This window comes from Pollachius pollachius (assembly GCF_949987615.1).
Source record: "Pollachius pollachius genome assembly, chromosome: 17".
Classification (NCBI taxonomy): Eukaryota; Metazoa; Chordata; class Actinopteri; order Gadiformes; family Gadidae; genus Pollachius; species Pollachius pollachius.
The window spans coordinates 12,074,852-12,146,940 of record NC_136950.1 but is presented as its reverse complement, the minus strand read 5'-3'; the positions used below and the strand labels follow the sequence as shown (position 1 = coordinate 12,146,940).

Here is a 72,089-nt window from a genome sequence, read left to right as displayed (position 1 = left end):
AAAAGCCGCAAAATAAGGACCATCGCATGCGGACGGGAGGAGATGATGTCTTGAAAATTGGACCTTCGCTTTGAGAGTGGCGTGACACCAGCCCGCCGCAGATGGTAAACATGGAAACCGTTGTCACAGGACAACAGACAGAGGACGAGAGAGATAGAGGGGCAGAGAGAGAGAGAGGGAGAGAGAGAGAGAGAGAGAGAGAGAGAGAGAGAGAGAGAGAGAGGGGCAGAGAAAGGGAGAGAGAGAGAGAGAGAGGGGCAGAGAGAGAGAGAGAGAGAGAGGAAGAGATAGGAACAGAACCAACACATTAGCGAGGCCATAAATTGAGCTCATGGCAACGGAGAGTATAGACCACAATTACCCAGGACTGAAGACTCGCCACGGTAACGGTAGCCCCGCCCACCACCTCATTGACCTAGAAGCGCAGTGGGCCTCGGTGAGCAGTAAATGCTTAACGAGGCTTAATTATTCAGACGGATGCCTTATCATGTCCTGCATGTGTGGAAGGACTACATACCAAATAAACTACAAGACCCAGCAGGATCTCTCGCTCTTTGCTCTCGTGTGAGAGGAAGGAGGGCACAAAAGGGGGCGGGTGTGGGGGGGGAGGGGGTAGTGGAAACCTGCGGCCATCTGAGAGACATTGGACGATTTTTTAATGTTCTCGACAACCCCCGAAATACCCTGTTGTTCAGCAAATGACATGTTTTCTGACGGTGCTCACGACATGGTTAGATGGCTACTCTTTGCGGCGGTCGGCTGCGTGGCCGCAGTTTGCACTTTGTGTTTGTTTGAAGCCTCTGCACCGCATGCACTTGATCACACCTCTACTCCTTCATTAAACCTTGCCGTCTCTCTCTTTTTCTAAGGCTTTCTTCCTCTCTCTCTCTCTCTCTCTCTCTCTCTCTCTCCCACGCCCCCCCCGCCCCCCTCTTTTTGGTCCCGTGGGAACACAATGTCGGTCTATTGTTTCAGACGCAAATCTAAAAATGGAAGCAATTTGGGTGTTTTATACGGAACGGTGCTGAGTGCTTTGGTTTCCCTGACTGTAGCCAGCCGGGTGTGTGCTTGAAACCACCCAGTGCACCGTGTGTGTGTGTGTGTGTGTGTGTGTGTGTGTGTGTGTGTGTGTGTGTGTGTGTGTGTGTGTGTGTGTGTGTGTGTGTGTGTGTGTGTGTGTGTGTGTGTGTGTGTGTGTGTGCTTAAGTGCTGACCGTTCCTAAATGATCAGGTTGAGGGATTGGCCATGCTCATTATTTCATACTCTTCCAGCCCTGCCATCATGGGAGCCGTGCGTAAAACACTAAAACACTAAAACTAAACAAAAACAACGCAACAAAATAGCTGTTGTGTCTGTTAACTGCTCAGCCCTGGCCCGGTGGCTAGGATGAATCAGTGTCTGGCTCTAAAAGCTGTGTCGCGCCCAGGCCACGGTGGTCAGAGAGCCTACATCCTCCCTTAACGACCAAAGAGGCTCACTTTCCCTGTTTTCCCCATCCTTCCCGTCCTCGCTCTCATTTACCTTTCCATGCTAATGAAAGGGCAAGGCCGTTTCATTGCTCCGATTATGCTCAGCCACCTATGCTCGCTTCCGTTGGACAAACCACAGTCGGGGAGACAGAAACAAACTTTGTGCACAAATATACACCCTTGGGAAATATCCTAAGTAAAAACCTCTTTGTCTTGCCGTCAAACGTGAGCTTTGAATTACACCGTGACCAGAATGTGTGTTGGTGTGTGTTGCGTGTGTGTGAGTGTGTCTGAGGGACCTTTGGCTGCTTGAGTACTTCAGGGCCCGATCTGGAAAACCATAACAGAGCTTGAGTTAATTTAGTCCAACGGCTTCAATCAGCGGCCCCCTTTGCTTTGTATTAAAAGCGAGGCAGCCCCTTCCACGTTGGCCTGGACGAGGTCTCCCCTCCCAGTCCCGCTCATCTCCCCCATTAAAAGACTCTTAAGCCCAGACTGAGCCCAGCAAGCCTTGGCCAGCAGCGGTCCTACGGAACAACTCGCCTCTTGTCTCCCTGCTTCCTCTTTCCGAGTCAAACTGTGGAAAGAGGAGCGAGGCCAGTGTATCCACCGCTCTAGATTCCTAAGGTGAGCGGTCGTCATCCATCACTGTCCAACAAGTGGCAGGCATTGTAACCATGCCAACTCCCGCTCCCACCACTGTCTCCTGCTTCCTCCTCTTCACTATTCCCTACCGGTCGCATTCGTCCATACGGCCAACCGTTCAGTCATATTCATGTTGTGTTGTGGGTCTTTATATCGCCCCCCCCTGAATAACACTGCTGCATTTGTCTTTAAAAGGACAAAAAACGAATTAAGCGTCGAGGAAATCCTGCGTCGGTTTAAAAAAAGATACAAAGACTTCGCTTTGGATGGTTATCTCAAACATCGTAACCGTTGGTTATAAATTTCCACCTGCCCTCCGAGCCCGGTTCCAACCTACATAAGAGGAAAGCCAGGGAGCGGTGGAAAACCCAAAACCCAGTTTTTCCGTATTAGAGTTACTATTCTCTGCTGCGGAGCCTCCTCCGTTTATCGGGGGGAGGGGGGGGGGGGGGGGGGGCATGGTCCCTTTCAAGTGGTGCAAACTGGGATTCTAATAATCGTCTGGCCGCTCGCTGGGACCTAATTTCAGAGGCCCAAAGCGGACCGCAGAGGCCCCTGTGTCGAAAAAAAAAACGATAGCGTTTTCATTTAAAATATTTCCGACCCAGCTGTTCGCTAACTGCCGCCTGCCGCTGGGACAATTAAGCGGCGCCCATATCGTTAAACGCAGGTTGATGTGTGTCGTGGTGTGTGTGTAGTGAAACACACACAGATATAGCAGATATTCCCCTTCGGCAAGCAGGCGTTCCAAACACTAGTAGATTACATATCATAATGTTTTTGGCTATTTAACGTGCCAGACATTTTTATTCCGGTGTTAAATAATGTAATTATGGCATAATTAACTTAAATACCAAGAATAACATAAGTATCAGTAAAAGGGCTATATCTACATCAGTGAAAGTTTCCTGTGGTTAAATGACTCATTTTAAGGTGAAACACTTTGAGGTATTTATTATTCTTGTGACGTGTTACATTGCGCGGGTTATGACCACTATGGACAGATGCAAAATGTCTCCCGTTTCCTCAGCAGTACAGCTATTAACGCTGCTCTATAAAACAGAGCTTCAACCAATGACAGGCCGGCTTGCGAGGTCTGACCAACACACTGCAGTCCATAAAGAGAGTCAGGGAATTAGTTGGCCAAATAATGATCTCTATCACATCAGACAGGGTGAAATCTGGTACCAGCCGAGAAGAAAAACATTCAGCCAGATTCCTTCCATTTAATATCCCATTAAAGGGTCATTTGGCATGAAATCCCTGGCATGTGCATTGGAATTCTACTGTTTCTTGTCTTCAATGAAAACTCCCCATTGGGGTGGGTGTGTGTGTGTTTTGTGTGGCTTCGTTTTGTGATTGTGAACTTTTTGTAGACTGTGTGAGTGCCGAGCGTGTGTGTGTGTGTGTGTGTGTGTGTGTGTGTCTGTTTTCTAAATGTAAATTAATTTTGTATAAATCTTTATGGTTTGCAATGATTGTGAATTTTCTGTACGCTGTTTGTGTGTGCTTGCATGCACGTGTGTATGTGTGTGTGTGTGTGTTTTTGTTTGTGTTCATGCATGCGTGTGCGCAGGGGCGGGATTCGGGCACACTGTGTTTCAGGGCCAGCAGCAGTCTGGTTTTCCAGCGAGTGGACAGAGTAAATCTACACCCACCATCTCCTCCCCACGTCTGACTGCCCTCTGTAGTCATAGATAACACCGGGCTCAGGCGGCCCAAAGCCAACCAGCCCTTCATGCACCCTCCTGGCCAATGGGCCGGCGGCTGCCAAGCACGCCACTGTTGCTTAGGCCAATCACAATTGTGTTATGTTGGGTTAAAGAAAGATGAAGAATATAGGAGAGGATGAAGAATATAGGAAAGGAATATCCAAAATCTAAACAGAAGCAGCTTGTCGCATCTTGCTTTAATTTCCCCCTCTTCTGTCGTCTCCCCCTCTCTTGCTTCCTCGCCTCACGAACGCACGTACGCACACTCACTCACTCACATAAACACATGTCTCTTAATTGTTCTCTTGCATTCTCAATTTTTGTGATCTCCAAATCACTTGCTAGCTTTCTGACTTTAGTGTTTCTGAAAATAAATAAAAAACACTATTGAAATTCCGGCAATCGTTACTTGTGGATGACAAAGGACTTGACAGATGAAGTTGTTGACTAGAAAAATATCAGGAATGTGCCGAAATAGAAGGAGAAAGAAGGAGAGGAAATGATGAAAACCCAGTCTCCAAACTGGTGTTCTGTCCCTCAACCATCTTTTACAAATTTCAAGGTTTATTTCAAATTATACGATGTAGTCTTTGGGCTTTTTGGCCTGGAATTAACCACTTAGGGAGTGGATTAATGTGGGACTTTGGAACCGACAATAATAATAACACTTGTATGTGTCTCAACACAAACCAAATTTATTGTGAGTTGAGAGGAAGAACAGATAAAAATTCTACCTCGTGATTTAAAAGAGAGTAAACCGCTAAATTCTCTTCTGTGCCATCTGTAGCCAAACAGGTGCCTCTGCTGCTTCCACTGATAGAAAGGATAGAACATTATGTCCAGAACACACGCACACACACACACTGACCCACGCACACACATACACGCACACATACTTTCTCCATGTAGGACGTGATTCCTGAAATTACTCCACTGTTTTTTCTGGGTAATTTGAAACACATTACTCTAAGGTTAAAACAAAACAACACATAAAAAACAGACCTGCTCTCTTAAACCCTGAAACTCCCGAAACAAAGAGATCTCAGTGTTCCTCCAACAAACAGCCAGGAACTTGCTCTCGCCAAAGCTTGGAGGACCGTGATTGGCCCAAAGCACCTGTTTAATGGAAAGCCGGGGCAGAGCCGAAGTGTAAGGCTTGGTGGACTCGTTTTTTGCGCAAGGCCCGGCCTAAAGGCACCTAAACACGCTGAGTTCAAAGTGGCAGCGGGCCACTCCAGCATAATGTGCTTTCATAAACCCTCCCACCTTTTTTATGGAGTCACGGCCGAGGGATTCTGTCACCTCACTCCGACCTTTAACAATGATCATACGCCTTTGTTTTTATCTGATGAAAAACTATTTTGGACGTGGGAGTGCACAGGACACATGTACAAATATAGGCATGCGTTTGTTTATTATTAAGAATGCCTCAGGTGCGCATATGCCAGTGCCCCCCCCCCCCCCCCCCACCATACACACACAAATTCCCCCATATGTACACACACACACACACACACACACACACACACACACACACACACACACACACACACACACGCGCGGCGTCCGGCCGCGTAGGACCTCAGTGCAGGATCAAAGGCATGCCAAACAGTAGTATGAAAGAGAGGGAGCCGCGCAGCACATGGCCTTGTTGTGTCTGGCTGTCTGCAGAACCCGGTTCGCACGGAGCAGGAACACGCCGGGGGAAAATTCCTCTGTGTGCTCAGCAGCAGAGGTCGGGACCAGGGGCCACGCGGGGCCGTCGGAGTGTGTGTGATCTGACGCCGAGGAGCGATTGGGCTGTGCGACCCCCCGAGGTGTGTGTGTGTGTGTGCGCACCGCCCTGTGTGTTTGCAATGTGTTTTGCGGAGAATGTTGCGGGTTCTTCGCTTGCGTCTAATAATAACCGAGTTATAAGAGCTGGGGAGTCTTTCTTTTGGAGCGGGGGGGGGTTCTGCATCTTTGAAGTGTGGTGGTACGGGAGTGGAGTCTTAAGCGGGAGCAGAAGTAGTGGAGCACGGTGTAAGCGGAGACAGCGGTGGAATGACACGATATGGGGAGACGCACAGAGGCAGGAAATTAAACCAGAATCGACTGGGGCCGGGCGAACCAAAACAACAGAGAACAGCAGCAGAGAGAGGATTGTGTTTTAAGGGTTTCTAGATGCCAAATAAGGACAAAAAAAAACTTAAAAAAACTTGGGTGTTTCGCATCTCTTGGGACGGTTGTGATGTGGGCCGGATTTCCCTTCTCTGGGTCGGCTTTAATTCTTTTTTTGTTCATCCACATCCTTGTGACACAGTTTTGAAACTCAAAAAACCTTGAAACTGGGGCGCCCCGAATGCCCACCGGGTAGAGTGCGTACCATATAGGCCCAGTCCTGATCGCAGCGACCAGGGTTTGAATCCTGCCCTTGGCCATTTGCTGCATGTCGTCCCCTCTCATCCCCCATACCCTCCTCTCTATCTGTCTCTATTGATTACCTTTGTCTGTCCTATGTTCATTGTGTGCTGCTACCTTGGCCAGGGCTCACTTGTAAAGTAGATATCTATCTCAATGTGATTTCTCCCTGGTTAAACAAAGGTATATCAACCTCACTCTATAATAAAGCATAGAAATGCCAAAGAAAAAAAAAAAGTATAATATTTTTTACCTAAATACTAGACCACAAACAGAAACAGCAAGCCAGTCGGCGGCCATCAGTGTCTTCCTCACCTGCCCGGTAGACGAAGTTGGCCTCGGCCTCGGAGGACGAGGGCGACAGCAGCTCGTCGTCGTACTCGTTGGAGCTGAAGGAGCCCGAGTGGTTCCGCCGCCGCGCGTCCATCACGGCGTTGGCCACCATCACGTGCCGCAGCGAGTCATTCAGGTAGCGGTGCAGCAGGCTGCTCTTGTACTTGGGCGGGGACACGTAGTCGTCGGGCTCCGCCGCCGACCGCAGCCCCGCCCCCATGTCCATGGCCACGCCCACCACGCCGGAGGAGCCCTCCTTCTTGATGACGCTCTGGTACATGGGCTGGCCGTGCTCGCCCACGCCCACGCCGTTCGCCGTCCGCTGGGGGTTGTCGCCGTCTGGGTGGGGAAGGGCGTCGCCATGGAGATAAAAAAATAAAAAGGGGACAAAATGCGGCATGTTATTCCGGGGACAGTTCACGGTAGAAGAAAAAGGTTCAACATTTATGTTTTGGGAGGATTTTAAGTTGCAGTACAGAGGTCTTAAACAAAAAGGAATTTCCAGAAACGAAAGGATTATGTTGATGTTTTTAACTTGGAACCAAACATTAAAACTTCACTCGCACTTCAAACCAGGGGCAAGCTGATAGGACTGCCTTAAAAGGGGGGGGGGGGGGGGGGGGGGGGGGGTATAGGATGCGATGGGGGGGGCGGGGGTCATTACCGGTGTCTATCTGAGACCGGTTACGAAACTGTAGCGGATGACCCACTGCAATCCCTGGGCAGAAACGAATCGTTTCTACGCCACCTGATGGAAGAATACCAGGGAAACATGATGAAACTGCCACGCTGAGGGGGGAAGGTACAGATGTTAACAAATAATAAATGAATAAATAAAATAATGAATGAATGGGTAAATAAATAAATAAAAGAATGAATGAGTAAATAAATAAAGGAAGGCAGCCTTGCGGCAGACGGAGGCCAATCAAGAGGCTAACCTCCAGCCCCCTGATAGCATCCCTCTGCCAAGACGCTAGGGGCGTAATTAAGGTCCGACTCAAAACTCGGCAACCCACTGGATTACAATTACGGCTTTCAGGTATCCGAAACACATGGGGAGGGTTAGCATATATATCCTTCGAGGGTAAGCATTTACCCCAAACCCTAACCCCCCCCCACTCTCCAGTCCTAAAAAAAGCCAAAAGCTTATTCGTGGCTATAATTCAGCCCTATATCTGCTCATTTACTAGGTGCTAAACAAACGTAATGTTTTATTCGTGCTAAGCTAGCGAGCGACCCCAGCTCCGCAGGGGGGCGGGGGGGTTCACAAAGCAAGACCCTTCGCGCAGGGCGGTAGGGAAGGTCCATTTCAGGACAGCCGGAGGAATGTTGGCCTGGGCTCCGTGGGGTCAGTCACGCGGGGCCCCTGTAAATAGCCTCCAGAACAAAAGCCAGAAGGCTTATGAACATAATGGCCGGGGCCCGCTTTCTGGCCCACGGGCCAGGAGAGGGAGCCGATCTTTGGGTTGGGGGTGGGGGGGGTGAACGCCACTGACCATAATGTGACAGCGGGAGAGAGGAGGCCGGGAGATAGAGCCCAGCGGTGGTGCGGGCGGTGGAGGTAAACACAATGCAAACACCGCCGGCGCATTCCACTGCGTGGCCGCGCGGCTGCTCGCTGCGCCACTGAGAGCTTAATGAGGGACCATAAAGAGACCTCCTCCGGCTGTCTTCTGGCTCCCCTGTTACAGGCTTCTTTGGGTCCTTTTTAATTGATAGCTTTGTAGTCGATATTATGGAACGCTGTTCTGTGTATATTTGCTCTCACAATGTCATCGTTGTGTTCATGTGTGTGTTTTTCTGGGTGCCCTTCAATGTGTTGGTGTGAGCATGTCCCACTATCATTATTATGTATGTGAGTGTGTGTGTGCTTGTGTGTCTTTGTTTTCTTTTGTGTGTGTGAGTCATCAATGAGACATGAGTATGCGTGAGTGAGTGCGCTTGTGTGATAAAAAGCATGGCTGACAGTCAGACACTCATTCTCGATTGCGGGCCGAGAGGGAGAGAGAGAGAGAGGGAGAGGGAGAGGGAGAGAGAGAGAGAGAGAGAGATGGGGGAAGGAGAGAGAGAGAGAGAGTCTACTCTGGTGGGGTATCTTAATGACAGCGTGTCAAATGCTCGGCGGGCCCACAGCGTCGCTGGGCTGGGACACACTCACACACACACACACACACACACACACACACACACACGTACACATGCTTTGTTTTTGGACCCTGAGCATTGCGATGCATAGCAAAGCATCCTGCTGGGAGCAATAAGGGAGAGTGTAGCGTGCCTTGTGCGGTGTGTACTGTACATAACATGGTTATGAGTCATCTGACTCCATTCCGAGAGGATAAAGCAATTGCCTCGTTCGACACGAGATTGATTTATGGTTTTCTCGGTTATATATTACATGGGAACATCTATGCCATGTGGGCAAAACTGGCAAGAAAAACAAGAAAACAAATGTTTCTGCGAAACATAGAAGTATGAGCTAAACAAAACCCTTCCATCCATTTTTTTGGGGGAAATTGTGGGGCCTATCCCAGCTGGATTGTTTAAGGAAAGACCCTCTGAATGGGACGCCAGGCTGGTACGGCATTAGACACACCGTCCTCACCTGTAGATCATTTTGGTCTCTCCGACTACAGCCTAAAAGGCTTGTCTTTGGAAGTGGGTGGTCAGGGAGGTACCCTGGGGTACCATGAGGATTCGAGGAAGGTCTTGGAGCTGAGAGGCAAAGAAACTACCCGCCTTCCCAACCACTGTGTCCAAGAGACAATTGATTTATACTTGTTTTATTGTATTTAAGAGTAAAAAACAAAATAATAGACTCGTGCCCCTTCATATTGTTAACATGCTGAACGTTGTCCGCGGGGGTTAATGCAGTCGCCCAACTTTACGTAGGCAATCACGATCCTTTCCTCTGGTTCTGCGGCCACACACGACACTTCATGTGCTACTCGCCGTTCATGCGTTTTAAAGAACTGTAAACTTAAAATCGGCCGAGAAACGGGAATGTCAAGGTGAAAAAGAACCCTTCTTTCGCGTCGACATTCCGTTTCTCGGCCGATTTAGAAACTTGGTTGTGGTTCAACGTTGACGCGACGCAATGACCACGCAGTCGCTTCGACGCAGTCGTGACCCTGTTTTGGTACTCGGGTTTATGTTAGCGAACCAATCACAGCCCTTGCTGCTGCGTCGCCTCGACACAAGGTAATACTTTTTGAGAGGTGCACGTCAGGCCCTTGCGGTGGATGCAAGGAGGGTCCGCAAGGACGTAATGGTTCTGTAAACCGCCTTGCGTTGCATCAACGTAGAACCATAACCAAGCCTTAAGTTACGGGGTTACTTGGGAGGGGGTAACGGCGGTGGTGACGGTGGTAGTGATAGGGTTTGGGGGGGGTGTCTCACCTTCCGAGCAGCTGTCCTCGCTGCTGACGCTGAGCCTCTCGGCGTTGCCCTGCACGTACTTGTTGTACAGCTTGATCCGCAGCGCCCAGCTCAGGTCGGGCTGCCGCACCGTGTTCTTCAGACGCCGCCGCGCGTTGGCGAACCAGTTGGAGACCTGGGCGAGAGACATGGAGAGAGAGAGGGGGGGGGGGGGCAATTTTAGTTAGAAAAAACCTGTAAAAATAAACACATATAATAATTTGTCAGTGTAAAAAGTCTGAGAGAGATAGGGACGGACATACAGTGAGATAGAGGAAGATAGCGAGGGAGAGAGAGGTAATTGGGTGCCAGCAGACACATCCGTTACTATTTTCCTTCCAAACACCTCAACATTCAATGCCAAAGTGGAGACTCTCCTCTCTGAAAGAATGAAAAGAAATATGCGTCTGCTCTCTGCCTTCAATTACACCGAGGGACAGAGTTGGAACTGCTGGAGTTAAGAAAATAAAAGTCTGTTGCCAGCACTTTGAGACAACCATCTGGATTTTTGTGATTATCACAATACAGAGGTAGTACAACTAATGAATTAAATCATCTGAAAAACAAACAAAAATACGAAAATAGAGCTTTTACTTTGTGAACTTAGGACCTTCTCGCAAGTGTTCGCGGACCCCGAAAGAGAGAAAGTCAGAGAGCGAGAGAGAGAAATGATCTTTATAATATTAAGTTGTTCTAGTTGCTGTTTCGCTTCGCACCCTTAAGCCTGGTTTGTTGGACGGTCAAACTCCCCAACAAAATGTTTCTTCGCTCCAAGAGTTAGTTTTATCGAGTTGCAATGAAGTAGAAAAAAAAATGGCCACTTGAGTCACCACCTGTGTCTGTTTCGGCGGCAGGGCGGACCATTTAGATGTTCTACTACAATAACGTGTCATGCTCAATAGGCTCCAAGCGACTTATGAAGTTTGGGCGGGGTAGGGTTGGAGAACTGAGCGGTTTGTGTGTGCGTGCGTGCGTGCGTGCGTGCGTGCGTGCGTGCGTGCGTGAACGTGAGTGGAGCAGGTTCATGCTGGAACACTTATTCCCCTCCTTTGACCCCCTCACTGTGCTGCAATACGGCGCAGAGTTCCTCTTTCGCCGAGACCGCCTCCCGTTGTCTGGAGCCCCTGAGCTCACTGGGCCGTGCCTTGGCATGGCAAGGGGGGGGAGGGGGCGAGCGAGCTCAGCGCTCAATGTGAATGGAGGGCGAGAGGGGGGAGAGGGACGGGAGGAAGGAGGCGCGTAGGGACGGCTCATCAGCGCCACATGTAGCGTGGAGGAGACAGAGACGACGGCTCCCAGACAAGAGCAAAGACATCAGCCAGGAGGGCATGGATGACCCCTCTGCAGGGGGGAGAGGGCCCCGGGTGGGGGAGAGGGCCCTGGGTGGAAGGGTAGTGAAGTGGGGAGCGCTTTGATTAGCTAAAAAAACAATAAGCCCAAAAGAAAAATGTTTTTTTTATGACGTACAAAAGTTCAGATTATTTTTTCCTTGTGGTTGTGATTAGATTTGACTGTAAAGGCCAACAATGAAGATGACTTTGTCTATTTGTTTGTATGCATGTGTAATGAAATTAGGCAAATCTTTGATTCGCTTGGAAATGGTGAAACTTGAACCGTATCGAGACCTGCCGCTGTGAGTATGGGGCTGGTGTGTTTTCTGTCTGTCTGTATCTGTCTGTGGACATTTGTGTGTGTGTGTGTGTGTGTGTGTGTGTGTGTGTGTCTCCCCTGTGTGTGTGTGTCTGTGTGTGTGTGTGGGGGGGGGTTGTGTATTTGAATGTGTGTGTGTCTGTGTGTGTGTGTGTGTGTGTGTGTGTGTGCGTGTGTGTGTGTGTGTGCGCCTGCGTGTGTGGTGTGTGTGAGAGGCCAGTACTCCTGGGTCTGTCCCTCACCAAAACAAACAGCTTCATTAGGCCCCAAATGAGAACCACATTAGGCTGTGTGGCCCAGGGCTGCAAATAGACCTCCATAGAGTTCCAGGCCATATTGCTGACCTTGTCAGACAGATGATACCGTTTCAATGCAGCTGCACGTGCCAGACAAACACAAACAAACACACAATCATACTGACTGTGACTCAGACACACACACACTGACTGGTTCCCAGACACACGCACTTGACACCAAACTGACAGACTTGTGCAAACACACACAGATGTAGGCACATGCACGCGCACAGTCTTACAGACTCATGCGGACACACTGTTGAACTTTGTATTTTGAGATTGTGGAAGCATGAAAGAGAGTGAAAGAGAAACAAGATGTAAATTGTAATCTAAAAGGATACATCAATGCTGATTAAAACCCAACAGACTACTGTTCAATAAATATGCAGTTACGATTTTGAAAAGGTGAAATTGTACGGTCGTATAAACATATCAACATGAAAGGGGACAAAAACCAATAATTCCAATCAATGATTAAAAGATCTCACTGTGTGTATTTGTTGTGGAAAAACTCAACCCACTAGCGGGGTCAGCCTGCTTTGAAGGCAGAGAGGGTGATGGTTCATAGGGCAAGGTCCTCACCTGTACCAGGGTCATTTGCGAGCCGAGAGCCAGCAGTATCTTCTCCGTCTTGGTGGGATAAGGGTTGTCTCTGTGCTTGTATAGCCACTGCTTCAGTGGACGGGCCATGTCCTGAAGAGCCTGACGTTTATGTCGCACCTTTCCGCCGTTTGGACGACCCCTGCATTGGAGGAACGAATGCGCCAGGAATAGTAAGCCTAGGCCCTGATCGACAAGAACGAGACACATTCACTATTGGCCGTGTGTGTGTCATGTTTTTTTAGGACTTTTCATGTCACACCGAATTTGGGTCCCCACCTAAATGGGAACACATTGGGAATAAAACGTAAGTCTCAGTGAAAGTGTGTTGATAGTGTGTTGTGTGTCACATACCAAAATCTAGTAAAAATGTTATCATTTTAGCATAGCATCGCTTCAGGTGACGTATTCAACAGTAACATCTGTATTTGAATAACTGCTGTGCTCAACTATGTAAAAGAAAACACAACAATCAACGTCAAACTTTCCCAACAACTAGGCTTACATTACTAAATGTAATGAGTGTGTGCAAATTCGTGAGCAAAAGCCCTCTTGAAATAAACAATGTGCAATTAAAGTGTATCGGGAAGGAAAGAGGATGGAAATGGTCGCTACATTTTATAGAGTTCCCTGCAACCACAAGTTGATGTCGCAACCAAACAAACAAACATGTTTTCGAGAAGAAATCAGTTTCTTTGTTTTTAATACACTCACTCAAGAACTGTTTTTGGAAGTGTTTCTGGAGGAAAATTACATATAGGCCAAAAAACAACGTTCCAAGGATTAGATTGGGATTTTAAAATATAAAAATAAATTATGAACACATGATTTATTTATATGTTTTGTTTAACCAGTATGTGTGCCTCTCTTTGATTGGTCAACATTGGTCTGAAATATTTTCTGAATCAATCTCACCTGCAGACAACTTCAGGTTTTCTTGAACCTGTAGATGTCACTATGGCGCTGCAGCCTGCGTATTCTCTACTTTATCTCGCCCTAAACTTTGCCGCAGATGTAACACATTTTCTTCCAATCTCAGGGCCGACTGAGGTCTGTGTTCTACAAATATTTTCCTTGTAATCTCGATCTTTATGAACACCCTAAAGAACATTAGTACTTTTTGTTCTGAACATTCTAGGCTATATGCCTGGTTGTCACACACACACACACACACACACACACACACACACACACACACACACACACACACACACACACACACACACACACACACACACACACACAGCACGTAGACAACTAGGTGGAATTATTTGCTGTTTTCTACAGCCGCCAAACATCCTTGAATCGCCTCCCAAGTAACACAAAAATAAAGGGCTCACGCACGCGCACACGCATACGCAAACAAACACTCTCACACACACACACACACACACACACACACACACACACACACACACACACACACACACACACACACACACACACTTCAATGCAACATGCACTCTCCCAGCCGCAAACTCAGTCCTCCACACAAGACTGTAGCCAATTATCCGTGCGTGTGTAGGATAATAATCATAAGGTTATGGGCTTATTCGTTATACAGCATTGTTTGTAAATAGACATTAAATATACACAGGCGGCCTACTGGTGCAAGCGCACTATATATATGTTAAATGTAGGACTTTTTTTGATTTGGGAAAAGGTGATTGACTAGACCACACGGTGAGTCAAAGGGCACATTTATTTATTGGAACCAGATGGAGGCTGTAAACTATGTATTTTAAACACGCTACTGAACACGAGCTGAACTACTTATTAATTTCAGTTGAATACCAACTGGATAGGCTTAATAAAGACCAGAGGAGAAATTGTTTCACATACATTTCTCGTTTTTGGCCCATGTAATCGAACAACAATCAGATTAGGTTACCTTGTTGCAATTTGCCCCTGCCAATTGCTTACTCCACATTGTAGAAACTCCTAATTCGGTCCATTTAGTCCATAAAGTATACACATCCGACTGCCTATTGAATTAGGCTCAAATATAACTTACTTGGTTCCATGGCTTATTAATTTGCCAGACATACATTTGTTATTACCGATTCCTTTATGCGTAAACGCGCAATTACGCATAATTGAGGTAAATCGTTGAGGGCCATATAATAACGTGTAGGTTGTCTAATTGATTCTACCTAATTCTCAACGGAAGTTTCCAAACTTTCAAAGGCGGACAAAAAAAATAATTCATAGCATGTGATAAATAAGTGTAGCTATGACGGTTGACATACCCGGCTCTCCTGTGTCTGGCAGCGTTGTCTTTCATGGCTTGGCTACTGGAAAGAAGGTCTGGATGTTGCCCGTCCATGACTTCTAAATAGTTTCTGCTGCTCATCTCAGCCTCCTTTGCCTTCTCCTCGAACAGGACCTGGCTGCTCAACTTGTTAAAAACAATGGTATTCATCTTCGCCGAGGTATATTCCCCCGTGGTCACTGCACAATAAACCTCCTTTTGGATGGCGCTGAACGGAGCTCGCACAGTATCCTCGCGTCTCTCCTGTGGAACAAATGTACATAATATTTTATTATGCAAATACAATTGTCTGGATATCCTTATCAAGCTTCTGTTCGCGCTGTGGCTAAAATCATACGTCCTGCGTAATGTGGATGCAGCAGCCTTACGCATTCGAGTCGTTGCATCTTTTTCAAATTTGCAGAATGAAGAAAGATGAACTGGTATCAAATATGATGAATGAGTACTTGTTAAGTAATGCTCAACAGTATGATCCGTCTTGGCTAAAGCCAGAATGGGGAGGAAATAAACCATACATGAGTAAAGATGAATTTACTCTTCTGTCAAGGTGTCATCCTTCTTAAAAAGCGTTCTGACGTGTCGCGAATTATTCATCAATATTATTCAATGCTGATGACATCACTAATTTATCCTCAATATAATAATTCTACACGATCCACCGTAGAATATTCTAACAAAATGCAGTTTCGCTTAATTTCCCTCAAAAAAAATCTAAAAGGTGAAAAATCTATTTAAAGGTGTCCATTCAACTTCAATGTCCATCGAGGCATATTATTTACAATGCATCAGTAAATAAACGATGGGTCAGCATAACGTCTAGTCCCGGTAAAGTTATTGCCCTAACACGGTGCCATCCCTATGTCCAGACCGGCCAAACACTGCCATCATGTCACACGAAACACAAACACATGCATCGCATCCCATAAAAAAAATACCCAATTCAACACATAAACAAAAATACCACAATAAACCATCTTTGAAAACTCGGTCATTACCTGCTCAGCTCCCCTCCCTGTGTGTCTCTGTGTCGTGTATAATCCCGAGTCCAGTCGCCCATTCCCTGCTCACATGTTCACGTTTTAAGTTCCTGAGCTGAAACCACACGAACCGCCGCTGCCTCTCAGCTTTATTCAGCGGCCCGCCGCTCGGCGCCCCGGACTCTGTATAACTCACCCGTCTCATGTTTCCTAGCACGCAGCCGTAGCCTGCGAACATAAAGGGAATGCGTTATGCTCGTTCCGCGGCCGGGCACGTAGGAAAGGAAGGGGGCGGCAACAAGGATCCATGCAGTCCTGCCGCTCGCTTGTGTTCAGTTAGAAGAGCATGCCTGGACCATTTCGATCTGTCTGCTGTTCACCCCCCGAGGGGGGGGGGGGGGGGGGGTAACTTCTTGAAGTTTGCTTTGGATGTGGATGCCCGTGAGACCCGAGGTACCCTGTGACAATCACTTTGCCACAAAAGTGCCTTGATAGCCCTTCAGAGCATTTAACTCGTCTGTCCTTGATCAAACAGGATAATCTCTGTAATTACCATAAGTGGTGATGCATTACAGGAGCAGGTAGTTTTATTCTCAACCTTGGGAAAGTCGTTCCTCGGCCATGTGGCTGGTCTTTTTTTTTTTATTGCCTGAATTAAGCCACCCACTGTATTTATTTTCAAAGTTTTAGCACACTTGAGTCAATTACCCCTCATGAGGGCTCTGCCGTATGCCAGACCTGGTATTTAATCCAAGATTCCTTTCACTTTGAGATTAGAATTTAAACAAGCATAGTCTGCCGCGGTTTGGTGACATTCAGAAAAAGGACTTCATTTTACAGGATGTCACCACCGGTTACCTCTAAAGAAACCCTTCAAAACGAGTATAATTAGCCTGGCTGTTGCATGCATTGCCCTGTGAGTCATGGACTGCTATGTGTTCCGCTGGGGTTTATCCAGGGTAGTGATTCGAAGGGACGTGACTAAGCAGCCAGGGCCATATGAAGGTTTAGGGATCCATGTAATTATTGTTTATTTGTGTTTATTTTCATTTAATAGGGAACGTTTCTTTAACTAACGACCAGTGTAGGCCCATCATGACCCAGGCGGTCGTGTAATCACTTGAATTAAGTTTGGGTGAGAGTTTATTTGCTTAAAGTTATGTGTGATATCCAAATTTGTGCCCGTTGCCCGAGTTGAACCTATACGTTACCTTGCTTGAACTTGTAGCTGTTATCAAAACACAAGGGACCACGAAACACAACCACTCACATCCTGTAGGCTGCCATAGAGAGACTGGTCTGAAACCTCCTATTAATCTGAGGCCATCTCAAGGCTCCACTTTGAGCTGCTTCCAATATCTTCCCCTCAGACTATCTCCTGGCCAACATGGGGTTTAACCACCAGTGATTTAAGGAGCTCGTTTATCAGAAGGGGTCCTGCTTTGTCATATTGTATTAGCAGGGACGACAGGGGATATCTGATACACAGACCACATGCAAAGGCAATGGCTTTCTACAAAATACAGAGATGTTGACTCATTTTAAACAGGGCTTTGTGTTCTAAACTCTACTACAATTGTTAGAAGTCTAATCGTTCCTTTTTAAAACTGCTTACACCAAGCCTGCGGATAAGCGTGGAATAAACACACTAAGCCCTTGAATCCTGGTACCCCCCCAACATTTGGAGTCTTTCAACACACAGTATGTTCGATTGCAGTTCTACAAAGAATTCATACCTTTATTTTTTTACTCCATTATCCTCTAATTCAGTTTGAGAAGTTTTAGGGGGGAACTGTGTGATTTGTTTGGATGATTAACAGTGAGAAATACTTTTCACCAAAAACATGTGTAAATATTTGAGGCATTCATTCATCCATCCTCCGCCCCTCTCCGTTGACTTTTTCCAACTCTGAGACGGACGGAACCTGACAGCGATGTGTAACTAAGGTTTTATTTATTAGTGCTCTCTTTGTTTGTTTGTTTTCTCCTGGAAAAAGCGATGGCCTCGTCTAAAACAAACAACGCCGAGAACATGTCAAGGAGCAGTTGTTTATGTGCTTTCAATCAAAACCCAGGAGGACAGAAGTGGAAGTATAGACTTGGAAGAAATGCTCTGAATATATTCATTGTGAGCTCATTCCTGTGTGGTCCACAAATACAGTCAATTACATTTTGTTTCAGCTACAATATGCCTACTTTGGAGCTGTCATCATCAAATGCATGCAGGGAACACGCCCAATTTGCCTAAGGGTATAATCAAAGCACTTGTCCAAAAAACGGGGCTATTACTTGACTTGAAATGTTTGGTCAACCCTTTGAACAATTACACTCTAAATGAGTTCTTCAGCCCAAGTCTCCATAAATGTAATACTACCTCATATTTTAACTGACATTTTCACACCAGAGTTGGATATCATTTGCCCAGTAAACCAAGTCTGAATTACATTGCAGGGCCCTTTTTAAAGCCACAGACATATTTGTTTGAATGATTTGCTGGAAAATGTGAGCAGATATTGTAGCCGAGCAGCGAATCCACTAGTTCTGCCATTTTCTACTTTTTAAACAAGGGTTTTAAACATTTATGACACTAATCAGAAACTATAAACTTGCATTAGGCCTACTACTTTGAGTAATCAAAATGGAGGCCGGATTGCCATTAAAAGCTGCTAGGAGAAATTACAGTGGAGCGTAATTGTAACTTGGAGCACTTTTGAATTCTTTTAACTCTTGTCCGTCTAAATATGTCTTCCCCAGAATACACAGATGACTACTTGATGCACACAGATGACTCCTTAATGGCACGGACTACATTATCCAGATGGCAGTGTTCACATCCAGTTATTAGAATGGCCCTGATGAATACAACGGTCGCTGGACACGGTTTCAATTTAAAAGTTGACGCTATGTTTTCATGCACTGCGGGTCCAAGTCGCGCTAAATCAGACACACAGTTTTCTTTTGTGTAAAATATTCCATCCAAAAGCAGCTCACTCACAAAGAAGAATAACAAATAGGCAACGTTGAATCGGTCATTTGTTATGCCAGCGTGAAAACCCCTCTGCAAAGTGTTTCAGTTAACCATATGTCATCGCCTCTATACCTCTGCCTGGGCAATCTGTGGCCGATGACTTTTCAGGTATTTTTCTTTTTGCGAGCAGATGGTTTGCGAAGCTCTGAAGTATTTGGGAGCGCTCAGTCAAACAGACAGACGGCGCAAGGCTGGACCAGGACTGACGGTTGCAGCGAAAGGCGGGGAGGGGTGGAGGGGTAGGGCTGGTTGCGTATAAGGAAAAGGATATTTTTTAATGTCAGACTCATAGCGGGAGTAAAAACAGCCAAGCTGAGGGGTAGAGATTGGTGATGTCACTCCATGATGAGCTGGAAAATCCCAATTGGAACAATTTAGCTGTCGATCACTTTCATATTTCTCCTATTATGCAGAGAGAGAAACTAGATCTCGCACCTGTCAGCGGTACCAGCAAGCCATCAGCTTTTTTACTTTTACGGGCCTCACTGATGATTTGTTAATTTGGCACCGTTCTCCTGCGTTGCATCACGTCTCATTCTCTTGGGTGCACGGAGCCACGATCTGCCTGGCGAAATGATCCCAAGGTAAACGACCGGGGTCAGATCATTTCTCTGTGGAATGTCTCAGGTTGGTTCACAACGCATCGGAGAGAAACACAGAGGCCGGTCGTATGGCTCGCAGCTGTGAGGCAGAGAGAGCACGAGCCAAGTCATCCCTGCCCAACGTGTGAAGGACTGTATTTATGAGTTTTCTAAGACTTCCAAGACTCCTATTATAAGGTCTTCTCTGCAAATGCATGGGTATTCGAATTCCTCCCCCTATATGCCATATGCATATGGTAAAAGTAAAGCCCATGATCTGGCTTAAAAAGTATTGTCACTTCTGGAAGAATACATCTCAGATGACCTCATACCCTAATTTCATGCCAAGGCTGAGTTTTTAAGAATGACGAGTGGCTGAGGTCTATCGCACTTTGAAATTAGCCCCAACGTTTAACAACCATCCATCACATTCAACTGGTTTCACTCAGTCAGAGTGTGGGAGAAAAGCTCTATTTATTCTGAAACTGAATTCATACGTTTACGGAAGGAAACACCAGCTTCCCCCTTTTCGTTTGAAGGCAACACCATCAATCCTCTGTACATCTCAGGTTCTTATAATAGTGCTTTCTCCACTCTGTGGTTCCTGCAGGTAAAAAACTTCTTCCCAAAAAGAACCAAGACAGCCACAGAGCAATGTGAGCCCTGGACATAACCACGGCTGTCAAGACCAATATAGGTAATATTAATAACCTGAGACCTATATGCAGACACTACTCTTACCTCACACAAAACTTGATACTACTACACCTTGTGGTGTTTGCTCACTCGATAGATAACGTCAAAATCCATTAGGAGCTCTGAGAGCCTTTAAAATAAGTGTACTAAATATTACATAAAATATTTAATAATATTTAATATCAAATAGTCATAAACATTTTTTAATAGTATCGTCGTACTACGGGTCGTACTATATTAATATAGTACGACGGGTCGTACTATATTAATATAGTCGTCATTTTTTTTTAATAGTACAACGGGTCGTGCTATTTGGGGTCAGGCGGGGGTGCTGTAGCAGGGAGAAGCAGCGGGCACCTCGCGCCATGCGGCCATCACACCCACAGACCCTGGTTGTGTGAGCAAGGGACTAATGATATTAAACTAATTTACAGTCGGGAGAAGAGACGCTGTGTTCAGCCGTTGGCCCCCGTGTACAGGGTCCCCGGCTCCGCTTTCTGTTTGGATGGGACTCTGTGGGGCCCTTGTGAACACGCATGTTTGTAATGGCAGCATCACAGGCAGACCAATAGAGGCAGGTTGAGATTTGAGGCTACTCCTGTGCAACGGCTTGTGATTTTTGTATAAAAAAAATGGACTTTGACACAGGGGGGTGGAGGGGGAGAAGGGGGCACAGAGCCACTTATAATATTTGGCAGCAGATTTTTACTGTTTATTAGTCTCTTTTATTTAAAGTTTCCACAGGGCGGCTTGGGATCTGTGGGATCTTTAATAATAAAACATAATACCTCAAACAACAGGCAAAGCTTTTGAACAATTGAGCCAGTATCATGATTCTCCAGCCGGTTTTATTGAAGTGGTGACTGTCCATAAAAAGAAACAAGTGATATAAATCGTGTTATTTTGTCCACCTCACTCTGGACAAAGAAATGCAGGGAATACCACATTTCCATTCATAAATCTTCTTAAATTGCGTAATTAAGAGCCAGGGCGCGTCCATCAACGCAGTGTCTGCACGCTGGGTTGAAGGTCGGGTCAATGGGGAGAGCTATGCCATTTCCTATACCGTACATAGGAGTGGTAGCCAGATGCCAAGGTCTACACGACTCCCGACGAAAACACAACCCGGGGATATCCCTCAACCATTTCCATCCCCTCCCTTGAGCCTGAGGGAAGCTTCTGGAAGTCTGACGCAAACTAGAAAGGACGCAGTCGGATGTAATTGCCGTCGCTGCCGAGGCGTGGAGGCATAACCTCTTATTTCCCAATGAATAATGTCCCCTGTCCCGACCCGGGCAAGGAAATAAAGTGGCAGTTTTCCTTCTCAGGAGGGATTGCGGCTCAACTGTGGCTTCATGACCGATGGGCCAGAGGGTTAGGGTTAGTCTCCTCTGAAAAAAAACACCCCACTCGCCGCTTCCACGAGGCACAGGCCGTCCCACGAAGCCACGCAGGGACTGGGTGAGTGAAGTGTAGCAGCAGTTCCTCGTGACAACAAGCAGACGGCTTTCTTTCCAACTGTAAATCAAGTATGGCGCAACAGCTACGTACACCGGGAAGCCATTACGGAGAAGGATATGTCTTTCTCTCTGTAAGCTGGGTGGATGAAGACCAGGGTATGAAGCCCGCGGACGGAGCCTCTGAGCCTGGATGACCGACAGCGATAACATGGCGTGCAGTAGCGCATTGCGTATAGGTCACACTTTGATGGAGCGGTACATCGTTTGTCGGATCGTTAAGTCAACAGGTTATTAATATGTGCCCCCATATGGTCACGGATCAAACCACTGCAAAACAAATACAAGGGGAAGACGTGAGGAGTCGCGAGGATGCAGAAAGTGAAATAAAAATGCTGACAGAGGCCAGAGGGATAGAACCAGAAAGAGATTAAACAGAGACGAGAAGCTAATTATGATAACGGCTTTCCTTTGCTTGTTAGGCTTACCAAATGCTTTTCATTGAAAGATTTCCCCAAAAATCTGTTTTGACATACGGCATGTTTTTGTGGCCATAAAACATGATTCGCAGAATTAAATGGCCATTAATCATAATGGATTTCTTAGCTCAGAGCAGTCTGGAGACAGTGGCTGCCTTTGAGCTCTAGCTCTAGACGGCTGTTTTGGAGCGAGCCAGTATATTTCTCTATTTATTAGTCATCTCGCTGAGGTTTCCTCCTCCATACGGCTCTATCATTGCTCTCACTTTGACCCCCTGGTATTAGCAGCTGTTTGGACGATTTGCTTATTTGCTAATAATGTTTTGATATTAGCACGTGGTCGATGGTAATGATGAAAGTCCTGTCGAGATGCTGTGGCATTCTCTGTGTGGCTGAGTGCTAAGCCGCTAGGCTAATTGGGACCAGGACAGTGGAATCTGAGAAGCAGGCAACACATGCAGAGATACAAAAGGGGGTGATGGTGCTGCTGACAGTGGTTAGGACCAGCAGCCTCTGGGGCAATCTGCCGTGAAACAGCGGAGCCCGACGTGGGCTGTTTTGACTTAACAAATAAAGTGGACAAAAGGCATTGTCTAGACACACTCTGCTCAGCTGCACTCCTATATGAAATAACAAATACATTTGCACATAAACACACAAGTACACACATACACACCCACACAGACACACACACACACACACGCATACAATCACACGCATACACAAATACACACACGCATACACACAAATGCACACAAATGTAAAAAACACGAGTCATGATTAGATAACATTCATGGAAATGTCTATTGTAAACAGAGAGAACAACTATTAATATCCTTTATAAGTTACAATTGAAAACAGAACAGTTAATGCTTTCCAAAACAAAAAAGGAAACAGTGCTCAATTCTTCCTCAAAATCTTGATATTTTTATATGTTTATGACTACTGGGAAAATCCAGAATTGGTCCTGAAAGAACAAAATAGGAAATTTTATTTGCACCCTATAGCCAATATGCGAATGTAGCTTATATTATATATATTGTAACCAAGAAGTATATATATATTTTTTAATATGCTTTGAAATGATCAATTTTGACTACAAACAATTCATACGATCCCAATCAGTGTAGATTCCCTGTGTCAACACGCAAACAATAGGCTGTTAGGTTGAGCGACGTAACTCGTTGGAGTTGCCTATGAGCATATCGAAACCAAACCACTCGTATTCATTGTCTGCTGTTCCAAGAGGTAGATGTGGAAGAGGAAGCAATAAGCGAACCTTAAAAAAAAAAAAAAGATTCAGATCTTGTTTGGATTCAGCAAATTGCATCAGAGAATGTTGACCACAGAGAACATGCCCTGAACCGATACCGCTCTTCGAAAAGCGTAGAAGGGATTTGGCACCGGAGAAAACTGAAAAGTTATGTATTTATTTTCACCGTCCAAAAACTCCAAGAAGGAGACAGACAGCGAAGAAAGAGGAGGAGGAGGGGGTGAAGTAGAAGAAGCAGAAGAAGATGGATTCCAAGAAATTGTTTGTATAAGAGACTGATGAAATAATTGACGTGTGCGCGGCGCTGCAGATAAAAGCCCCCAGCCCCCCGACGGAAGCAGAAGAAACGTAAATACGCGCTCATCGCGTGTCACAATATTTGACTTGAAACACTCTGGCAGCCCAAAATAAGACGGACTGAAAGAAAGCTGCTCGGGGCTTCAGATGGAACGGGGATCTGGGGCGGATTTATTTGTTCAATAATCAGCCAGCAACCCCCCCCCCCCCCCCCGTCCCATTCCCCACTCCTCCACACCCAAACCACCCCGACCGCCTCACTGTCCCGGGTGTGACTCGCCGTCCCCGCCCGGGGGTGGGGGTGGTGGGATGGTGGGGGTTGGTAGGGGGTTAACCGTAGCGTGCTTTGTCGTAGGCCAGGAACAGTCGACGGATGTTGCCCAGGCATCCGGCGGCGGCCTCTTGGAGCACGTCGTCTGTGGAGCCAATCATCACCAGCAGGGGCTGTGAGGGGGGAGCAGAGCGGGGGGGGGGGGAGAGTGTTGGCAGGACGGCGTTATCAGAAATGGGAACCTTGAGCTGCCGCAGCCGTGGGACGCGACAGTGAGCCACAAACACCAGACACGCTCCCTGTTCCTCCAGTCACACCACGTTTGGAAAAACGTTCAATATAATAAAATGAAATAAATCTTCAAACAGGGAGGGGGAAGTTGGCGGCGTCAATTTCTGCCTTCCACGCACATCATGGAAGTGATTATGAGGCCGGTCTGTTCATCGAACACAAAGTTTATTATATTATTGCATTAACCTTGATTGCTCTAATCAAATGACCCCCTTGTTAAAAAATGTAGCCAATCTCTTTACAGTGCATAACGGGGCATAACGTGTACGTGCCAGTGCACATATTGTGTGTGTGTGAGTGCGTTGGTGAGTGTATGATGTATGTGTGTATGTGTGTGTGTGTGTCCCATTTCAACCTCTTCAACCATGCCTGGGGAAAAGGGGTTACAGCTGTGAGCACACATGTTCTTGTAAGTTGGTTCAGATGAAAGCCAAAACGAGGCAGGCTCGACATTCAAAACTGGAGCACCATCCGTGCCACACGTACCGCCTGTTCCACCACTCCAAAGGTCAGCTTATATCCCACCATTACCGCCCCCCGGCATAACAGCAGAGGTGTTTGATCTCATTGCAGAACAGGCTTACGTTTTTTTATTCAGCTTAAGGAATGTGTAGCGCAGTAGGTTCATTATTTATATCATTTTCATTGGACTGCTTGAGATGGTTTAGAGAAGCTACGCACTACGATCTCTATCTACACGGGGATGCGTGCCCATCTTCATGTGAAGCACCACAAGGACAAAACGCGTTGGCTGGTACACTGTTGTTTGTGTGTGCATGTGTGTGTGTGTATGTGTGTGTGTGTTTATCTTGAGGTAAATGGCTGCATTTGGTTTGCGGGCAGTTGGGGAGGGCAAACAAAAAAAAAGAAGAGTAAATTAGAGCACAAACACTGTGCTGCAATGGCTGAATCTAAATCTGTTCAATGTGTTCCCCTTTCGTGAAATCCCAATAGTGAGCCATTGAGATTTCCTGGGACACACTTGCAATTATAGTGGGTACTTTCGTGTTTACGTCAATAATCAACCAAAGGCAAATTTAAATCCGTAAAGTAAGCACTTAAGTTAGGAGTCCTAAATATCATCTTGTACTGTAAATATGCTTAATGTAAGGCAAATTGTGCCACTTTGGAAGTCTCAAGGCCTCAAACTAATTTTGAGGAAGAATGAAGAGGGTGTCTTGACTAACAATTGCATGTTGCAGCAGGATTTGCGGTTATGTTGTGAGCAGCATCTGAATTGTGTTGTATTTGGTATTTCGTTGCCGAAATGACAAATCGTTTGCCATCCTACAAGTGACATAGCAACACGGCGGACGTGGGAACACAGCCGATCCCCTTTAAAACCAAAGAGTATCTTCGTAAACAAATGTAATTCATATGGAGGTTAAGATGGCAGTGATTCCCTGTGATCCTTCTCTCACCGAGCCGCGCTCCCTCGTGGCGACCCCTCACCCTACAGGCCCATCTCTATTTCACAGCTGACACCAGACATCCATCCGGAGGAGGATGAAGTAATGAGATTCCTTTGTCTCTGCCATGTTAACAAAACAGACAATGCAACTCCTGCCATGAATTGTCATCGCCTAATGAGGCGCTGGGAGACATCTGCTGTTTCTTCATGTCATGTCTCCTTGAATACAAAGAGAAAAAAAAGAGACAAAATAAAACAAAACCCAGATTGTCTTAGGACACCAGCAAACCAAACAGCTTTTTTTTTGCTGCTTCCCCCCCAGCCCCCCCCCGTCTCGTGTTATCATTACGTTCATAACGCATGTCGGAGGCCGAGACGCCCGGACGACCCTTGACCCCGGTCTCTCCGTGTTACATGCAGGGCTTACAGGGGCTGCTGTGCACATTTGTGTGGTTAGCGCCCGAGCCACGGAAGCGGAGAGAGGAGACATTCCCGGAATTTTCTGCTGGAAGATAAATAGTAGAAAAGAAAACAGATGAAGGACGAGGCGAAGCAACCCCTTCTGCGCACAGGAGCACGGACCAGGCCGGCGGGCCTAATGTACGGTGAACCCACAGAAAGCTGAGAAAATAAGATCGCTCCCCTTGATTATAATTGTATCATTTCTGTGAAAAAGAATGGACTGTGTGGGCCAATAAGTTCCAGCTCTTCCCTGTGCACTAAGGTCAGGGAGTGTATGCAAAACATTTACCAATGGATTTTTAGTTTTTTTTTTCTCATAGGGGTTTTTAAATAGCATTGCAAAAAAGCCTCCTAAAGTAAACTTACATCCACAGGCTCCCGAAAAACATGCAGTTCGCTCAAACAAGCAATGCTTGTAAGAGGAGAGGATGCCTGCAAAGTGCCAGAGGGCTGCACTTTTTTTATTTTTTTGCCAACCTCATAGCATGTTATTCAAACGCAGCCAAATAAGTTCTCTCTGAAAGCGCGCTGCCCGGCTTAGATAAGTGTGTCTCTCTGTCTGTGCCGTTTTCCCTCCTCCCAGCTGGGATCTCGAAGAATATAATACGCTGCTTGTTAGATATTCCCTGACTGCGGTAACACGAACACTTGCCTCACGCTGGAGAAATGAATTGCGAGTCTGAGATCCGTAGGAGAGCTCCGGTGAGTCCTGACCTCCGAGGGGAGAGCCAGGGAGCACGCTTCCCCCCGGCAGATTTTTGGAAGGTGTCCGGAAAGGAGAAGGGAGTAGGGAGCATTCTGGAAGGGGCCAAACGTGTTGCGGTATGCGTGTACACAAATCACATCGTGCACAGAGGCGTGACATTGTTAAGTGCAACAAGTTCTGCTGCAGCTCCCTGCAGGAGTTCTGGTTTAAACCCCCTAACCTCCCCCTAACCCCCCCCATTCCCTCGCATTGCCATGGCCTGACAGCTATTATGGCTCTTCTGGTGCACCTCGTACCCCTTCCATTTTACATGTTTCAGGCTCCCATGAGTAGGCAAACGGCACTTGACGGACAACGGCGTTTAGCTGAGGCTAAAGGTGAAGTAACTATGGGAAACCGAGGCAAACAACATTCCCTGCTGCCTCCGTTGGGCCAGAGAACCTTTACGTACACCAACTGCTCTTTCACAAGAAGAAAAAGATTTAAGGAGCAACACAGGAAGATGGAAAATCAGGGTGTGAAATAAATACCCAGCAACTGCTGGGGTGTGGGGTATTGTTGGTTGGGGATGGCTCAGGTCACCCACTACCGTGTTGGGGAGCTTTTATGATTGGCTGTATTGAGGTCTGTGTAAGACCTACGGTGAATTTCCTTGGACCCATTGGTGTCATCTCACCATGACGGTCAATTTCTCCCTGGTTTTGGATAATCCATAATTGTACACGGTTTTATAAGCGGCAGGTGAAAAATCGGAGAGATAGAAATAAACTTCTACCTGGCACCTTAGCCAGTAGAGAGCAAAAGCTGCACTTCATGAAACGCTGATTTAAAATCTACAAGTATAAGGCTAACGATGAGGTCCCTACGCTAGTTAAACTTTAAACAAGCGACATGACATAACGGCTCCGGCTCACTCAGACAGAGGGCCTTTGCAGCATCACGCCCGATGCCTCTCGAGAACACTGTAGTCAAAACATTGCAGATAGCCTAAATAGTGTGCACCATCGCCACATCCACAAGCTGAGACAAACTCCTGCTAAACAAAAGGGCTATGACTAATAAAGCTAAATAAGGAAAGAACAGTGGACCGACGTGTTTTTATTATTTGGATGCCGCCTGACCCAACTCAGCTTAGACCTCGCCATCGCAAAAAGCATTATTGCCCAATCTTTTGCTCCCTGAGCGTACTGTTTGTTATACAAGGGAGGAACCCATGAAGAAAATCCAATAGTGAGACTTTGAATCTTTGAATCGGCACTGGGGTAGCAATGTGCTCAGAGCTCCAAGCATTTTTTCCCTCATTAAGTTAAAAGAATGAACATATCCTGGGCTGGCAACCGCTCCAACATGGAATGCTTGTACTTGGAAATAACCAATAATTGCATTTTGCAATTTTCACCAATTTACAACACAATGTTCCTTCGTATGAAAGGATCCCTTTAATACAATGAGCTGGCTGAAGCTGTCTGGGAGAATTTATAGTTTCTGCAAACACTCCTCGGTCCTGGGGAAGCGAGGTAGAGCCATGTGTTGGTTTTGTACACAGGCGAAAATGAAGCACATCCTTATAAAACTGTGAGATATCAAGTGTGGATGTTAAATCGAACCGGGCAGGCAATTCATCAATGGAAAAAGGGGAGAGGGGATATGTGGTGGGTAGGGAGCTGCACACTCTCCGTCCGAGTAGCCAAGAAATCCCTAAACTCCCATTCAGAACAAGGCTAGCTCTCATGGGTCCAAGAGATTTCCGCCAAGCAAAAACAAGAGGGAGCGCCCAAAGCATTGAGTGGAACAAGGAAGGAACAAAACAGGTGTGGGTGCCCTCAGTCGCTTGTATACAAAGCATGACGGTGAGAACGGGGAATGAACGAGTGATGTCCCCATACAAATCCTTGGTTTAGTATAGTAGAGTTTATGCACGTATGATTTTCTTATTTTGCTCTATCCAGAAGATGACTGTTAAAGACAAGAGTCAAAGAGATTCAGTAAAATGGATAACGTAAGGGATATACCTAGTTACCTACTATGCATTATCTGTACCTGAAAGTCTTTGTTTTTCACTATTTTATTATTGAAAGTATGGGGTGGTCATTGTTGCTTCAGATGAATCTATTACTTTCTGAATCAGATACCTTCTGAGTTTGGAGCAAAGCAAAACAGCACAAATATCAGCAACAACAGCTGATATCAGCTGATTCTGATCTGTAATTACAGTATATAGAAAAGTCTTTATAATACTTTACATCAATTCAACACTACAAATATTTATTTTTATATTTCTTCGTGATTGACAATGTGCATGAGCAACATTTTCAAGACCATGGAAATGGCAAAAATAAATAAAATAAAGTAAAACCACAGACAGGTCACTGATGTGTTTTCCAGTGTGAAATACTTTCTTTTCTATGCTTAATTTCCTCCGAGACTCTTAGGAGACCAGGCCATACACCATTAAGTATGGTAGTGAGGAAAGGTACTTACTGAACTAAATCTGGCAGCGGGAGAGACAGAGTTCATTTGCTGCAAGAGATTGCTCAAAATCATACCCTGCTTGCGGGTGGACATGTTTTGAGAGCTCCTCAGTGGCACTGAAAGGCTCCTTGAAATATTGCTGCAATAATACACGAGGTAGTAGAAGGTTTTAGGCCCGGCAGTAAATAAGACGCTGCTTACAGACAGCGCCCTGCATCGGTCCTGGTTGAACACGTTCGCAGCCCATTCTGGGCGGTAGGTGATCTAGGTAATTCTCTGTCGCGACATCGGCCCGTATATCACCAAATAGACAGAAATATTGTTCTGTGAACCGTTTCCCTCAAAGAGAGATTGACAGGTCCTAATCCCACCCCGCTGAGGAGGTAAACATCAGTCTGTCCATCTGTCTGTCTGAGTCGCTCTCTCTCTCTCTCTCCAGACTGGAGGAGAGAGGCCAGACTGAACCACGAGCCAACTTGTGTTTAGTTTCCAGGTTCGAGATTAGGAAACAAATGAAAAGAGCGCAAATCAGTTCTGTGGCAATTAGGCTCTTTAAAAGTCCCGAAATACGTTATGCAGGTGTGGTGAACTGGCACGTTAATAAGGGCAGAGAGAGTCGTATTCGTATTCGAAAGGGCGGTATGCAGTTTGAATGGACACACACACACACACACACACACACACACACACACACACACACACCAGACACACACACACACACACACACACACACACACACACACACACACACACACACACACACACACACACACACACACACGCGCCTGTGGGAACAAGTAGATTAAAACGGGGAAGGACAACTTGTCCAGTTCTTGTCATGGTGCACACTACAAAAAACAATGGGCTGCATGACTTTTGCAAATTGGTTTGCCTTTCTGGAACACCAAATGTTGGGTCTAGCTACCAATTATGGCTGGTGTTGAACCACATGGATTTAAACAGTGGATTGAGCTTAAGTACACAGTTAAATGAACATGGGAACAAATATTTGGCTGCGATGACAAAAGAACCCTGCATCATTATTTCACAGTTGTTATGGAAGGGGACTAAAAAAGAAAAATACCACAAAATGTGTTTTCATGTAAAAATGTTGGGCGCACAAACAAATTTGAGAATAAGACTGTTGTCTCTGCATCTCTCTCATGGACAAAGATAAACAACAGCTCCATGGGAAAAACAAACAAACAATGTTGTTGTTTATGGATAATTACTTTTAGATTATCAGTATCAAAATCGTAACTGTGAAGAAAAGGTCACTGCAGCTGCAGAAAAAAACAAAAAAACGAAACACATACAAAATAAAAGCATGACCAATGACCAAAGCACTCCTTGGCCTCTGAAACACATCATCGCTGCATTGCACCCAGACGTCCAGGATCGGCCCTTAGCAACGGTTACCCCCAGCTACAGCCCTTTGACTTGTGCTGCGATGGCATCTAGGTTCTAGCGGTGGAAACGGCACTTTGCACACACTGGGCCTGTTTGCTTTGCTGAACTCCCATGACGGCCAGAAACTGGAGTCATGTTTCCGCCACCGAATAAAACACTGCTTTGTTTCTGCTCCGCCGGTCAAAGGCTCTGAAAATAGTCACAGCCTTTCAACGTTTTATTAGCCAGCGTTTTAGTCACACGTCGCTGTAAAAGGGGGGGGGGGGGGGGGGGGGTTCCCTTCTAAGTCACTTCCCTCAGCACAATAATGACGGATTTAGTCCTAAATCAACACAACGCAGCAAACGAAACAAGTGCCTTGCGACTGATCTACAATAAAACAAACAAAAAAGCGGATGAAAACCTGTTTGTTTGTGATTTGACCACCTTGGCCGCGTCCCAAGCAGCCCTACAGTAGCATAACAGTAGCATAACTAACACCCCCTGCTAGAACGGGGGCACGTCGTGACTGCTCCTTACCTTCACCACTCCGCTCTCGTGCATGGTGATGCAGTTGTTGGGGCTCTTGGACAGCTGGAACAGCGCCTCGGCCGTGGCCCGGTGCACGGCGCGGTCCTGGGACTTGAGGTAGCGCACCAGGGGGGCCACAGCCCTCACCTCCCCGAACGACTCGATGTTGCTCACCCACATGCAGCAGCCGGCAATGGCCTCGGCCAGGTGGCGACGGAGCCTGTCATCGGTCTGTGTGTGGGGAGGAAAAACTAAATTAAGCATTGGAACCCCTGGACCACTAAAGGCTAGGCTGTCAGAGGAAATACCCAGTGCTGCGGTGGGTATTGCCTCTCTATATCTCTGCAAGAGACCCTCATCCATCATGCCTCTGCTCATTAGCCTGGCTAGCCCTAGAGAAAAAGTTGCTTGATTGTCTACAAAAGGGACATTGTATACGTTTGGTTTGGCGGTTGCTTGTTGTGTGTGTCTTCCGTTTGGAGGTGGCTGCGGTGCACTCACTGTGTTAGTCAGGTTGGCCAGCATGGGGACGACCCCGTAGTCCGTGATCACTGCCAGGTTCTCCTTGTCTATGGCGATCTTGGTGATGGCGGCGCAGGCGCTCGCCAGCACTTCTTTGTTTGTTGACTTCAGCAGATTGACAATCAGTTCCATGCCGCCGACGAAGGAGCGCACCATTTCCCCTGCGTACTGGAGTCCAAAGGGGTTGGGTTATCGGACAGCGCACTTGCTCACATGTGAAACAAAGAGCACCAAAGAAAAGAAAGAAGGGATTCTATTATGGGTAAGGCGAGGAGGTTGGCAGGAGTCAAGCAGGACAAAAGACAATAAGGGATAGGAAAAGTCATTTCATCAGCCTCGGAAACAATCAAAGTCCAATCAATGCAGATGCAAAGCAGAGGTGAAACACTGCTCCGTGACGCGGTATTGCGTTACACACTTGATGGAAAAAGGGTCGTCAGCATGCCAGACAGAGACTGCTCCAGCTTATATTTATCGCCGGGCATGTGTCGCTGATCCATCATGATCTGTCTATAAAAGGCCAAAACCAAGAAGAATGCTGTGGATGTCCTTAAAAGCGCCAGCAAAACATCACCCGGTAAATATGACGACGGCCTGGAACGCTAATTTCTCATCCCCCCTGGATGCACGGCGTGAGCTGTTGACGTTTCTGTCAACGTCGCTTCCTCTCCATGTCACTTTGTCATGAGCGCGGAGGAGGAAAACATAAGATTAGGGCTTGGCGGGGGGCCTTCTGGGGCTTTGTTCCCAAGGTTAAAGCAGCAGGCAGAGCGGCGGCAGAGCGGCCCTCCGTGGCACCAGAGGGCCCTGGCTGGGCGCTGGCATCACCGCCGGCCCAGACACTTATGGGGGGTGTTGACCGTCCACGCTGAGAGACCGGCGGAGGCATCCGGAGGAGAACCACATGGGCAGAGCGAGCACGGCTTGGCCCATTGGCCCGCTGATTAAAAATCACAACGGGCCAAGGGGAGGGAGACATCTAGGTGGGTGAAGGCTGTAATGTTCGAGGCTATGGAAATAGAATGAGAACAAATATCCCTGGAAGGCATGCAATTACGGATGACTGAATACAAATCACAAAGCGAGCCTAATTTGGGTACATTTCAACATCAATCTAAGTGTCCAGCGCTGATGGATAACACACGGCTGTACAGGACATCGAAATAGATTCCAATTCATGTACGCTATATATGTCCTCCTCATGATCCATATCATGAGAAAGAAAACGGCCACTCGTCCTCTGAGATTTCGTACAATAACAAATTTGGGCCTCTGATGTGTGTTTTCTTTTGCTCGGCGGATCCTTCTCTTGGTAGAACTCGTTGCAGGGCCGTTTTCTCCCCAGACACAGAGCCCGGGCTGAGATCAGGCCAGGGCGCGGCCTCTCTATTGGCCCTGTGATGCAGTGCCATGGGCTGTGCATGTGTGTTTGTATGTGTGCATGTGTGTGTGTGTGTGAGTGCGTGAATGTGTGTGTGTGTATGTGTGCATGTGTGTGTGTGTGTGTGCATGTGTGTGTGTGTGTGTATATGTGTGCATGCTTATGTCTGTGTGCATGTGTGTTTGTTTGTGTGCAACTGCGCGTATGTGTGTGCCTGTTTGTGTGTGTGTATTTGAGCATGCGTGTACGTGTGTATGTGCGCGTGTGGGTGCATGTGTGTGTGTGTGTGTGTGTGTGTGAGTGGTTTAGGGCAATAGGGCTGTAGCCAGGCGCTTCACCCAAGGGACAGACACCCAGCCACCCACCCGTCCATCCGCCCCCCCCCCCCCCCCCCCCTACCCACCCAGCCACAACCAGGCACACAGGAAGCCCTTCCTGAGGAATACTGATGATGAGTGGGGCCGGGACTCCCAGCGACAGAGGAAGCCATCCCCAGCCACCAGCTGCGACAGGCGAGCCAGTATCTCTTTCAAAGCCTGGATACCCCCCCCCCCCCCCATCCCACTCCATTACCAGTCTCTTCACGGTAGAAGGATGCTCTGTCACTCTCCTATTGGTTTCTGCTAGTCCTTCTCATGTTATTCTTGCATGAAATGTTTAGGATGGGATGCATTCCACACAGCGGTATGTCTCTCAAGATAAAGAAACCCGGGAGACAACCCACAGAGTTAGTCGTCCATGGACTAGCACCTACCACCCACTGGTGGTTATAACACCGAGGGATCGATTGCAAAACGGGGCAGCCAAGGTCGGGTGAAAGTAAACTAGACGTCCGGTGCCTTTCATCGGGTTGGGTCATTAGGACTCTGGCCGGGCTAGTGATACACCCTAATAGTGTGTTTCATTACGCTGAAATTTGGTTGGGGAACCAAGGGGGAATACGCCTGAAGCGGCTGGCGGGCCCACCACTACGCTTGGCCGGGACCAGAACAAACGGTCGTGGCGGCGGCTGAGCTGGCTGGACATGCCGAGCTACTGGGTCAGTGTGTGTGTGTGTGTGTGTGTGTGTGAAGGCTGTGCCTGGCCGAGGCCAACAATAAGAAGCGTCCAGCAGATGCATTTATAGCGCCGTCTCGCTCGTGACTCTAGGGGTGGACGCTCTAAATGGAACCACATGGGGGGATTTTTTATCTAAATAACTACCGGGCCGAGGCAGCTGTATCATGTTGCTCAGCACTTGCCATCGAGCTCCTGTCTCTCTCTTACTCTCTCTCTCTCTTGGTCTGTCTCTCTCGCTCTCTCTCTCGCGCTCTCTCTCGGAGGAGGAGGAGGAAGAGGAGGAATCACCCAAAGGGCATGTTCGTGTGTTTCTACCCCCGAGAAATTGGCACGATGACGTCCAGACAAACAGTGTCAAACTTTGTTAGCGTTCTACGGTGGGCCCCGGCTTCCTCCGCGCCCTTCATTGGCCTGCCATGCGTTGTTTTGCCGCAGACCTCAGACCTCTCCGCCCCCCTGCCCCCCTCCCCCATTCTCTAACACCTGCCTGGGCCCAATTTATCCGCATAACCCTAACCAGATTGTCCCTCTGACACACTGTTTACCCTAATCACGGTGCTAATCTAATAGAAACAACATTCCCTTTGTACTTGGATGCTAGGCGAGCACCATGTGCATCAAAGAGCTGATGACATGTACCTGGAATACCTCTTGATGGACGACCAGTGCTGCTGGGTAACTTGAAGCCTCGTGGCACATGTGACGCGGGTTGAAATGATCCACTCCAACAGTGAGGTCATAACAGTTGTGTGAAAAGTCCCTTATGAATGAGCGCCGTCTGAAATTCCGAAATCAACGTAGATCTTTAATCGGAAGCCGATCAATCCACCCAGCGCACGTGGCCGGCGATAGCACGAGAACAGTAGCGGCCATTGTTTGGAACTAGAGAAATGCTTTCGTCCACATGTGAAGCAGGCATGGGCGTTTTAAAATGTTTCAAATGGAGCCCCAGCGTGTTAGCCCTGCGCTTTGCAAAAAGCCCGCAGAGCCTACGTACCCCGCAGCATGCTGAGCACGGATCCGCAGCTCCGACACCGAAAGCCCCGCCACAGGATATTAGAGTCTCTCCTCTCTCTCTCTCTGCAGTCTGCTGCCTCGCTCGGCCCCCCCAGCGCAGCACGCTGTGCGGTGCCCCTTGTTTTTTCTATTGGGCCCCGGGTTCATGTAAGCCCCCCGCTGACACACTCTGCCGGCCCCCGCCCCCTCCTGAAGGGGGAGAGCGTGGAACACACCGGGGAGCTTCTTCAGGGGTACAAGTACAGCTTCTGTTCAGCGACTGGGAGGCCGGAACACCCTGATACACAACGCTCCCCCGACCCCCCCAAAACAACCCCCTCCCCCCAACCCACCCCCATGGACCTCCCACCCATCGGCCTGATGCTTTTCCCCCTCGCTTAAAAAAACAACACGGATCCTGCGGAAGATTAATCGCTTATCTGTGTGCTTTTAAACGTTCTCTCTCTCTGCGCTGCTCCCATGGGCAGATTTCAATTACAGATGAGCGAGTACCGTGGAAAATCAGGGAACAAACGACTAAAACATTTCTGCCCTGGCTGTTCTATCCCCCCCCCCCACCCCCCTTCCGGCCGTACCTTTGTGTTCTGGATGCACGGGCAGATGGCCCAGGCGGCGCTGGCCTGCACCTCCACTCCAGGGTTCTTCAGCAGGGACCAGAGGAGACGCACGCCGTCCAGTTTGTCGATGATCCTGGGGATAGGCAGAGAGACACCCCCATAGAGATCGAGAGAGAGAGAGACACCCACAAAGAGAGAGAGAGAGATTGAGAGAGAGAGGCACCCACAAAGAGAGGGAGAGAGATTGAGAGAGAGAGAGAAACCCACAAAGAGAGGGAGAGAGAGAGATCGAGAGAGAGGGACACCCACAAAGAGAGGGAGAGAGAGAGATTGAGATGAAGAGACAGTCACAAAGGGAAAGAGAGATAGAGAGAGAGAGAGAGAGAGAGAGAGAGAGAGAGAGAGAGAGAGAGAGAGAGAGAGTGAGAGAGAGAGAGACGAAGAACGGAAGGAAGAGGGGAATGAAGAGGTCAAGTATGTTAAAAACATTCAACCGTTGGCACGTTGTGATTAAATACACCCTGACCCCTTCATTGATCATATTCCAACACTCGGTACAGGAAGTGCCCGCTCGCTCCCTGTTTTCCAGCTCTTTTTGATCCCACCTGTTTTCTGGACCCCTGCGCTTACCTCCCCCTGCCCGCAGAGTGTGATGAAAGGAGCCTTCCATAAAAAGCTCTCCATCACAATCTGCCTTCAGTTCCCTGTCCTTGTGCTCTCCAGACGCAAAAGCACAACCATTGTCTCTTCACTCAAACCCCCACGTTCATACACACATACACACACATTGCCAACCCCCCATGAGAAACCTCAGTGTTTTTTCGGGAAGGGGGCAGAGGTGAGCAGGTAAACATCTGTGCGTAGTACCTCGTACATGAGTGCATAAATCAAGCTGGAGATTTATAAATAGAATCAGAGACAAACTCGCAGTGTGTAGCGGCGGCTTGTTTTTTGACTCGCATATCACCGACCCCCCCCCCCCAACCCCCTACCCTCTCCTAGTAAGAAAAAAATAAAAAAATACAACTGCAAAAAGAAGAAGGTGGATCTCTTTCCAAATCAAACATAGCCAGAGACAGGTCCCTCTATATTTCATGCGGCCCGAGTGGAGTTTACTTAACCGTGAGCTGTATTTCATGCTGCATACATGATGGCCGTGGAGGCCGGCTGCAGCCAGGGCTCTGGGAACCTAGGGCGCTGGGGGGGGCGGGGGTTACGCCACAGTGCGGCCGTCTGTCTGTGGTATAAATAACATGCAACGCGTTCCCCATGTGCTTGTCCACCAACAAGGCCCACATTGAAACGTCGTCATAATTGCTTAAACACTCCCTAATCACGGTGTCTCCGTGACTGGCAACGAGCGAACCTTCATCGCCGAGGCGTCAACCCTCCCCCTGACTCCCCCTCGCCGTTTGTCTGCTGTTTACGCATAAATCAGTCTGGAGGCGGGCGTGGGGAGGGCTAGAGATGATTCTCTTCATGGGTTCGCTTTACAACCAGACCCCAAGACCAAGAACCCAGCGTTGCATCATCTGCCAAAACGGTTCAGGGGCGCTCCTGGCAGATACAAAATGCGTTAGCAGGAGAAACAAACAACCCCAAAACCTGAAAGACGCAGCTGACAGAGATGGAGTTTGAAGTGCGCATCGCAGAGTCCTCAAGGAATCGAACAACGCATGTTTTTTCGCGTTGCTACATGGGATTCCAGCGTGGTAGCAATACATCTTGTGACTGATCGAGCTGCTTACCCGTTTGAGAATACGAAAAAAAGGAGAGGGGCGGGGGAGCAAATCAACAACCCATGTTTTATATGGAAAACTGCAGTCAGGGGTGTGTTTTTGGCTTTTGGTAGTTTTGGATGACCAGCGTCAGAATGATGATGAGAGAATAATTGCTGTTAAAAACACACCGCTACTTGAGTAATGGCTCTCTGTTGGCAAGATAAAGCCATACGTAACAGAGCTGATCTCTTGCGGTGTGGGATTGTGAGGCAACATTAAAGATATACACGTAACATCATCGGCCTCCGAATAACCAGACTACCGACACACTGTTGGCCGGTCAGCCAGCGAGTGTGCTCCATCACTGGGAAGCTGCGAAAAAAAATAAAAACACGCAAACACCTCGGGCAGTGTCGGTCTGGACCAGGAAGTAATCAAACATGAGCTATGTTAATTGCTCGGCCAACTACTGTACACATACGTGTCTGAAAATAAACCACCGCCGCAAGACACACAAAAAGTGCCTGTGGTAATAACGACATTCTGTCTACGGACTAAGTGTGAGTGATAAAAGATTACAAGACCTGACCTAAATATATACATGTGGCGTGATAGAACATGAGAAACTCTGCCCGGCGACTGCAGGGCAGCCGCGTGCTCAGCCTGGCTGTTAAACTCTGAACTGGCCTCGGTTTCTCAACCATGCCCTCATTTTTTGTCTTGCACCCCTTCACTTGCTACATCCTTGTAAATACAATCAGAGCTGACCAACATTTTTCCTAAAATAGCTTTATTTGTGTCCATGTCTCGCAGGTCTGAAATAGTCATGTAGAGTGTGTGTAGTGCTACACGTTAAAACTAGGGCATTTCAGCCAGGGATCAACCGCTGTTACCAGGCGCGGCGAACACAGAACAACCCAAACACGGACAGTGTTTTTGTTCTAGCCTCAAGATTCTTGGACAGGTCTTGCAGAAGGTATATATTTGCCTGACCAGCGACAGTGGGCTGCAGACCACAGTAAAACGTCAGGGATTCGAACCACAACCTCTGTTTAACACAGCAGGTACAATAAACGGCGCCTTTGCACTCCGTCATTAGGCGGCGTATGAAAGGTGTGTCATCGCCTGTTGATTTCCCAGGTGAACGCTTCACACAAACGGCCATGACGGGTTGATGAGCAGTCTTTGGATTCTGTCGCATTAACAAGTGACCTCATGGGGGCAGCTATAGGGCAAAGTTTGAACCCAATTCGGTAAAAACAAAGGACAGGAGCCATCTAGCGTTTTCGACGACCACTGGAGAGCAACGAAGAGATGGCTGGATTATGTATAGGAGGACACTTACGCCATGGTATCTAGATCTGCAGCGCAGGCACCCACCGCCCTGGTCACATTCACAAGCAGTGCCTAGGGCAGGTGGTAGAGACAGACATAGACAGATGGAGAGAACCAGGGAGAGAGAGAAAGAGAAAGTAAGAGAAGGAAGTGGTACAGGGAAAATACACAATTGAGAGAGACATAGCAGGTGAGGCAAGCACATAGCCACTTATTTTTTGCACACTTCCATGCCAATGAAATATATGTATATATTTTTTAAAACATTGAAAAGTCAACATTAATCTGACATCAATCTGTATAAAAAAAAGAAAAAAGAAGAAGGGTACAAAGGTTGACAAAGGGGGTGAATCAACATTAATATAATCATTGGTAGTGTACAGTATTGTGGACGTGAGCCTGCCTGGTTGGTTCCCGTGAGCAGGTTGACCAGAGGCTGGATGCCGCCACTCTTGCGGATGGTGACCCTGTTGGCAGCGCCCTGGGCACACTCCCCCAGAGCCCCCACCACGTTGACCAGCACCTCCTCTGGCTGGTCCGTCAGCAGGCCAACCAACATATCCAGTGTCTGGTACTCCTGAAACCTGCAGGAGACACAAGGCACCAGGGAGGGGTGGGGCTCAGTCCTTAGTTATCACGTCACCCCAGCTCATTGAGAAACCCTCAAAACAAGAGCAACGAGAACACAGGATTATAAGAGACCGAAAAGACTGAAGACCTAAGCAACCAGAACAGAATCAGATTGCCTAGTGCCAACATGCCGAAGTACTCTCACAGGCTGTGTTTTCAAACGACCGTCCTGGGGTACACAGATCTCTTGACCCGGTAAAGAGAAGCCGTTTTCCCACGGTTGCTCAGGGCTCCCCTAAGCATATGCTTTGCATGACTGAATGAATTTTGCTGCGGCTTGGAAAAGTTCATCGATGGGATTTTGGGCGGCTGGGGACCTGGTGCTGCATGCCAGTGCGATAGAGTAGTAAACTTTAGTAAACATTTTTAAAATGGATAAAATGTGGTCACAGAAAACCCCAACAAACCACTGGGCGAGTTCTAAGGGCATGTACTCGGGTTCTTTATATTTGCAGCCTCGGTTGCTGGCCACACGGGGCCGTATGGCTATCATGGATGTCCAAGGCCGCTCGGTTGCGGTCGGCTGCCACTGAAACACAGGAATATTCGCACAAAAAAAAAATTGTGCTAATGAACGCTGCCCCTGGCAAAGCTAAAAAAACTTTCAATCGCCTGCCAAAAGAAACAATGGTTCATTCTATATCACCAGCGCCTAAGTGTCATCTGCAATAGGCTGCACAGTACAGTTATCTTGTAATCGTTAATTTAACGTGTGATAAATGGACTGCGGGGTGATGAGTGTTTATGTTAGGCCGATCCCGAGTCTGGTAATTACGCGATGGCGTGGAAGAGCGCGGCGGAAAGCTGCTTGAAAGCGGCCTTTACAGCAAAAGCGCCGGGGCACCGCGCGACTGGAGGCCTTATTAAAGCATGTCTGCAGACACAAGAACCGCAGTGGGGCTCCTGTGCAGCAGACGTCTATGATTGATTGTCTTCCCCTTCTTTTTTCTCCCTTCTCCCTGCTCTCATTCATCCACAGTAACAGTAACGAATGCATGCGGTGGTGCAGGAAGCTTGCGTGCTGTCTTTTATGCCAACAAGCCCTTCTGGTTGGCCAGCCATGGGAAACAAAAAAAAACAAGAGGCCTCTGGGTATTCCTAAACAGGGTGGGTGGAGTCTCCCCCGGGACCCGCCAACACAACGTAGTAATCACGGGCCGTAAGCAGGGAGCCAGAAGACTTTCAGTTGTGTATTAGCGAGCGTCAGGGACACTTTTCATCTTATTGTACTCAGGAGAGAAGAGCAGGGTAGAGAATAGGTTTGAATTGATGAGAGATTGAGGTTTGTCCGTTGCGAGGCCAGGAACCAAGGTGGGATGGAGTGGCATGGCTGGGATTTGACAAAATAAAACAAACGCCATCTTGACCTCACCAAGTAATTATTGTCTTGGCAATGATGCTCTGACACATGGCAGTTGGTGGTTTTCCATTGCACAGTTGTTCCGTCACTCTTTTGTTCAGCCGTCTCGTACTGCGTTTGTGTGTGTGTGTGTGTGTGTGTGTGTGTGTGTGTGTGTGTGTGTGTGTGTGTGTGTGTGTGTGTGTGTGTGTGTGTGTGTCCGTAACACCCCCGGCCACATGTTGATTCCCCCATAAATCTATTTTTTTTAATTCACATGTAACAATGTGTAAATTTTTCCTAACAGGGCTTTAACAAATGTGTTTTCCCCAAAGTCCACATAACTTTGGCAAAGGTCAGCCTCTATCTGTAATATCGGGAGAGAGAGAGTCCTTTTGGAAATCACCAGCGTTAGGGCGATGGGCACCTAAAACAAACACGTTTAAATTATGAATGCAATTACATTTCTGGCCATCAATCACCTCCCATTCCGATGCTTCATTAATCAGGCAAATGGCTAACACATGCAGGCCTCCGAATCAGAAGCAGAAGTCTCCCTCTCTAATCCAAGAAATATGCACACCACCCTTGAAGATCCCTCACGCACAATGTATGCGCTGTGTGCAACAGCACCACAAAGGTCTGTTTCGGTGGACTTGCACGATGCAGAAAATGACAGAGAAAAAAATAAAGAAACCCACTGCCGAGTGAAATATATTCCGAAATGATTTTCATCTAGAAACTGCGCAGGGCCTGTGATTGATTCTGAAACGGGCACACGCTCTGCAGTAGCTCTCCACGAACAACCTCTCCGCTGCCATTAGCACACTCTACCTCTTTTGACAGTAATGGCTCGGCCATTTTATCCCAAGCCTTTCAGCTGACCTTTATGTTTTTCAAGTGAATTAAACAAGCCTCTGACCTCCCCCCCTGAAAAAGAAACCCCATAATAACGTGAATCACATCATTTACACGAGTAGACGTGGCCAAAATCTCAACAACACCGATATCCGGCTCCCAGGATCCAAACTGCGCCCTGCATATCGCCTGCTATGGGCCCTTTGTTTTTCTCTCACGTTTGCGTCTATGTTAAGTGCATTATTAACCGTAATGAGAGGGAGGGCAACCTTTAGAGCCGTTTGATGATCGTAAATGATGTGTGCCCGCTTGTGGTTTACATGTGGTGAACGGTATCATTATCATCATTCCTGATATTGTTTTATTTATTGAGTTCTCCTATTTTTTGCATGCATGGCAACACTGTTATGAGTAATTACACGAAGGCATGAAGCCCGAACTGGGAGCAAGTGTACTAAGGTGCCATATTAGTCACGGCCCATGCAGTTAACTTATTTTATGGCCATGCCAAGCTGCACTCAGAGGGCTTTCCAGTCTCAAGTTATTTTTGTTGCTATTTACCGTGTCTTTTGTTAGCAACTGAATTGGATTTGCAAACATGGTGAGAGAGCCAGCCGGCCGGATGGTGTGAACGTTGCATTTTCATTTTCTGCTTGGACCATTTAGGTTTCTGTGTGAGTTTATGAGTACTCTGCTACGCTTGTAAAATAATGTAGTCGTTCCCTCTTCTTTTTTTACTTTCCTTCATGAAATGATCATAGGGATGGTTACATGTTCACCTCGTTTTTTTTATTTTACTGGCATGCAACTGAAAATGAAATCCTCGCTTAATTTAATGTGGCAACACAGCGCTTTATTTCAATAGGGCGGCCTTAACTAAGACTCTCTAAATGAAGGATATCATCGAGTCAGTTATGATATACGAGGTGTCGAAAGATTTGTGTGAACCCGACCAAGCCTTTTCTTTTGTTACTTTTAGAATTCCACTGCAATTTGAATCATCCCACCGTTTCTGTGTTTGAAGGGAGATCTTTCCACATAATCCTACCTTAAAAAGATAAATCGCAGACAAAGACAAAATAGATTCACAGGCAATGTTTTATCAGCGTATTGGCTCGTTTCTCGAAAATCTGCTTAAATTTATTAGGAAGTTATCTTGGTATTGAATCATTATGTGTGCCTAATATCTTACCACGTCTCACACTGAATAAGAAAACAAAGGCTGTTAAAAGGTTTCTCAACATGAGCACCAATGGAAAGACATTGGACTGCCAGGGCGCAGTCTGTAAGCCCTATTTAATGCTGAGGGAAAATAATGGGAAAAAAGAAAAAGAAAAACAGGGGACTGCTCTAGAACTGCTCGCTGTTAAAGCGACCGGGTGAGTGACACTTATAAATCTAGGCCATACATGAAATCCTTATAGTCTATGTCAACCTGCTTCGCCTCAGAGACAACACTCAAGCAATCACAGATTGATTCTTTCAGCGTTTCATTTGACACTCCTTGGACGTGTGGTTATGTCTCCAGCCTCTCCTCAACCGGCACAAAGCTAAACCCTATCGAGTCAGCAGTTTGAAACCTTGTCATTTTGTTAATGCCAACAAAGAACAAAAGTCACCAGCAAAGCGTTGTGTAAATGATTGCGGCCGGATCACTGCATGTTCAAAAAGTAACATTGAGCACCGGATAACCTCTTCCACCAGACACCAGAAAACGTGGTTCAGAATGAGAGGGAGATATGAAAACATCTCGAGAATGGAAACATTCAGACAACTAGTGTCTGAACCAATGTGAGATCCAGGAAAAGCAACACATGCGATAATTGCACCACAAAAGAGTTGACTGAGGTCTTAAAAGTTTCTTTGTGCCGTGACGTTTGTTTGAAATGATTTAAAACAAAGGATATAATGCATCCACCGATAACTCTGAATCAATTGCGTCTGTGAGAATGGTGAATGGAAAAGGGAGGCGTCAGTTGAGCGATACTTGCGAGGGATCTTAGAGTGGAGCCTCTACATTTGAAATAACCATAGTTAGGTTGAGGCTTTTATTTTGACATAATTATAAATAATCACTGACCAATTACCAATACTTTGTTGATGACTGCAGTCAAATGTTATAGAGTGCAGGTCGAAATACATCATCATCTACGTACACCATTATTCGCTTCATTAACTAGGCGGACTGCGAACCCAACTTAGCAAGTACTTTGTCCAAAAATTGTTGGGAAATGTAAGGGAGATGCTTATTGAAATGGCAAATTGGTATCAACTCTTACCCCAAACTGAGGCATGTGTGATTGCTGCCCTTGCTCAAGGGATTTGTCATAGTCAGACTTATCCGTAACCACTAATTACAACCCACACACACGGTTATACATCATAGAACCGGAGGTTATTCAATACCTCAAGCATGTCAAAAGTGCACTCGTTGCTACTACAAGTCCATTTGCTACATCCGCTTAACAGAGAGCGAGAGCAAGAGAGAGAGAGAGGGGGGGGGGGGAGAGAGAGTGGGACAGAAAGACAGAGAGACAGTGTGTTTGTATTTGCATGCGTGTATGTGCATAAGAAAGCACATTTTGCAACACAGCATCTGGGGAGTTTGTGAATGTGTGTATGTCCATGTGCGTGTGCATGTGTGTGTGTGTGTGTGTGTGTGTGTGTGTGTTTGTGTGTGTGTGTGTGTGTGCACGATGTGTGGGCACTTAATGAACAGCATAATAACGTAAGGCCCCTGGAACTCCAAAGGATCCCCTACTTAGCCACGTTCTCGATGCTGATGGAACACTTCCAGATGGCCCCAGTGGTGGCGGCCAGCAGCTGTTTGTTGTCGGCTTTGCTCAGCAGGGACACCAGTGGCTTCAGGCCCTGGTACTGACGCACCAAGTCCCGGGTTTGCTTTTCCTCGGCACACTGGAAAAGGAATGAACAGCATTTAGTGACTTGCCTCTACTTGGATCAGAAGACCACCTCGACAAATGACGATGGTGCAGGATCGTCAGCAGAGAGGCCGATCTAAAAGCCAAAAACAGCTACCTTGAAGATGGCGCTGGCACAGTGCATCTGGAGCTCCTCGTTGTCCCGGTTCAGGTTGGTCACCAGGTCCTTCACCATGCCCTCACTGTGAATTGCGACCCTGTAGCTGCCCTGTAAGACAGTGAATGAGAGACATGAAACCGACCATCAATCATCCCAACCACTTTGTTCATCTTAAACCAAACAACCCCTCTCTAAGTGGTTTCGCTGCACCTTGACGACAGCGGTCACCCACCTCCGAGGCACACTCCTGCAGTGTGCCCACCACGGGGATGAGCAGGTTCTCGTGGGGGGACTTGAGCAGCCTGGCCAGCAGCGGCACCCCTCCCGCCTGCCGGATGGCCTCCTTGTTGCGGGTGCTCTTGCTGCAGCTCCACAGCGCCAGGGCCCCACAGCGCGCCGCCTCCACCTCCTTCTCCTGCTCCTCGCTGAGGGTGGCCGCGTCGGGGGCGCAGTCCAGAAGCTCCACCTGATCACGGGTCAGATGGAGAGGCAAAGCACGCCCATGGTGGAGGGGGATGAGGACTTGAATGAGCTTCAAGGACTCTGATTCTATTGGCTGTTGCACCGGGGGCTTATGGCGGTGGTCGCCAGATGAGAATAGCAAAGTTGCCGGCCATGACGGGAAGGAGATCATTAAAACTCAATCACCACCACCGACGGGCCGGAGAGAATCTAAAACCCGGAGATGCTCGGGAGTGGAAAGCAGCCGGGGGAAGATGTTGACGTTGGGCCCCCAGAACGAAAAAAATGCCCTGTGTGCGATGCCCATCTCTGACATCAGTAAGTGCCATTTAATCAACAGCTCCTGCGCTCCGGTGAGACAGAGCAGGCCAGGCCACTACACACCGTGCAGTTTGAAGTCGGACAGGGAGCCGAGCGTGAAATTAATCAACCCTCCGTGGAGAACATCCGATGTTAAGGGGGGCTAGGGGGAAAAAATACAAGGCACGGGGGGCTTTAATCACCCTCTGTCAATAAACAGGAACGCAGGTCACGGGATGTCGGCGACATTCTATCTGTTTCACCCCCGCGGCCGGCTCCGGTGTTTAGTCAGACACGAGGGTGGGGTCTGTCCGCTTGATTACAGCAGGGGCATGATTGGGTGGGTCTACTGTTTTTTGTTAGACCCACCCAAAGGGGTTGGAATCAGGCATCAGTTTGCTTGGTATCGATATTAGACTAAAACCGCGACGTGATTGGTCAGTTGACTCCGATCTGCACATCTATGCACACCAGCACCTTTTGTACTGCTAACAAAACTTCACAGTAAGCTGATTATGATTATTGGCGAGATGATGTGTGTGATAAATACTACATACCACTTTGATTTGGCCTACTTCCATTGTCAAGACAGCCTCTCCAGTGGGCCATGTTTTAAAGATATCCCCCACTGGTGGTCTATACCGTTTAATGACTAACAGACACTACATTTGTCCTCCATTGTTCCACATACTGAACCTGAGTTCCCTTTGTGATTGTGAAAGTGTGTGTGTGTGTGTCTATGTGTGTGTGTGTGTGTGTGTGTGTGTGTGTGTGTGTGTGTGTGTGTGTGTGTGTGTGTGTGTGTGTGTGTGTGTGTGTGTGTGTGTGTGTGTGTGTGTGTCTTCATTCCACCAGCTTCTCACCAGCCTCTTGATGCCCCCGTACTGCCGAACGGTCCGGCGGGCCCTTCGGAAGCGGGCCACGTTGGCGATGGTCTCGGCAGCCAGGGCCTTGAGCTCCACCACGGGGGAGTCCAGGATCTTCACCATGGTCTGGAGCCCGCCCAGGTCCGCGATGGCGCGGCGGATCTGGGAGTTCTGGCTGATCTTCCTCAGTATCTTCAGCGAACCGATCTACCACAGGCAAAACAAGCACAAGCACACACGCACCCACACACACACACATGCACGCACGTACATCAAAACGATCTGTTTAATGCGATAATGAAATGCACCCGTCGTAATATTAAGGTTTAGGTAATGCCAAATGACAGTCGGATTTCACACATCTGCCTTGCTGAATTAGAGCACTATCCGCTGGTTCGACATTCCCCCACAACCCCACTAAAAATAGAGAGATCAAAAAATTCTTCATAAAAGCAGGTTAGAAAGCACCCACACATGTTATTAGGTCTATCTGAGAATAATTGCTACCCTGTGTGTGTGTGTGTGTGTGTGTGTCTCTCTCTCTCTCTCTCTCTCTCTCAAACCATGCCACACAGGGCCGGCACTGTTTGAGCGCTGCAGGAACACGGTAGGGTCCACACCGTTGGCACGGCGACTCACTTGGCATCTGATTTCTTCTGTGTCCAGCAAGTTAATGAGCACCTCCAGGCCACCTACGTCCCGGATGGCCATTTGGCACGTCTCCTGCGCCAAGTTGAAGTCCATCATGCAGCACAGAGCAATCACAGTGGCCGTCTGGTCGCCACGCTGGGAGATAATATGAATGCCAAGCACAGATGAATGGGAAGGAGAGGGAGAGAGAGAGAGAGAGAGAGAGAGAGAGAGAGAGAGAGAGAGAGAGAGAGAGAGAGAGAGAGAGAGAGAGAGAGAATGAGGGGAGAGAGAGAGAGTAAAGAAAGAGAGAATGAGGGGGAGAGAGAGAGAGAATGAAACATTAAACAGACATTTAAAGTGGGGGGAGAACAAGAAAGACAAGGACCCACCTCTCTCCCCCCCAACCTCCCCCCATCTCCTTCCTTCCACTACAGCTCGGGGTTATATTTGTTTGTACCGCAGCCTGGTGTGTGTTTAGCTTTGTGGTGGTAAACACCGATGGGGGAAAGAAGCGATTTACTAACGGAACAGAGCAGTGCTTATGGCCGCCGCGCCCAGCTGAGGCCAGGAACCCCGTGCTTAGACAATGACCTAAGATGAGAATGAGTTACAAACCCCCCTCCCCCGGCCCCAGCCACTGCCACAAAGAAAGAAAAAACAACTTGAAAAAGGATTTGAAGTTACAATTTTAGGGGATCTTGTTTTGACAGTTGCTATATACAAATAGGCAAAATATATTTTAGACTTGGTAAGAAAAGCACTATTAGGTCAACAAGTGGTTTTGGCGGAGAGGGTCAAAAATGCACTCCTAAAGCCCCTTGGTACATTAGACATGGAACAAGGAGATGTAACTGATTAGGTGCTGCTTAACCCAAATGTGCACCCAACTTCAACAAAAAAAATACTTTTACGATTCAAAACAAGCAAGCAACATGAGACCAAACCCCTCAAATGAGTTGCACTGGAACTAATCCCGGCTTTTCTTGGCGCGCTTGTGCTAAATGTAGTGTTTGTGTCTTGTCGCTGTTTGACAATTTCAGCACTGCATAGATCCCCGTTGGATCCCAGTTGTGGTGAAGCACTGACAGCCCTATGGCACTGCACATAACAATCTTAGGGTTAGGTCATGGTGGTATTCCAAGCACTGTACTGTACAGCAGACTTTTTCCTCTTTTTCTTGTAATAGTGCTATATTTAGTCTGTATTATACATAGTTCCAATATAAAAACCTTGTGAATATACAACGGTTTGATCTGCGAAGGGCAGACGGCAGCAGATGTTTATACCTCACACTGGAATATACAACAGTTCCCGAGACGTGCTTTGATACGCGATAGGCCAACGTGGGCCCAGAAATCAGCTGCTATGTGGAAAAACCGCAATCCTTTTTTTTCCCCCCTCGATCATTCCAATACTACCAGAGATAGACTTTCAAGAACGAGGGAATTTGAAAGACCGCTTTTCAGGTTCAAAGCCGCTTCATAGCTCTACACCCCTGTCACGTTGGAGAAAGAAATGCATGATTTGAACCACAAAATACACTGTGCCTGTGTCTTTTCACGTACAGAAAGTGCAGAAATGTGGCCCTGTCATTATACAACACCCCAATAAGGCCATCGATGGAGGAAAACCCACGGACCCCAGTGGGTTTTGATCGTGCACCCCTTCTTCTATTCCTAGAGTGAACAAAACAAAAACAAAAATGGAGCATTCTGACACACCGAGGATAGAAGGGCACATGTGTTCCTCATATCACCAGCGCCAAATGCAAACCATTCGCCCATTAACAGCAGTGAATCTACAGCTTCCTTTGTCTCCTCTGCCTGCCTGTCTTCAAAGGAATTGTCCGGTCCAGCTTGGTACCTTGTAAAAACAACACCCCCCACTCACAACCACCACCACCATCACCACCACCACCAGCAAAAAAAACAGGAAGAAGAAGAAGCTATGTTTAGAAGCGGATCGCATAGAGAACAGAAAACAGATCATATGCTTCCATTTGGGTTAGAACTTTGGTCTTAAAGTATTGTCGACATTCTTGAAAACATTGACAACATCTGACAGTGTTTTAAATGTGCAAAGATGGGGGGGGGGGGGTCTTTGACTCTCTCCCTGGCAGAGGGAGATGCTCAGAGTGGAACCGATGGAAGCAACCGCTCAACCTCATGGTTATATGCTTTACTTTAGAGCGACTCTCATAAATAGTACACTGTTCTGCCAGGCCTGTTTGCCTCTGAGGGAGTGCGTGTGGATGATGGCTGGTTTCAGCAGCCTCTCCTGTTTGAGTCAGATTGGACTCTGGGGCTGGCTGAGGCTGCACACCTGTTGCACATTGAGGAATCCGTGTGCACAGGTTGAACCAGCCAACACTACACACGCTCAGGAAGAGAACTCCTGCATGGCAACATCGAGCACCGGGTCATATGTCATTATATGCAAAACTTACAATGAACCGGATATCCAACCCCACCCCCGTGCGTCCCTGTCTAGAGGAGCCCAATAAAGGTCCCCTAGTTGGAGTGTGGCAGCCACCTAGGTGGCGTTTAGCAATGGACTTTATTACAGCATTATTGGATCAATGAGTCAATTGTTGGACAAAAGTCCCCTAGTTGGAGTGTGGCAGCCACTTAGGTGGGGTTAGCAATGGACTTTGTTACAGCATTATAGGGTCAATTGAGTCAAGTGTTGGACAAAAATCGGTACGCTTAGAATGGTAACATTACTTAATAGAGCTTAGAATGGAATAAACTGGAGAGCTGTAACCAGATCCAAAATAGGGAGAAAACAACACAAGGGCAAAATAAAAAACAATTACAAATAACTGAATAATGGCAACTTTTTTTTTATGAATACTGGGAACTTAAAATGACGAGCATCTTCATGCGTTACCCTGATTCACCCTCCCTATTTGGCTGAGTAATTTGACTGTATCCCTAAAGCCTAGCAGACTCCCCTAATGGAGCTGCAGTAGGATCCATAAATCATAGCACTAAAACGAGCTGGGGAGGGACAACAGGGATGAGTTTAAAGTGACTTTCAGAGATACCCTATTGACCTTGTGGATGAACAGTGGACCTGTCTGGATTGTGCATTAATGTGTAAGTGCATGCTCATAAGTGTGTGTGGTGTGTGTGTGTGTGTGTGTGTGTGTGTGTGTGTGTGTGTGTGTGTGTGTGTGTGTGTGTGTGTGTATAAAGCTGTCGGTAAGCACGTGCGTGTATGTGTGTCTGTGTGTGCGTGTGAATATCTGTGTGTGTGGGCTTATAATGTGTGTGTGTGTGTGTGTGTGTGTGTGTGTGTGTGTGTGTGTGTGTGTGTGTGCGTGTATGTGTTTGTGGCCAGTGGTGTCATGATATCCTGCTCTACGCTGTGCTCTCACTACTCTGCTGCAGTGCGAGTAGCGAACAAGTTGCTGCACCACGGCGGGCCCCCTGACAGGTGGAGGGGTGCAGGGGCCTGTGCTTTATGGACCTCGGTACGTGATGGGGGGGCCTTTTGTTGACAGCCGTCGACTGCAGCAGGATGCAAGAGGCGGGAGGTGGGAGGAGGGGGGGGTTGTTCTTTGCCGTCATTTGCTACCGTCTCGGTAGCAAGATGTGAAGAGAACTCGAGGGTTGGGAATGAGAAGTGCAAACATTACCTTGCTCTGCTATATGGTCGCAGGAGAGGAGAGGCCGGGGGGAGGGGGAAGGGGGGGGCTGTTGGATGAAATGCTTTGCGGCCGCTGCTGGATCCGGTATTTGAAATAGGAGACGCTATTAAATAAAACACCAACGCTTCAGGAAGCCGCCGCCGTCTGACGATCCTGGGCGATACGTGCTAAGCAAGCGGTGAGGCTTATGGGGGAGACTGCATGGAGGGGGGAGGGAGGGGGGAGGGACGGCTGTGAAGTATCCACGTTAAACACCTCGTAAAAGCATTACTAGGGTTTTAGACTTTAGACTGCGACTCTGCGTGCACTGCTACGGTCTCACGGATGTTCACTGTTTAGTAATTAGCCACAGACTCACCTCTGGGGGGAAGAAAATCTGCCGACACGGGCTCATTCACACAGGGAGGCTGTATTACGTTTAGTATAGCAATTAGCAGCAATTAGGCTCTCCCCAGAGGAGCCGGTGGTGGTGGTGGTAGTACTGTGTCTGGCCAGCAGAGGGAGAGAAACATAATTTGGGTGGGCACATACACACACACACACGCACCAATGCATTTGGGGCAAGGAGGAAACGAGGCCTTCTTATCCACTTCTGGATCTTTCTCCCCTGAAGTTTGCTTAACGTTAAACAAACAACATGTGATGGCTTTTGGCAACAACATGGTGTTCACACCATTTAATTAGAAAAAGCCTGTGATTTCCTGTTTGATTGTGATGCGTGATTGTCTGCTTAAAATGCTGGATGAAAACGTGAAATTGCTTACATTAGAAATACCTAATGGAAATAAATGTACTTTAGAAACAAATCCTACATTTTGTATTGGCATTTATAGTATTCCCCCATTTATCCAATGAAAATAAACTTAAATATGAAAAATTCTTGTGTTTAGGTGTACACTCATCTGTCTCTGATCAAACCCAGCATATCACGGGACACAGCAGGCTAACTGTTCCCAGCTGGTAAAACACTATATTCTATGACACACTGCTCATGTTGCAAAATAACTAGGTATGTAAATCTAATTCACCTAATCAGCTGTTTGGTTCAGGCTGGTCAAACCTACCTCAACGCACACGCACAAGCACACGCTCACAACAACCCCCCCCCCCCCCCCCCCCCCCCAAACACACACTTATGTCAAAGTCATGCAGTCATGTCAAAGGCTAAACCCCCAAATTGCTTGAATACTAAACGCCTTATATTAAGATATCCAACCCCTGTGCAAATATCCTTCTGTAAATATTTTTGAAACACAAAAAAAAAACAGAAGCAGTGTGTCGCTTCAGCTTCCAGCAGCAGAGAGGTTGATCTTATACCGCGGTGAAACAAAAAGAAGAAGTAAAAAAAATTCAATAAAAAAGGCTGCGATGTGCGCCTAAAATGAACCAGATATTTGTCTTGGCTCTCGTCTGGCTTGGGTTTCTGACGGAAGCGATATTATATAAACGACTACTGGACAAACCCAGGGAATAACGGTGCCACGTGTTGGTTCCTTCTGCACAGCGACTCGTCTCATTGGGGAGACACACACACACACACACATTCAGACACATGCACACACACATTCACAGAAACACACACACACCCACTCACACACAAACACAGAGCAAAGTGAAAGCAGTGTTATCTTTTGTATTATTGTTAATGTTCATTTGTGCTTTTTGGGGAAAGCCTGAAAGCCTTTTAAAGTGCACATTTTCCTGCCATTTTTTACTAAGCCTAAATTGCTTAATCTACTTTAGAGTTGAACTACAAGTGTACCTTGGCAGTGTCATTAATGATATTTTTCCTTGCAAAACCACACTTCATGCAAAGGTTTTTGGGGAAAATACTGAATCAGTCCTAAACTATCACAGGCTAGTTGTTTTCTTTTTCACTTCAAATTAAAAGCGCTCAATTTGCGTTGCATCATTTGAGCTCATTACTGAACATGGAGGGGAACGCTTAAAGTGTGCCACTAAGCCCAGCGAGGTGAGAAGTTGCATCATGTTCTCCATAAGTTGTGTTGTCTGGTCCAACAGATGGGGCGGAGCCTTCTCCGAAGTCAGGCGTCCTCAAGCTATTTCCGATCAGTCTGGGTCACTGGCATTTCTCTTCTTTTTGTCTTTTGCGTGTGTGTTGTTTTCGTTTCGTGCCCCTGCCATGTTTTGACACATTAATATTCACCAGATGCCCTGTCAGACCTATCACAGGCGCTTCATTTCTATGCTTCCGTGCTCTCGGGGCAAACCTATTGCACAGCTGCCATCGTCGGACAGCAACCCCCATTCCCCCCCCACCCTCCGCCCCGCCCCTCGCCCCTTGCAAAAACCCTAAAAAACAACTGTGACGGTGTCAGAAACCGGAGCCAATCGCTTCAAATATAAAAGCATCATACGATGCAGCGCTGCTTTAAAAATAAACCAGAGCACCATGGCCCTCTCTACCTTCACAGCGTGTTCCCTCTGGCGTGGACGGTCCCCATTGACCCCTCGCTCACCGTACCCCAGCGCCATGTACACTGACACTGTATGTAACCGGTTGTGTGTAAGGGAGCGCTCAGGAGTGATGTTCACCGGTGCCGTTTTATTTAGCTCATTGGGTTTTACACTGATTGCCCCAGAATGCTTCACTTGACATTAGACTTAGCCAATGGCCCTTTGGAAGGAAAATACCTCGGAATATTCGACCCGGGGGTCAGTAGAAAATTCCTGCACGAAACAGGAGAAAAAGAGCAGAGTTCGCCTGTTTCCTGTCATTTAGCCGACTAACACTTTACTCACAAAAGCGCTGTTGTTGTTCCTCGTAATTCTCCGTTCTCTCGTACCTTGAGGTACTTGACCAGTTTCTGGATCTGCCAGTATTCGGAGGGAAGGTCCATGTTGCTCTTGGGCCGGCGGTCTGGCTGCTCCTCGTCTTCCTCGCTCTCCGAGGAGCTCTCGCTGAAGAGCTCCTCCGTCTTACTGTGAACAGGGTGGGTGGGGGGGTTATAACAAAGCTTTATAGTGGAGGATAATGAAGCAAGAGTAGCAGGGCAACCAGGAAGGAGCTCACCTTCTCTGGGAGGACTGGTGCCCCGGTAGGGAGGCCAAGGAGAAGTTGGCCTTCCTCTTGCTCTCCGACCTCAGCATCTTCTCCTGCGTCTCGCCCGCCCTCCCCTTTCCAGATCCCTTACTGAGTTTCTTCTGCTCCGCTTCACTGTAATGACGCAGAAATGAGTCATAAAGGTTCCTATTTTAGGAACTATTTTCATTATTGAATGATTTGCGGTAGGTTTCCTAAGAGACTTTTCTTTTTGCTTCCTCTTAAAGAAAGGGGGAGGGTTATCGGAAGGTCCGAGGAGCAAAGGAGCAGAGCCAGAGGCTATACTGGAGCCGCTCCGAAGGAACAGAGTCAGATATAGATATGGAAAGCAATAATGCATGATTGGACGGATCACCAAAACACTATTTGTCAGCGTCCTGACTCACCCAATCTCTTTTCCTGTTTTTCTTTTGTTTTAATGGAAGGACCAGCTTGGTCTACCTTCACAAAGGACAACCCTCTCTCTCCCCCCCCCCCCCCTCCCTCCCCATTAAAGCTTCTTAGCAAAAATTCAAGGGTCAAGTTCCCCCAGAGCCTATGCAGCAGGGATATATAAGGATTCAAATGAAGCAACAGGCGGACTGGAGTCATCATTACGATACAAAGAGAGATGGATGGGGGGGTGGAGGGGGGGGGCTCCGTTCACCACCGCTGTACATGCAAACAGAAACGCAGATGGCCTTTTAAAGTCGCCGGGGCCACTCGGGTGACCGAACCTCCCCCCGCCCCCCCCGAAACGGGGCACCGCAGTGCAATAAAGTCTGGTATGAGTTCAAACGTTGTTGCGTGGGGGGAAAAAAAGAAGGCTTTTCTGCTGAACGCACGGATAGCATGCACAGGTTATTCCGGTTTGTCCCTCGTCAGGGAAGGCCAGAGGTTTCTAATCGACCCTAGGCCGGCCTGCTCCGTCGCGTGTGCAGGGGTTGAGACCTCCTCAGTGAATACAGCCCTCCGACCATCCCAACTCAGCTATGAACCCCACTTCATATTCAAAGGCTGCGCAAACGAAATGCATGCTATCGCATGGCGGTGTCTCCGATCGATCCAGTCAACCTGTGGCCGCAAAGTGGCCGTGTATATACGCACCTTGGCAGGGGAAGTTATGGGGACAGCTGGCAGGGCTAGGCTGTCAGAGGGCAGGAAGCAGGAAGCAGTGCGCTGGTTGCCCAGTACTATGTGTTCTATATGCGCACCGGGCTATTCCGAGATATGTGCATTCAATAGCTTGTGAAAAAAGCCACAGCCTTTTGGGTGATTTTATCATGGGAAAGCGACTACATTTGCAAGAGGGCAAAGTTCAAACCCTGCTTCAATCCAAATCAGGAAGAACTGTGGGGGTGTGGGGGGGGACATTTAGAGGAATACGCTCACGTTTTCTGGTGCCCGGGTAGGGAGGCCACGGAGAAGTTGCCCTTGGTGGATCTCAGGATCTTCTCCTGCGTCTCACCGGCCCTCTCCTTCCCTGTGCCCTTACTGGGTTTCCTCTGCTGCGCTTCGCTGTACAGACATAATGAGAGTCATTATGCCCGCTCCTATTTGGAAAATTGCCTCGTTTCCTAACATATTCATTATTTAATGCTTCGCAGCGGGCATTTTCTTTCGCAAAACCAAGATTCTTTTATCGCGAGCCAGTTTCTCTCTCACTCTCAAAATGGGGACAGTTATCACAAGGTACAGCTGCAACAGCTCAGGCCCAGTTAAATCTATTTTATCAATCAGAAAACATATGTGACAGATCATTTTGGGGATCCTTTTTTCTTTCCTATAGACTTCTCCAAAATGCGTGTGTGTGTGTGTGTGTGTGTGTGTGTGTGTGTGTGTGTGTGTGTGTGTGTGTGTGTGCAATTGAGCAGAGAGAGGCTTTCCACGCTGCGAAAGGCGGCCATTTACCCGAGATCGTCGTATAATCAGGAATATGTGCGCTCTAGCCTCGAAATTCATTATCCGTACAACCGTCTCTGTATAATGTGTGAGTGTTGGCGCGTGCGTAGGGCAGACCCGACAGAGCTCACGTGGCTGACTCCGCCATCACCCCGGCCTTACGCCCAGGCCCTACAACCGCAGTGTGTGTGTGTGTGTGAGTCTGTCTGTCTGTGGGAGTGTGCGTCTTTGTGTGTTTGTGTTTCTGTGGAAGGAAGGGGGGGAGGGGGGGGGGGGGAGTTGACAAAGCCCCTCATAGCAGCCTGTACAACATCTTGTGAGCGGGGAGGGGGGTTATCACCTACTCAAAGGGAGCCGTGAGGCCGAGATTCTTCCATTTGAGGGATGGTTCCAATTTCTTCTTGCTGCTCGTCGTGTTCACCGCGTGCTCTTGCCGTCTCGCCATCTTGGGCGCATTCTTCTCCTGATGCTTGCAAGACCTTTGGGATTGGCCTTGTTCCTCTACACCAACCGGTTCCACATGTTGGACCTTTTGTGTTGATGGAAGCCTTTCTTGAACTGCAGAATCCTGTTGAAAACCAGGCAAAGAAAGAAAAGAGAGAGAGGGAGAGAGAGAGACGAAGAAGTAGTGAACCCCTTATTAGCACTGAATGCTAGCAGTGGGATAGACACACACAATAAACTGAGTCTGTTATAGAGTTTAAATGGACGTGGGTTTGTGTATTTCGAAGACTGAGGCAAAACTAACTCTGAATAATTGTTTCTGTAAACTAAGTATTTGTTCCACAGCTCCAGGGGAATATCTTTCCAGCCGCCATCTCTCATATTGCCCCTTTTTTCCTTTTCTTTATTTTCTGTTATTAATTTTTCTGATGAATAAAACACAGCTATGGACGAAAAGGAGGGCTGGTCCATTTGTAGCCAAATAAGAAAAAAAAAAAAAAAGGACCAGGGACATCCCGTTAACAGCAGTCCCCTCTTCTGCGCGGTCGCCTCGGCCCCAGAGCCTGTGTAACGACTCAGCCCATATGAGGCCATGGGAATAAAAAGCCCATTGTAACAAAAAACATATTCCTAGAGTTTTTAGTTTTTTTGAACAGGAGAGGTACCCCTCTGTTAATTGGCCCACACGCTATCAAGAAAAGGGTATTGTTCCTTAGCAATCCTCCACCCGAATACCTCACGGCTTGGCACGGCTGGAGTGGAGCGGTTGTGTCATTGTTAATCAGCGCAGTTGTTTTTTTTGAGGAGGGGGGGGGGGGGGGGGCGCTTGAAATAGTTTGAAGGTCTCTCTGTCTGACTTTACAACCTGCATGTGTTGGCCAATGAGAGGCACGTCAATGGTTTGGAGGCATGGAGGTTTTTAAATCAGAGACACCTGCTAGGCGCAAAATAGCTTGGACTGTCATTGATGGACGGGACTCAGTTCTCTGTATTGGTGTAGCCAAGGCACGCCACGTCACTTCTCCAAAAAGGCTTGTTTTTCATAAAACATAAAGTGCCGCTATTGGCAACATACAGGCCAATTCATTCGCCTTAAAAGCACCACGTTCTGATTTGTATTAAAGCATCCAGACTTCTTTAACTCTATTATGGATTAAATGGACATCGGCCATGTGCTCCGGGCCCTCCGCGGCAACGCTCCCCATCACAGGTGCCTCTCTCCCGCAGCTTCGGCAACACACCGATGGAGCCAGCAGGCACTGGTGTGTGCGCACAGAGGGGCGGCGCAGCGAGGCACGCCCACAGCTCCGCACATGGTTCTCAGTAACAAGTATTTTCATCACAGGCCACATTCAATCATCCATCACTTTATTCATTTTTCTCATTTGTTTAAATTTATTTTTCCATCCGCTACTGAACCAAAAAGGGAGAAAAAAAAAAGCAGCGTCCAAATATTTACATGTGTCCCGGGCAGCCTTATATCTAATGACCTGATCCACAGCTGTGGGTCGGAAAGAACTGCACGGCAAATCTGCAGCCATCCCGCCATAAAGTGGCTGTCTGTGGCAAGGCGCAAACAATATCGGCTGAGCGGCGATGACGGGAATAAGAAAGGCGGACCATATTCACTTAACTTTCTGCCCGAACGTCGCTTGATTGAGGCTGTCTGTCCTAATAAAGTTTTTAAAAGTGCTTCCTCGCATTGGAAAACACAGATATCTTTGGGAGATTAGGTGTGTTTTCTTTGGCTGAGCACCGGGGGGGGGGGGGACCTGCTGCTTTGCAATCAGAGAACCGCAAACCGATCCTCGCAGGATTGCCTTTCTGACAGACAGGTCCTGCTAACCAAACCGTCTTGAATAATAACTCAAAACACAAAGCAGCTTCTACTCCATCAAGTAGCACCTGCAACGATTTCACGCCTCAGCGATGCACGATCCAGGCAATAATGTTTGCCCTTCTTTCGGTGCTCTATACGTCTCGGCCATTCTGAACAACAAAAGTGATGAAATAATTTTAAAAATAATGTCCCGTCATGGAAATGTGTCATGTTTGAGAAAAGAAATAAACGATTAAACGTGTAATAAGCATGAAGCGCAGTGTTAGGAGCATGTTTTGGGGCACGCCCACTCCGGTGTGTAGCCATGGACACATCAAAGGAGCGGAGGAGATGGGCACTTTCCATGATTTATCCTTGAGCAAACTCCTCCACAGTGTTTATTTTACTGCCTCTGTCCATCATCTTTAAAGGACTGGGCTTCATGGCATCACTCTTCACACCGGACTCGTAAAACATAAAAGCCTGGACGTCTCTCTCTCTCTCTTTCGCTCCCTCTCGCTCTCTCTCACTCTCTCTCAAGCTTGGCACCAATCGCTGGCTTAGTAAAAATCCTTCACTCAGCCCGCCCGCCACTCAAAACCCGCCCCTGGCACTCTCTGGCACACTGTGTTCTATCACCTACTGTAAAGAAATCACACAGCCTAACCACAATTTGACACATATCATAGAAACCCATTTCCCATTGAGTAGAGCATATGGGGACCAGTATGATGTTATTATTTTAAATGGTTAGAAAGTAATGGGCGTTTAAAGGTGCTGTAGGTAAGATTTAGGAGCTATTACTTGAGTGAAATTTGTTAGAAATGGCACAGCCATCCGTCAGCCATTAGTGAGTGAAATGCGCTGTGAGAATATCTTCTTTTTTTTTTGATGTGCCCTTTGTATGAGCCTAGTAGCTTGAGGACGGCTCCTAGCCCATTTCTGACCAATCAGGTCATCTCATCTGTGATTGGTTAGGGGAATCAATCTTTCCCGTCAATCACAGGTGGGCGAATTGCAACCTTTCTCAATGGCAGAGAAATGTAGGGAGCAAGGGATCTTTTCTGCTCTAGCTCTCTCTATACGACTCTTATATCGTATCTTCAGTATCTATAAAGCTGCAAACAGCAAAATATTGCTAGTATGACATCACCCCACAGACGATTTGGTTAAAAGGAAGATGTGATGAAAATGATATGTAGACACAGAGACATCCAAAAGCCAAGAAATAGAAGAAGCTTCTGTTCTGTTGTGGAAGGCAGCTGAAAAGTCACCGCTTCCCGCTCTCAGTGTTTGATGAGCCCGGGTCGAGCCTCAGCCTTCCAACAAACACTGCGGCACGCAAGAGAAATAACATGTTCATATTTTCAAATGATTAACAGATACTTTATTTATGTTTTGGTTTCAAGTGCAGCTGGCAGAAATTAGGCAGCTGATTTGTTATGTCATTGAATCGCTCGGGCAGGAAATAGCACCACTGAATGAATCAACCGCATTTCAGTGTCTTTGCACATGGCAGCCTGTCTGTTTATGTGTTGTGTGTGTGTGTGTGTGTGTGTGTGTGTGTGTGTGTGTGTGTGTGTGTGTGTGTGTGTGTGTGTGTGTGTGTGTGTGTGTGTGTGTGTGTGTGTGTGTGCGTGTGTGTGTGAGTGAATGTATGTTTCTGTGTGTTTCTGTGTATTTTTTGCGTTGAACAAAGTAGTGGTGGGGATGGGGAGGGGGGTATGTGACTTGAGGAGGAATCGTCGGAAAGCTTTTTTTTTTCTTCAGCACACATCCAGACACTAGCTCACTGGTGAGAAACAACGTGCAAACACTGATTTCACCCGCCCACCCACACATGCACACACACACACACACACGTACATATTCGCATGACTCATGGAATCAATGTATATCAGAGGTCTAGAGAGTTTGGAAGTCTCGCTTATGTATGGAACAAAGAGGCAATTCAACAGAGCCATCTTCCATGCCTGGTGGAGCCAAACGTCAACGGCTTAGAAAAATACATGACAGTGAGAGACAACGAGAGAGAGAGAGAGCGAAAGAGGGAGTGAGAGAGTGAGAGAGAGCGAGAGAGACGGAGAGACAGAGGGAGAGGGAGTGAGAAACTGTATCCTTGTCTACCGTGAGACCCCGTTACCTGACTGTTAAAGTTCCCGGCAAAGTGAGGGGAGCGGCTCTTCAGTAGCATCGCCAGGTCTGCGTATGTGTCACTCGTCTTGGTGTAGATGTCCTCCATCCCCGCCGCCTGTTTTAAACCCTGGTCAACACGGGAGAGAGAGGTAGAGAGAGAGGGAGAGACGTGGTCAGATCGATTCAAATCATCTCTGCAACACAACAAACCTCCATAAATGTAGCCCACATGTCCCTTCGCAGAATTCTCAGTAAGAGAACTCAAAAGAGAACTATAATAACCACTAAGAGCTAGGAAAGAAGAAACGTCTGTTCACCCTAACAGGTGAAACCGCTACAATATTTTCAGGAGAAGCCTGAGGTGGTATTGTGTCAAAATGTAACCCTTTTGGAAACCAATAAGTGTTTGGTGTCCTCGGCTGAACCACTACAGGTGAAGAACTGTTAGAACTGTAACAATGTGGAACTATGCGGTTTGTCAACATATCCCTTTTGAAAGAATGGAAGATTGCCACAGCTCACAACATGGCCTCTCACATCGGGTACACATTGAGAGAGAATGTGTACTTGTCAAACCAAATATGACTTAATATGTTACCATATTGCCTGGTGGGTTCTAATTTGGCAGTGTCAGGCCCGATAGCATCATACCATGCTAGCATGTGAAAAAGCCTGCCCTTAGACACTAAGTTATCCCAATCCATGACATATTCCAAACACAAGTTCAACATTTATATGCAATTAAAATGATTCAGTGTCACGATGACGTTTGTTTTTTGATCCTAAATCAAAACCAAATCTCCTGTCCTACCTGGTTGAGGAAGACTCCGGCCTTGCTGCAGGTGATGTGGAGGGGCTCCTTATCGCAGGGCTCCACCACCAGGTAACAAATCTCCCCGTGCACCTGCCTCCACGGCGGGCTGCGACAGCCATTGGAAAATTCATAATCTGTGTATAGAAGAAATCATCACGATAAGGGAGTCATCCTTCTCGGAAAGATACTTCACAGTCCTATTCCGTTGGTTTATCTTGCGTTTGTAGAATTCGGGTCAAAGACGGATTTGTCCCTCAAATAGTGTTTTGGGTGTCTGGGTTTTCTGTCTGGGTGTCTCTCCGCGTCTGTTCAATGTATGTGCGTTGGGACTGGATGGAACTATTGTCTGGGTTTCTAGTTGTTGTAGAAAGATAATACGTCAAATGAGTTCAATGAGTGCAGCCGTCATGGCAAAACTCAGGTTCTGCCAAGGACATTGACAGATCACCCGTCTTGTACAGTCCCGGGCCTGTTTAGAGCTGCCGTGATTTCACTTCCAGCATAAATCACCTTTGAAAAATCAGGGCCGCATCACGACACAGTGATATTTCACGGTTGCCCTGGTATTTCAGATTTGGAGTATAGAAGGTTTTTTTTGATTTCTCTACTTAATAGAAAGGCTTGCTTCTGATCACCTGAGGTGTGTGTGTGTGGTCCGCCACCCTGAGTGCATAACTATTCTGCAATTGCAAATCAGCTAAGATGTTAATATTGAATTGATTCATGGGTCGAGAAACTCCAATCCGACAAATGTAATGACATCGGTGGTCCTTCATTTTTCCTTCTTGTCAAAAGTGCGACCGGGCAGTTCTTTTTTCTGGAATATTGAGTAAAAGCCCTAATAGTGATTGCTTCTCTCACGAGCGAGTGTGACACACACACACACACACACACACACACACACACACACACACACACACACACACACACACACACACACACACACACACACACACACACACACACACACACACACACACACAGGGCTAATTCAAACCTGATGTGTATTGAACAGACTTCAACACTCGCTTGTTTCCCTCGCTGCAGAAGCCTTTCAACAGCTCCACCTCATTCTTCACAGCCCACGGCCTGACTCCCACTTCTCTGTGGCAGGAGAGAGCGAGAGAGCGAGAGAGCGAGAGCGAGACAGAAAAAGTTGTCAAAACAAAACATACAGGGATATCTTTTTTCTCCTCGTTTTATCTGTCATGTAGCTGTCCTGACTTAATCAGAAGCAAACACACACTCTGGGAGTGGAAGCTGGTCAGTATGATCAGGAAGATTCAAAAGATGTGGATTGTCGACTTGGGTTTACTTTAAGTTAAAGTTTCAAAAACCTTTTGTGACTCACTCTTGTCTTTGTTATTTTTTTCCTTATTAGAAGCAGAGTTTATGATTATGCAGACATTTACCTGTACCCAGACATAAGTTACGAATTCCAGCAAAATGACAGGAATGTTTTCCGCTTTGTTTTGTTGAATTCAGACTTTCCTAAAATGTAGCCAAATCAAAACAATCCAATCCTACATTAATCTACCAATTTACAATTTCACCAAGAAAATGAATAATCTTCACTCCAACATTCTTTCAACTCCTGTGTCTTAGTACACAACATAACTCTTGGCCTGAAATAGACAATTCCTAATTTTCCAGATCTTCTGGTCTGGGAAGGAACCGTGCCTACTGCAGCCAGGAAGGCACTGTTGTCCTGGGCCCTGGGCAACTGGCCACTGGGCCCTGGGCATTGGGCATTGGTAACTGGGCACAAGGCACTCACTTGGAGAAGTCTGTGAGGGCCTTGCTGATGAGCTGGTTGTCTAGCTGTTGGAGCAGGAGGAAGAGCTGCACCTTGACCTCCGAGTCCTGGGCCTGCTCTGGGCCCTCTTCCTTCAGCTTCTCCACCAGCTCCGGCGCCGACGTGTCTGCGCCTCCTTCCAGGACCGTGGCGAGGCTGGAACCCAGGACTTTCACCACCAGATCTCGGTTTGCTTTTAAAATAGGATGCCAATTGCAAGTGCCATTTTATTTGCAGTTGTTGTTGTTGTTTTACATTAACCAAAAGCTATATTTATGACTCCCTTGTGTGTCTCCATCACCCTATTCAAGACAGAATAAAGGTGGTGTAGGGTCTTCAATATGTGGAAAATAAGATTAGGCTCCTCTAGAGTAAACAACAGGTACATTACACGGATCACATTGGGGACTCGGAGGAAGACACACCAGAGCCTCTGTATAATGTGGCGTTTCCTTTTCTAAAACTAAATCATCCCACTCTTTCCTCAAAACCTCCTCAGCCAATCGGGACAACGAGGCGCATGTTCTACCATTCCTCCCCTCCCTCCTCCCAGTCATATTATGTTGGGTTAGCCAAAAATATCTATCCTCAACCTAACCGGCTTTGGCATGTGCCCCTATGGCAAGTTTATCTCTGCAAACAATTAGAACAAAAATAATCTCACGGCAGTGTAATTGGATAGAAGCACAGGATAACGAGCAGGACAAACAAATTAAGTCTGTGGGTTGTATGGAAGTACGCTGGCGGCGTCCCTGCTTAGGGATGCAAATGGGATTCAAATCTGGTCCTTGCGGTTGCCTCTTGCCATACCTTCCAGACAGGCTGTGACCTCCGTCAGCCCCCTATCCCCGGCCAGCTGCACCAGCTTAGAGAGCTGGCTGAAGCTTCCCACTGCTATGGTCGGGGGGGAGAGCCGGAGCAGGGGATGACCTTTGCCGTCGTTTTCCTGGGACTGTACATCTGCATGGCTGGAAAATAGGATGAAACACGGCCTTGTGAAACGAGTGTGGTGGAGATCTGAGACGAAGGCTGCATGGCTCTGATCCCCTGTTGGCAGTTATCTCATCTGTGGGTTCCGATGCTTTGTGTGCCTGTGCGAACCTTGGACAGAATGGATTATCCAATTTATTGTAATGATTATAGAACATACGATTCATTGTATCATATTTTATTAAATATTGAATGATTTTAGAAAATGTAATTCAAATATAAAATGTATGTAGTTGCTGTTACGCTATCAACCTTATTTGTGTGGAGATCGGTGTGTGTGTGCGTGTGTGCTATTTGGAAAGAACATAATATAATATGTTTTTTCCAATAACATCATAATAAACATAATAACATCCTAGAACATAATTGTATCCATTCTATTAAATATTTAACAATTATAGAACATATAATTCATTGTATTATATTACATTGCATGAATCTACTTGTAGGTATGCGATTCATTGGTTACCTAGCGACCAACTGAAAATAAAACATAAAAAAACGTTACACAGTGCATCTAAACAGTGTATACTGAGGTCAGAAACCACATGCCCAAACACACCAAACTACTAACAACAGGGCCTGCGCACACACAGATAATACTGAAAGCAGACTTCTGCCTGCAGCCTGCCTGATGAATAGGCAAACCTGATGTCGTAGTCGGTATTGAAATCAGATGCCACTAAGGTGCAAGTCCACTGCAGTGGCTCTTCAAACACGTGAGGTGCCACCTGTGGATGCCTGGAGCCAAACTGCTCCACAAAGTGCAGGATGTCTTTCAACAACGACTCATTGATTGGAGTGATCTCCAGTTTGCCAGTACTACCAGAGCTGGCTGTGGTCCACTGAGCAGCCCTGGTCAGTGATGCCCCCATCGCATCGGTTGGAGTTCTCTGGAACCGCAAACAAGCCATGTGGATGATAACAGCCAAATGAGAACAAATCAACAATTACATCGTAAAAATAAGTATTATTGTTAGTCTTATTATATGTGTGATCATTGGTTTGCTTGAATATGTTTCTTCCATTACATTCCTAAACTACCCAAAGTATAGGAAATGTGTAACGTCACACTGGGAGCCATCTTTTGAGACAGAACCAACAGGAGTAGTGTTTACCTGCAATAGAGGAGGCTGCGGTGTCAGTAGTATCTGTGTGAAATAAACCTTTATAACTACAATGTACATGGACAGAAAGTAGTTTTAACCCCCCCCCCCCCCCCCCCCAGCATCCTCTATACAGGAACGCAGTAGTGACCGACAGAGCAACAGAGGCAGAGACCTCTGGACGTGGCGCGTTCACCACGGCGCGAGGTCTGCCTCACTAGTTCTACAGCCTCTAACGTTCATTCATAATAACTCACCAAAGGCTGGCTCTGAGAGTTAGACTATTTAAACTCAAAGCAAAGTCTAAGTATGTTTTTTTTAATAAAGGCCTATGTAATTATACGTCACATTTTGGATATTTTGATGGTAAACTTACTTTTTGATAACGACGAATTCAAAACACTTGGTATTACTAACGGACGTTAATGTCTTTAGTGAATGTTTAAACGGTGTGACATTAATTTATACCTTTAGTTTGGGACGGTAAAAGACGCATTGGCTCTGTAAACGTATGAATCTTGTCTTAAACAACTCACATTGTTCTACAAAGTTTTATTATGAACATAATCTTTAATTTAAAGTTACCTGGTAATTCAAGTTGTCCTTGGATGCAAATGCTGCTAACAGCTATGCTACCAACCAGCTGGGTTGTAGTTGCTATAGAAACCAAACGCTACCAGTTGCTATGATACAGTCAACAGACCTCTGAAGAATAAGTCCCGCCTCCGAGGCTCCGGTTCCATCGGTCAAATGTCTATGGGAAATAACATGGGGTTTTTGAATGATCGTACATAAAAAACTCTCTCGGTGGCGAAGTAGAAAAAGCTGCTCACGTTTTGAACTACACACTTTTCCCATCTAGATTCCACTTTGGTTTTGGATTGTCGGTGCCGTAAGTAGTAAACGATTATAAATACCACTTTAACGGCACCGACAATCCAAAACCAGGGCACGAAGAGACTCACCACGACGTGGGGGATAGAATGTGTACGTGTTTCATCAGTTAAAAAAGCATGTAATTGAAAATTAAATATATTAGCTTTTATATATCTCTGCAATACAGTGATTAAATAAAGTTGCAATCTATAAATGGAGGCGGCTTTTTGGAGCCAAATGCCCCAGAACTAAATAGTATCAAATAAAATGTTTGAATAACAAAATCACTGTAGGCCTATGCTTTCCTTTTAGAGTGTCCACACGACCACATATTTGAGAGCATATTTCCTCTTTGACTATTGGTTTGGCAACTTTTTACTGACAAACATTGGGTACTGGAAATGCTCTATTTGGGTTTGGATTTTCTGTTTAGACATACACACGCAAATAAGTTCATTCAGTTCGAACTTCAAACCTAATCAATCTTATGCCAATCAACTTTTTGTGGAGAAACAATGGTTACAATTCATATCCTTTATAATAATAATATAAAAAAATGATACAAATAAAGCTTAAAAAATATAAATGTCCAATTATTATCTATGGTAGCTAGATTAGCAAAATTACTTTAAAAAAATAGAAGACATTTATCAGTAAATATCTCTTAAAGAATTCAAGGAGTCTCAGACAGATCTATAAAAAGAACACTAAGGGGTTGGGTTTGTAGGTGTGAATGCAGGTACTTTCAGTTTTGAGGAACTGTGGGTCTTTACAAAACAAAAAGTAATCCTGAAGGAGACAGGACCTGGCTGGGTGTGAAGGGTGGCCCTTTGTCCGTACTCATCGAGTCTCCTGGTCTTCTGGATGTCACGCCTGCGAGGTTGAGGTACTGTAGAAGTCATGCAAAGGCGGCGAGCAGAAGTGTGGGCAAATGTTTTCAGAGGGCCATTCAGAAAATGGAGGTGGAATGTTCTCTGAAATTCGTCTCCAGAGATAGAAGGGGTGGAGGAGAAACGGTGCTGTGTCACCTGGGTTCAAATCAGGTGAGAGTATCCTGGAAAAGATGCACATGATCCTATACAGGATCGTGTGTGCGTGTGTGTGTGTGTGTGTGTATGTGTGTGCGTGTGTATGTGTATGTGTGAGCGTGCGTGTCCGTGTGTATGTGCAGAAAGAAATTGCTATGTGCACAATGAGTACATCATGGCAAACTCATGGGCTGGAAAGATGTGTGTGTGTGTGTGTGTGTGTGTGTGTGTGTGTGTGTGTGTGTGTGTGTGTGTGTGTGTGTGTGTGTGTGCTTGTGTGTAATCCTTAACTTTATCTGTTGCAATTAAGAACGTTTCATTTTCTGATGGTTGATCCCCATCCCAATTGAACCCTGCGTTGTAGAGACCTGAATGGTGCCTGCTGAACCTAGCAGGCGTTGTCTGGACCCTAGAAGAGTCCTAGTAGAAAATTGTAGAAACCGTTACGGCGCTCCAAAGTACACGGGGGGAGTGGAGGGGTTTCGGCCGCCCCAGAGGTCAAACTCGGCACAGACGTATAATTTAAAGCCCCGGCTTGAGACATGTTCTCATTTCAATTGAACTGCCCACCATCATCACTGCCACTTTAGCCTTCAGACACACACACATACACACACACACACACACACACACACACACACACACTGACACACACTCACAATGACACATACACACACACTAACACAGTCACACACACACACACACATTCCAATCCAACTCCCCGTTTCCCCTCAACCCTGACAGAAAGAATCCTGCTGCAATTTGTGCAAATCAACCCGGTGCCATTTTAACATATTGTTTGGCAGCTGCTTGCGTGTGGCGCAGCCTCTCTGACTGACTGGAACCACAAACACTAACGTAGGTAAGACAGGGTCGGAGAGAGTAGAAGTATATCCCGTGGCCAATGAAAAGGCGGATTTCTGCCTCTCGCCCCTTGCCTCCCTCCCCTGCACGCTGCCACCCAGGGGCGCCGTCCGACGATGATGTCGCCTCGTCCTCGACAAGGGATTGAATGGTGACGCAGCAGGTGGAATTATTTAGTTCCAAGAGCAAAGAAGAGGGTTTTGGGGGCTGGTGTGTGAATAAGACAGCGGTGATGCATTGTGTGTGTGTTTGCGTGTGCGTGTGTGTGTGTGTGTGAGTGGTGGTGGTGTGGGGTGGGGAGGAATTGTATAAAGGAGTCAGCAGTGATGCATTTGTGTGTGCGTGTGCGTGTGTGTGTGTGTGTGTGTGTGTGTGTGTGTGTGGTGGTGTGTGAATAAATCTGCGAATAAGCCTCCCTCCAGGGAGGACGGGAAGCGATATCTCATCTTAAGAGAGATCATTTTGGATGTTGTTGTTTTCGCAGGGCCAAATTGACGCGGCTCCTAGACTCTGCTTGCTTCCAGGTGTTTTATTTGGAACAGCGGGAAGGGAGCTGTCTAAATTAAGTAGCTCCGAGAAGCCAAACAGCCGCAATGGGGTACAGTGCAGGAGGGGGAGGAGGGGGGAAGAGGGGGTGGTACAGAGCCAACACACCAGTGCATCGGATAACAGAGTGAGAGAGAGCCTGATAGGTGTGTGTGTGTGTGTGTGTGTGTGTGTGTGTGTGGGGAGGGGGGGGGGGGGGGGGGGGGGAAGAGTATGTGTGCAGGTGTGTGTGCGTCTGTTTCTGAGTAAGTGCACATATGCAGGTTTATGTGTGTGTGTGTGTGTGTGTGTGTGTGTGTGTGTGTGTGTGTGTGTGTGTGTGTGTGTGTGTGTGTGTGTGTGTGTGTGTGTGTGTATGTGTTTCAGAAAATAGGGAGGGAGCATATAAAAATGAAGCAGAGTGAGAGGGACGGCCTGCGTGCAATAAACCCAAAAAAGAAAGTCTGGAGGAAATTGTAGACGGAAGGAAAAGGCAAGAGAGAGCAGGATGAATGAGGGTCCTAATATATCTAACCCGAGGTCTCATTAGTAAGCCTAATTGCTGTTCGTTAAAACGACTTAAATAAAACAAGTCTACACTGCCGGGGTCTTTTACAGAAGTAAAACAAACACATGCTCTGTGGTCTCACACGCAGACACACACAACATCTGCTGGGTCTTAGATACTGTCGGACGAGAGCTCAATACTGCATAATAAACAAAAGCCGTCGCCATGCCGACGCTCAGACACTGTTGTGACAGAGTCGACGGGGCCGTGTGGAAGACAACATGCTGAAGACACATGTAGGCCAAGACGGCCTTCAGAAACACCAGCATTATAATCACATCCACTCACCCTGGCGGGTGAATCGCTGCAGGCGTATAACACGCCATTAACACGCCGAAGTAAAACATTTATTACACACCGAAACATGCGTGAGTAGCACTGGACCAGTGAAGAGGAGCCATGCGAAGGACTATAGTTGCTCTTAATGTGCCCGAGTTCTCTCACACGAAGTCCGGTTATGAGTGTATCTCCCGCTGATTTTCATTTCAACCATATTCACTTTCTCCAGAGAGACCTCTGGTGTTATTGCAGGCTTCATGTCAAACATGGTTTGGCTCCGTTTATTGTCGGGCTGGGTTAGAGCCGGAAGAAGAAAAAGCATTGAAAAATGGACTGGAGAGAGACATGGGTTACACTGGTCATCGTACTGAGCACCTGCCAGCAACTGATCCCTCACAGACTCATAGGAATCGTTTTAATATATAAAACCAATACAAGAAAATAACTTGGACAACACAACATAAACTATGACCGCATGTCACCTGGGCATAAACCATAACATCCCATGGGTTTTCATTAAGGAAGTGAGAGGGAGAGGGAATCCAGTAGTCATGTCTGAGAGTCCTAGGAGGAGCCGCAACTGATTAAGCTATGTTAGTTTATAGGAAGCAGGCAGAGCATTTGGTCATTCTCAGTAAGTTCTGTGATTAGGCAAATACAAGTGAGTAATCGGGTTCCCCGGTCTGCGAGCAGCGATAAGTAAAGCAAAGAGTGCAGTGCCAAAAAATTCAAAGAAATCTTTAAGGAGAACATCTACGCAAAAGCTTACTTTCTTAAGTGATCTCATTGCATTAATGAAGATATACATTTGGGCAATCACGGTCACCCAAAGGCTGCACCATTATTTCGACATAAAGTTGTCTCGTACCATGAGCGGCGCCAAACTCTCCTGACACTGCATGTATAACGAAGTATTCATTACAAGACCATCTGGGAATTAAGACTAACATGACATGATATATGTTTCTAAAACGGCCTCCGCAAACAAAACACGATACTGTTGAAAATGTATTTTCTCTGTAACAATGAACATCATTGCACCGGCCTCAAATGGACTTTAACCTGCAATTGCGGTCTCCAAATAGCCTGTATGCATTTCAAGTTGGTAAAACCGGTCACCAGTGCTTTTTTTGGAGCATGTGGGGTGCTTGTCAAATTTAGAAGTTAAACAAGATTTATAGCCATGAGGATTTATGGGAAAACGGGTGACAGAGCTAGGATCGAAATGCATTGGAACACGTTTTGCCCATGTGGGTTGCTACTGTGAGCACTGGCTCTGGGATGTTGTTGCAAAAATCATGCAGGCATTTTACAAGGGTTTCTGTGAATTCCCCCAGAATGCTGAAAATACTCATGTAACCAGAACATATATCCCCTACCTCATATAGAATATAATAAACTTCCACATTCCAATGCACACGCATTTTGAAACCCATAATCTTAGCAATGTAGAGAAAATATACATCCACACAGACCTTTTTTGAAGTCCAACTCCTACTTTAAACACTCACACACACAAACACACATCATCCCCATGAAGTCTGGCCATATTGCGTGCGCACCCAAAGATAGCAGCATATCCCTTCTATACCACCACCTCACTCCCCCATCGAGCGGAGAGAGCTCCACCCCTGCTCCCTGTCTCCCCTAGAGCTCCGTCTCCAACAGTGTAATTATTATTTTCAAACTGTGGTCGGTGGGACTGTCTGTGTTCGGCTCCGCCTCACCACTGCTCACGCGTGGAGAGAGCCCTAATGCAGTTTGACTTTTGCTTTTATAGAAAAACCTCTACGGCAGAGCGCACACTCCAAAACGCAAACACACACACGCACACAAACACGCACACTCATCTCTGCATGAACAGGAATGACAGAAGGTCTCGGCAAGAGATGGAATAAAGCAGAGAAGATGGGAAACAGGGCAGGAAGATGAAAAATAACCCGCAAGGGGGAAGAGAGAGAGAGAGAGAGAGAGAGAGAGAGAGAGAGAGAGAGAGAGCTGTATATAGGGGTCACTTCTCTCTTCCCATCGTCATCACTGGAGATGCTAGTTGAGAGCTTGTGGTATGGCTACTCCAGCACTTGGCACAAGGTAGCAGCATCACAGTCAGAGGGAGATAGAGAGGGAGCGAGAGCGAGAGTGAGAGAGTGAGAGAGAGATAGAATGAGGGGTGTAGAGGGGTAGGGGAGGAGGATAACTCCTTGGAAATATTGAGTCTTTGTACGGCAACACGTGCGCAAGAATACATGGCTTCCCTGTGAACAGACAAATGCAATTTATAAAGTTCTTTGCGACGGTTGTTTTTTACAGATTCCTCCTGTCTGCAGGACTCTGGTTTTCCTCTTGATTAACGATCGACACATTCGCCTTTTGTTACTTTCTGTGCCTGCTGCATCTTTCTTCATTTAAAATCAAACTTTATTTTTCATATTTATTTTGATATGCCATACCATTGTTCATGTCTGATACATACAAACAATTCAGGTCTTAACTTTTAAAAGTTGTTCTTTTTACATAACCTTTTTCTTATTCATTCTGAAACAGCGAGTTAACGTGCGCGAAAAGCTCTTTATCACAGAGGTCTTATAGTAGGGGCAGACACAGGTGTAGCTCATTAAGCTAATTATGGGTCTGTAGGCATGCCAGAGCACATAATTAGCATCACGAGATACACCTGTGTTCACCCTATTACACCTGTGTGGTAAAGACCTTTTAACCATGAAATGGGAAGTAATTAACAGAGGGAATATAACTCAACCCAGCCATAAACTTTTTGGCATCCTGCATCGAGACGGCACCAAGTAAAATCCATTAATTTCAATTTACTTATATGTTATTTATCTTAATAAGTATCACTTACAAAGAGTCTGGCCAAATGAGCACCCAACACCAAGATATTAAAGTGTACATATAATTCAACAGGTTTCTAAACTTTTTTTCTCCTTCAGGAAAAGGGATTAGGAAGTAAAGATACATAGCTACACGGTTTAAGGGGTAACTGGGGAGCAGGAATCAAATGAGGACACGATTACACATCATATTACACACGTACTACATACACATGTGTATGTCCTGACACGGGTTCGTCTTGATCCTCTTAAATCCCATCAACCAAGCGATACAACCAAACACACCAAACAGAAGCCTGCCCAGTATCTAAACCACCCGACAGCTGCCCTCGGGAGAAGTCAACTCTGGCCACTTTCAAGACTCTGGGAATGCTGGGATGGCGGCCGTGGTGGCGTTCCAACCCTAACCATGTCGTCCCCACTGCACAAAGGGCCGAGCACCAATTGTTCCCGTCTGCACGTCTGCGTGCCTCCCTCCTCTCGGTTCCCTCAGCTTCCAGGAGAGGAAGCAGGAGTCTGGGGCCAGTCTTCACAGCCCGGGCCCCTAGACTCTCTTGGGGC

The 72,089-nt window shown here is 47.0% G+C and overlaps 2 protein-coding genes across 2 annotated transcripts in view; both read right to left on the bottom strand.

The window, feature by feature from the left end:
- The window catches only part of mkxa (mohawk homeobox a), a 25,274-nt gene extending 9,391 nt beyond the window's left edge, over positions 1-15,883 (bottom strand). The window contains exons 1-6 of the mRNA XM_079755077.1: positions 15,791-15,883; positions 14,773-15,038; positions 12,506-12,665; positions 9,960-10,113; positions 7,225-7,308; positions 6,543-6,899 (exon numbers count right to left, since the gene is read on the bottom strand). Of these exons, the coding sequence (XP_079611203.1) occupies positions 6,543-6,899; positions 7,225-7,308; positions 9,960-10,113; positions 12,506-12,665; positions 14,773-14,945 (928 nt within the window). The 5' untranslated portion in view covers positions 14,946-15,038; positions 15,791-15,883. The remainder of the gene's footprint in view (positions 1-6,542; positions 6,900-7,224; positions 7,309-9,959; positions 10,114-12,505; positions 12,666-14,772; positions 15,039-15,790) is intronic.
- Positions 15,884-23,913: 8,030 nt separating this feature from the next.
- odad2 (outer dynein arm docking complex subunit 2) lies at positions 23,914-64,308 on the bottom strand (the record flags this gene model as incomplete). The annotated part of the gene is made up of 21 exons (XM_079755075.1): positions 23,914-24,027; positions 31,126-31,347; positions 31,618-31,806; positions 35,671-35,785; positions 38,719-38,780; positions 39,112-39,292; positions 44,297-44,451; positions 44,575-44,685; positions 44,810-45,043; positions 46,203-46,412; positions 46,845-46,991; positions 53,298-53,433; positions 53,525-53,668; positions 54,926-55,051; positions 55,780-56,003; positions 59,842-59,961; positions 60,646-60,782; positions 61,646-61,752; positions 62,426-62,636; positions 63,254-63,411; positions 64,082-64,308. 21 exons carry the CDS (start codon positions 64,306-64,308, stop codon positions 23,914-23,916), a joined length of 3,330 nt encoding a protein of 1,109 aa, XP_079611201.1.
- Positions 64,309-72,089: the final 7,781 nt, after the last annotated feature.